The sequence below is a fragment of the Natrix helvetica genome (genome assembly GCF_964273705.1).
Source record: "Natrix helvetica genome assembly, chromosome: 3".
Lineage (NCBI taxonomy): Eukaryota > Metazoa > Chordata > Lepidosauria > Squamata > Natricidae > Natrix > Natrix helvetica.
Window position 1 is genome coordinate 169,049,233 of NC_138549.1, and position 71,720 is coordinate 169,120,952.

The 71,720-nt window shown below is 43.0% G+C and overlaps 3 protein-coding genes across 5 annotated transcripts in view; all 3 read left to right on the plus strand.

The window, feature by feature from the left end:
- The first annotated feature begins 10,607 nt into the window (after positions 1-10,607).
- On the plus strand, positions 10,608-22,367 carry MRGBP (MRG domain binding protein). Its single transcript, XM_081948091.1, has 5 exons — positions 10,608-10,904; positions 13,212-13,333; positions 15,199-15,280; positions 17,460-17,534; positions 21,380-22,367. The coding sequence occupies exons 1-5, from the start codon at positions 10,643-10,645 to the stop codon at positions 21,568-21,570; spliced, it is 732 nt and encodes a 243-aa protein (XP_081804217.1). The 5' UTR covers positions 10,608-10,642; the 3' UTR covers positions 21,571-22,367.
- Positions 22,368-25,801: 3,434 nt separating this feature from the next.
- OGFR (opioid growth factor receptor) lies at positions 25,802-49,646 on the plus strand. Of its 2 annotated transcripts, XM_081948896.1 has the most exons (8): positions 25,803-26,448; positions 31,826-31,873; positions 36,775-36,837; positions 37,272-37,353; positions 41,458-41,536; positions 43,101-43,167; positions 44,768-44,916; positions 47,771-49,646. In XM_081948896.1, the coding sequence occupies exons 1-8, from the start codon at positions 26,059-26,061 to the stop codon at positions 49,254-49,256; spliced, it is 2,364 nt and encodes a 787-aa protein (XP_081805022.1). In that variant the 5' UTR covers positions 25,803-26,058; the 3' UTR covers positions 49,257-49,646. The 2 variants fall into 2 exon arrangements, with proteins under 2 accessions (XP_081805023.1, XP_081805022.1); XM_081948897.1 differs by lacking the exon at positions 31,826-31,873 and having other exon boundaries at positions 25,802-26,448.
- Positions 49,647-69,526: 19,880 nt separating this feature from the next.
- COL9A3 (collagen type IX alpha 3 chain) overlaps positions 69,527-71,720 on the plus strand; it is a 75,832-nt gene continuing 73,638 nt past the window's right edge. For both annotated transcript variants that reach the window (XM_081949704.1, XM_081949705.1), the window contains exon 1: positions 69,527-69,761. In XM_081949704.1, the coding sequence (XP_081805830.1) occupies positions 69,699-69,761 (63 nt within the window). In that variant the 5' untranslated portion in view covers positions 69,527-69,698. The remainder of the gene's footprint in view (positions 69,762-71,720) is intronic.

The window sequence follows — 71,720 nt, forward strand, 5'->3', positions numbered from 1 at the left end:
AAAATCACCATCAGTCAAATGCAAAAGGCCGCACTGCTTGGATCCGCACACATATTACGAAAATACGTTACGACGTCCTAGGCCCCTGGGTGGGGCCCGACTAGTAATTAATGCCAAATCCGGCGAAACAACTGGCCGCTGTGATACACTTCTGTTGATGCAATAATAATAATAATAATAATGTCCCTTTTTAAGTTGCTTCTGTTGCCTCCCTTACAAATAGCCTTTGACTTATGACTACAGTTGAGATCAGACCTTCAGCCAACACAACATACATGCATGTTTTAAACCCAGGAATACACAAAGAGAGAAGCTTGTCCACCCCAAAGATAAAACACTCAGACACCAACTGAGCAATGTGGTATATGCAGTACAATGCGGAGAGACATGTGCAGGCCTGTACATTGGGGAAAGTGTTATGTCCCAGCTGTCAATCAGCACAGCTTTGGACATACATTGGTTAAGCATGAGTTAAGCTGTGTTTCTACTGGTTAACCTTAAGCTGTGTTCCTATTGGTTAACGGGTTGACAGCTGTGGGTTTAAAATAAACTGTCAACCCAGAGTTCGTTGTATTCTTTCTGAAGCAGTGGTGAATAAACTGTTCTGTTAAAAGCCTCCGACTCTCACATTGAATACCCGTCCAGAATATATAAAAGAAACAAAACAACCACTTTATAAACGCATGGCACAACATAGGAGAACAAACCCATCGAGACTGGATTCAGCAGTCCATCTGCATTTAAAAGACAAAAGCCACTCTTTTGAAGACTTAGCAAAGTCTACATTTTGGACAGAGAGGACTGTTGGTTTGAAAGAGGGGTCAAAGAGGCCATCTGTGTCAACATTGGACAGCCCTCCGTCACCAGAGGGGGAGGAATACGACATCATTTTTGTTGCACTGTGCATGCACGCAGAGCGGTCACGAAAGGCACACGCGGGGCTCATCCCTGAGCGAAGCAGAACCCACCCCTGAATTGCACCCCGGTCTCTGGTTTTAATCATGAGAAAAATAATGAGAAAAAGGCCACCTCTGCAATACTGCGACCAATTTTGGTCACCACACTACAAAAAAAGATGTTGAGATTTTGGGGGGGAAAGTGCAAGAAAGAGCAACTAAGAGGATCAAAGACCTGCAGACGAAAACATATGAAGAATGGCTGCAGGATTTGGGTTTCTAATGGAAAGAAGAAGAATTAAGGGTGACATGAGAGCAGTACAGGGGTGAAATTCAGCAGGTTCTGACAGGTTCTGGACAACCGGTAGTGGAAATTTTGAGGAGTTCGGAGAACCGGCAAATACCACCTCTGGCTGGCCCCAGGAGTGGGGTAAGAATGGAGTATCCTTCCCCTGCCAGGCCCACCAAGCCATGCCCACAGAACCGATAGTAAAAAAAAAAATGAATTTCACCCCAGAAGCAGTATTCCAGAATTTGAGGGGCTGCCACAAAGAAGAGGGAGTCAAGAAGATAGGCTTAAGATACAGAAGGATCTTGACAAACTTGAACATTGGGCACTATCGAATGAAATGAAATTCAATGGTGAAAAGAGTAAGGTTCTACATTTAGGCAACAAAAACGGAATGCACAGGTACAGTATAGGTGGTACCTTGCTCAACAGTAGTAACTGTGAAAGGGATCTTGGAGTCCTAGTGGACAACCATTTAAATATGAGCCAGCAGTGTGCAGCAGCTGCCAAAAAAACCAACACAGTTCTAGGCTGCATCAACAGAGGGATAGAATCAAGATCACGTGAAGTGTTAATGCCACTTTATAAGGCCTTGGTAAGGCCACACTTGGAATACTGCATTCAGTTCTGGTCGCCACGATGTAAAAAAGATGCTGAGACTCTAGAAAGAGTGCAGAGAAGAGCAACAAAGATGATTAGGGGACTGGAGACTAAAACATATGAAGAACGGTTGCAGGAACTGGGTATGTTTAGCTTAAGAGAAAGAAGGACTAGGGGAGACATGATAGCAGTGTTCCCATATCTTTTTTTTTTATTATTATTATTATTATTATTATTATTATTATTATTATTATTATTATTATTATTTATTAGCGTTTATATACCGCCCCCTCTCCCGAAAGGGACTCGGGGCGGTGTCAGGGGTTGCCACAAAGAAGAGGGAGTCAAGCTATTCTCCAAAGCACCTGAGGGTAGAACAAGAAGCAATGGGTGGAAACTAATCAAGGAGAGAAGCAACTTAGAACTGAGGAGAAATCTCCTGACAGTTAGAACAATTAATCAGTGGAACAGAAATTGCCTCCAGAAGTTGTGAATGCCCCAACACTGGAAGTCTTCAAGAAGATATTGGATAGCCATTTGTCTGAAACGGTATAGGGTTTCCTGCCTAGGCAGGGGGTTGGACTAGAAGACCTCCAAGGTCCCTTCCAACTCTGCTATTGTATTGTATTATTCTCCAAAGCACCCGAGGGCAGGACAAGAAACAATGGTTGGAAACTGATCAAGGAGAGAGGCAACCTGGAATTAAGGAGAAACTTCCTAACAGCTGACCAGTGGAACAGCTTGCCTTTAGACGTTGTAGGGCACGGGGGTCAAACAAAAACTTTACAGATTTTCCTTGGCTTATGACCACAAGAGGAGCTGGAATTTCTATCACAAGGTGGTGTGATTAGAGATGGCACCGCCCGAACCGGTAGCGGAAATCGTGGGTGGCACGTGGAGGGTCGTGGGTGGCAGCACGTGAGGCGTTGCCCTGTCAGCTGGCCAGCGCACATGCGCATGCTGGCCAGCTGACTTTAGCCTTTTTTTGAGGCCATTTTTCACCCTCCCCAGGCTCCAGAGGCTTTATAGGAGCCTGGGGAGGGCGAAGTGACTTCCAGTTTACTCGTAGGGTCCATTTTCGTCCTCCGGAGCCTTCAGGGAAGCCTCCGGAAGGCCCCTGAAGGCTCCGGAGGGCTAAAACTGCCCCTACGAGCACACCGGAAGTCCGTTCCCGAATTTCCGGTTTGCCCGTAGGGCCATTTTTTTTGCACTCCGGAGGCTTCAGGGAAGCGCCTGAAGCCTCCAGAGAGCCTCCGGAGAGCAGAGGAAGCTGTTTTCACCCTCCCCAGGCTCCTCTAAGGCCTCTGGAGCCTAGGGAGGGCGAAAAAAGCATGCAAAAAATGGGGGGAGCGCCTCTCATGCGCATATGTGCAATGGGGCGGCGATCACGCATTGCATTATGGGTGTGGCATGCCCGTGCACGACACACACACCCTGCGCTCCCCCCGCTTTTGGCACGTGAGCCAAAAAAGGTTCGCCTTCACCGGTGTAGGATCTCCTGCTTGAGCAGGGGGGGGCTGGACTAGAAGACCTCCAAGGTCCCTTCCAGCTCTATTGCATTCTATTTTAAAATGTCTTCTACTAGCTTTAAGCACATCTTTGTAATTTAGATCTGGTTTACACAACTGACAGCTGGAACATCGTGACCTATTCAGTCTTGCAAAGGGTTCATCTTTTTTTTTTAAAATGATCATGACCGCTAATAGCATAATTAGGCGACGGTTTCTCCTGCCTCATTAAATGCTTCAGAGTGCAGCACACAGTAATAAGACATTTGACTGATAAGTTTATCTCTTAAGCATCTAATGAGGACAGTCTGATGCATTGTCACTCATCGTACATCCTAGACAACGACGACTTGAGGCCATCTGAATCAGTGTTCATATTTCTTAGCTTCATAACCCTGAGATTAGAACACAAAATTTCCTGATTAGATAAAACTGCAAAAAAAAAAGAGGTTGAATTTATCTGTTCGAGACAGAACCAGTAACAGGCCAAAATTTAAATTATCTGATTTTTTTTTCTCCTGAATTAAAGGGTGAAAAGAGTAGCGAAAGATTGGAAATTCCAGGGCAGTAAGGTTTTTTATCTAAAACAAACTTTAGGATCAATGTTTTCATCAAGAAAACAAGTATTTTCACCTTCTGCCATCTGCTAACCAACTTGGAGCATGAAGGTTCTGATCCTGGCAAAGATGGAAAGAAAGAGAAAAGGAGGATGACTCAAGATTAACAGAGTTGGAAGGGACCTTGTAGGTCATCTAGTCCAACCCCCCAAGTAGACCCTACACCATTTCTGACAAATGGCAGTCCAGTCTCTCCTTGAAAGCCTCCAGTGATGAAGCTCCCACAACTTTAGAAGGCAACTTCTGTTCCATTGGTTGATTGTTCTCACTGTCAGAAAATTCCTCCTTATTTCCAGGTTGAATCTCTCCTTGGTCAGTTTCCATCCATTATTCCTTGCCTGGCCTTTGGGTCCTTTGGAGAATAGCTTGAACACCTTACTCTCTGTGGCAGCCCCTCAAATATTGGAAGACTGCTATCATGTCTCCTCTGGTCCTTCTCTTCACTAGACTAGCCATGCCCAGTTCCTGCAACCGTTCATCATATGTTTTAGCCTCCAGTCCCCTAATCATCTTGGTTGCTCTTCTCTGCACTCTTTCTAGAGTCTCAACATCTTTTTTATAGTGTGGTGACCAAAACTGGATCCAATATTCCAAGTGTGGTCAATATTCTAGGTGTGGTCTTACTAAGAACTCATGAAGAAGAATGGAGAGACTGAGTTACAGTGGCAATAAAAGAATCCATTGGAAGAGGTCAGGGACTTGGAGAAAATCTATTGTGTGGTCACTAAGAGCTGAGACTAACTTAAAAGTAAAGGTAAAGATTTCCCTCGCACATATGTGCTAGTTGTTCCTGACTCTAGGGGGCAGTGCTCATCTCCCTTTCAAAGCCAAAGAGCCAGCGCTGTCCGAAGACGTCTCTGTGGTCATGTGGCCAGCATGACTAAACACTGAAGGCACACGGAATGCTGTTACCTTCCCACTAACAGTGGTTCCTATTTTTCTTTTTTCTTTTTTTTTTGCAGATTTTTTCCCCTTCTACAATACGTTACAGTCATTATATCAACATTGTTATGTCATCATATTTGTACATGTATATAATATTTCGCTTCTATGTTTACACATCTTTATACACAGTTCTATATGTATTTATATATGTTTTTTGGCTTAATTAATTTTCTTGTTTTGCAGCCATTTGTACCAATTGTTCCAAATTTCATAATATTCCGACTCTTCTTTATCTTTTAATTTCAGTGTTAATTTGTCCATCTCTGCACAATCCAAAGGTTTTTTTTATCACTAATTCGTCCGAGGGCGTATTATTTTGTTTCCAGCATTGGGCAAATGCTATTCTAGCTGTAGTTAGCAAATGTGTTAATATGTACTTAATTTTCTTTGTATATTTCCCTTTGATTATTCCCAGCAGAAAGATTTCGGGTTTGTATTTTATCTGTTCTCCTGTAATTTCTTGCACCCATTTCCAGATTTTTGTCCAATATTTTTGTGTTTCTGGGCAGGTCCACCATATGTGATAAAAAGTCCCTTGTACTTTTTTACACTTCCAGCAGGTCGGCTTCATGTTTGGGTACATTTTAGACAATCTTGTTGGTGGTAAATGCCAACGATAAAACATTTTGTACATATTTTCTTTAAGTGCTGCTGATCGTGTTAGTTTATAATTTGTGTTCCAAATTCTTTCCCAATCCCCTAGATCTATGTTGTAACCAAAGTTTTTGGCCCACGCTATCATGCAACCTTTAACTTTTTCTTCTTCTAATGTTACTTCTTATAAATATTTGTAAATTTTCGTTATGAGTTGATTTTCCGGGCCAATTAAAATTTTATCTCTTTGTTGTAATTCTGTGTATATTCCATATTCTTTTACATCTTTTTTGTATCTCGATTGTAGTTGGAGATATGGCCACCAATCTATATTTATATTTTGCTCCTTTAATTCTTGATTTGTTTTCAAATTCCTTTGGCTGTCTAAAATTTCACTATATCTAACCATTTTTGATAGATCTAATGTATTGGGATGTGTTATGGCTTCCATAGTGGAAAGCCATGTCGGTATTTTCATGTAATGTTTTTCTCTAATTTTATTCCAGACCTGTATCAGTGCATCTCTAATATAGTGTCTATGAAAGTATTTTTGTTTCTTTTTACCCTCTTCCCATAGCCAAAAATGCCATCCTGTTTGCCAATCGTGGCCCTCTAATGTTAGTATTCTTTTATTTTTTTAATTTATTCAATCCTTCATCCATGTTAGTGCTGCTGCTTTGTAATAAAGCTCCCAGTCAGGGAGTCCCATAACACCTCTGCTTCTGTCATCCTGTAGAGTTTTCAACTTTATCTTGGCTTTCTTCCCTTGCCATATAAATTTTAATATAATCTTATTCAATTCAGTAAAAAAGTTTGTTCCTATTTTTCTACTTGCATTTTTACATGCTTTCGAACTGCTAGTTTGGCCAAAATTAGGACAAGTAAAGGAAGCTCACTCCATTATGCGGCGCTAGGGATTCGAACCGCCAAACTGCCGAACTTTCTGATAGACAAGCTCAGCATCTTAGCCACTGAGCCACCATGTCCCAGAATAACTTAGTAGCACATAAAGTAGCACATAAATAACCAATCAATAAATCAGTCCAAAGATCCTGCACTCTATAGGTGGCTCTGATGCTGGAAAAGGTAGGAGGACCAGCAAAGAATACAGGTAAACCTTGACTTACAACCATTCATTTAGTGACTATGAAGTTACAGCGGCACTGCAAAAAGTGACTTATGACCATTTTCCACATTTATGACCATTGCAGCACACACACACACACACACACACGTGGTCCCCTGACCAAAATTCAGGCACTTGGCATATTTATGACGCGGTGTCCCAGAGTCATGCAATCCCATTTTGCGGGACAAGCAAAGTCAATAGCGAAGCAAGGCAGCCATTGCTAGAGCAAGACTGTTCAGTGAGTTATGCTCCGTTTTACGACCTTGCGTGCCACGGTTGTTAAGTGAATCACTGAAGTTGTTAAGTTAGGACCATGATTGTTAAGTGAATGTGGCCTTCCTCGTTGTCAGGAGGTCGTAAAAGGGGACCGCGTGACCCCTGGGAGACTGCAACGGTCATAAATATGAACCAGTTTGCCAAGCGTCCGAAGTTTGATCACATTACCACAGAGGTGCTGCAACGGTTGTATGTCATAAGTCAGTTTTTTCAGTGCTATTGCAATTTTGAACGGTCACTAAATGAATAGCTAGTTATCTTATCCCCAATGTGTTGGAAATGTGAGAAATCATATGGTGGGCATGCAAGGCAGCAAAAAAATTCTGGGCTAAAATCAAAAACTGCTTGGAAGCTATAATATGGAACCATATAGATTGGAAACCGGAGACGGTTTTATTAGGCATAACCACAACAAAATACAATAATGAGACTTTATACCTAATTCTACATATCATTACAGCGGCTAGAATAGCATATGCGCAGAAATGGAAGAATAACCCAATACGGAATGAGGATGAGATGACACGCATGGAAGATCTTAGAACACACAGAGATGGATAAATTGACCAAGGAAATTTAAGGAGAGGAGGAAATTGAGTATTATTTAATTTGGGGGAAATGGTATAAATGGCTAGATGATAGAAACAGGAAATAAGAATCTGGAAAATATAGTTTGTATTATAGAAGAAGTAGGAATTAGTGATGAGAAGGTAGGAAAAATCGGATTTACAGAAATAGAAAAAGGTATTTATTAGTAGAAGAGCAATAAAGACTGTCTAATGCAAATAACCAAACATAGATTGATAAGCAAAAGAGTAAGAAATAATAGAATGATAAGTGTAAAAATGTATACAGATGGATTGAGAGGAAAAAAATGTTTGTAAAGATGCACCGATAGATACCTGCTGTAAAAAAGAATGGGAAGTTCCGATGTTATTTGTAAGTGTTGTGTATGTGTTATCAATGTGTATAAGTGTTTACAATTTAAAAAAAAAAGAATAGTTGTAAGTCGAGGACTACCTGTAGCAATTTCAGCCAATCAATTTTCTTAACTTTCAGAAGTTTTGAACATCGAAAAGATGATGAATGTCAGATGGAAAAGCAAAGATTTTTCTTAGCTTAGGTGTCGTTTCTTTCATTTCCCTAATTCGTCCAGGGCTCCAATAAATAAAATAATTTATTTGAACAGAAACTGTCACCATAATAGGGCAGGTTTTAATGTTTAATTCACTTTCAGATACAAAGACATTCTTTCCCTTTTCCTTTTTACTTAATAAGTTCATTTTACTGCCCTGAAATTTGGTATCTCTGGTATTAGTGTATATTATGTTGTTATTTAATTTAATGTCAAGTGGGGGATTAAGATTTCAAATTAATAACAAACTACAGGAACAGTTAATCTCCACAATAAGACAGATGCTGTTCCACCATTATAAATCTAAACCAAAATGAAAGAATATGAATGTTTCATGGATTATATCCACTCAACTTTCATTATAAACACTTATAATACATAGTACTTTCGTCTGGAAAGAAAACTTGGGGTGGTTTATGAACTTTGCAAAACAAATTAAATCAAACTTTCAATGTTCTAAATGAAGAATTAATTTAGGCTTCAGTATCAGAATACCTGCATATAAACAAGGAAGATGGCAATATTTTTGACATATTATTTTTAATCAACAAAAATAAAATGCAAAGCAGAAAAATGAACATCCAACACTAACAATGAAAGAGAGAGAGAGAGAGAGAGAGAGAGAGAGAGAGAGAGAGAGAGAAAGGAAAGGAAAGAAGGTAGAAGGAAAGAGAGAGAGGGAGGGAGGAAGGGAGGGAAAGGAAGAAAGCAAGATGCTCCAGTAATGCCATATAAATGATATATTAAATAAACAAATATTCGAGATTTGGAAAAATGTCTAATCTAATCAATCCCACATCTAATCATAATGGAAGATAACACTGTTGTTATTCTGGAATTAATTATGACAATGCATCAGTCAATTGAAAAAGGCAGCGTTACTTGGAACAGTTAACATCCTGTGACAATATCTTTTAACACCATCAAGCATCAACATCTGCCTATCCCAGGTCCTTGAACTCAGTAACTGGATAAAAATGCCAAGTCCAGTCTGAACATCTGGCTGACTGTGTGATGAACCAATACTAGCCTCTTCCATGTTGACATATTCCTCGTGTCACAATGTTTATTGAAATAAAAAAACAACCTGCCCCCATATCACTCTGGACAAATGACTATCCAATGAAAACCTCCAGTAATTAAACCTTAAAACCCACCCTATAATAGTGATACTTTCTGTTTAGATAAATTATTTTAAATTTGTTTTAAATGTCCATCTGCATTTAAAAGACAACTCTTTTGAAGACAGCCAAGTCCACATTTTGGACAGAGAGGTCCACGGGTTTGAAAGAGGGGTCAAAGAGTCCATCTTTGTCAAAACTGAACAGCCCTCTCTGGTAAGACCCAACGGATGCTTTTTCTGGAGGGAACTGGACTGTCTTGTTTTTTTTTCTTCGAAGACGTTTCGCTTCTCATCCAAGAAGCTTCTTCAGCTCCAACTGAACAGTGAGGAATGGATGGATATCTATTCTTTGCAGACAGCTGGTTGCTTGCCTCCTTTTAGAGGGTCCTTGGAGCTTAATCTGTGTCCTCAGGGTCACCTGAGTGGTGCTCCTGGTTCCTGCAGTCTGCAATTTCCCCCCCTGGAAATCCATCCCTACTCCCACACCATTCCAAGGGGGTTCATCCCAAATTGTATGGCTAAAGGTCTGTAGAGATTCCCAGTCATCCATGGTTGTCCCAAAGGTGCTTTTTCTGGAGGCAATTGGACTTTCTTCGTTTTTTTTCTTTTGAAGATGTTTCGCTTCCCATCCAAGAAGCTTCTTCAGCTCTGACAGGAGGGTGGAGAATGAAAAGATTCAGGGATAAGACATCATCTATCTCCAGTCTACAACACAGTCCTTTCAACAGTTCCACATCCCTTTGCACCATTCAGGTGACAGGTAGACCTCCAAGTCCTTCAACGACCCTCTAAAAGTCATCTTATTCATTGGATGAAGAATGGAAGGATTTATATTCAGATGGCTGCAAGGAGTACAAATCCTTCCATTCTACACTATCCTGTCAGAGCCGAAGAAGCTTATTGGCTGAGAAGCGAAACGTCTTCAAAGAAAAACCACTTTATCATGCCTTGGTAAGGCCACATTTGGAATCCTGCATCCAGTTTTGGTCACCTCGATGTAAAAAAAAAAGATGTGGAGTGCAGAGAAGAGCAACAAAGATGATTAGTGGACTGGAGGTTAAAACATATGAAGAACCGTTGCAGGAATTGAGTATGTTTGATTTAATGAAAAGAAGGACTAGGGGAGACATGATAGCAGTCTTCCAATATCTCAGGGGTTGCCACAAAGAAGAGGGAGTCAAACTATTCTCCAAAGCACCTGAGGGTAGAACAAGAAGCAATGGGTGGAAACTAATCAAGGAGAGAAGCAACTTAGAACTAAGGAGAAATTTCCTGACAGTGAGGACAATTAACCAGTGGAACAACTTGCCTCCAGAAGTTGTAAATGGAGGATTTTAAGATGTTGGATTACCATTTGTCTGAAGTGTTTCCTGCCTAAGCAGGGGGTTGGAGTAGACCACCTCCAAGGTCCCTTCCAACTCTGTTATTATATTCTATTGTAAAAAAAAAACACCAAAAAGTCCATTGACGATGCTGCCTCGCGCGGTCGCCAGGGGGCGCTAGGTCTCCGTATGGGCCTCGGCGGCGGCCATGGGCGAAGCGGAGAGCTCGGCTGGGGCCGCGGAGGTGAAGCCCCCCTCCTCTGGCCTGGGCCCTGGGCCTGCTCCGGCTGCGATGGAGCCCGGGTCTCAAGCCTCGTCGGAGGACGCGGCGGCTGTAGCGGCCGCGATGGCGGCCACGTCCGCGGCTCCTCCTCCGCCGCCGCCCCCTCCGCTGCTGCCGGTGCCGGTGGTATGGAGCCCCGAAGTGGAGGTGTGCCTCTTCCACGCCATGCTGGGCCACAAGCCCGTCGGTGAGTGCTTTTGAGGGAAGGCGGGGGGACGGAGAGGTATAAAAGTAGGCCGCAGGTGGAGCCTCGGCCTTGCGTAGCGGCGCCAGCCGAGGCGGGGCGCGAGGAGGCGGGAGGGGTTCTTAACGGAAGCGCGGGGTTTGGGCCTTCCTCTTCCGGCCCGGCACTTCCTTCCCAAACTTGCTTACTTTCGCTTGGATTGCCCTTATCGCGCCCTTTTAGGGCTGGAGGGCAGCAAGATTTGATTTTTCAGGCTGTAGGAGTGAAAAGGGGTTTTTGGGCCGAAAAAAGCGTCTTTTTTGTTTGTTTGTTTCCGGGATAAATTCCAGGGAGGCCAGGTTTCTTTCAAAACCTTAAATAACTGAGTTGGTTCTGATTATTATTGGTTATTATTATTGGATGGGAGACCACCAGGAGAGTCCAGGTTCAGTGGGCTAAAAGGAGAAGGGCAAGCTGCTTCTGTATTCTTGACTCCTCAAAAATTGATCTGCAATCGAAGAAGCTTCGGACTTTGCTTTTGTGTGTGTGTGTGTACATAAATTGAGAGGAAAGTCAATAAAAATGGAAAGTACCAGGAGTTTTAAAATCGGACCTGTTCCCCCAAAAATCCACAAACCCCAAAATAGTGCTAAGATCTTGCAAGGAGAATCTGATTGCATTTGGGTTGTTTTGTGTAGTTTTACCTTTATTCCATCGTGATTATACGTTGTTGGGCCTTAACAAGAGAGTAAGTATAAGTATAATCTTTATTGTCGTTGTACTTAAATACAACGAAATTGGTTTTAACCTCACTGGTGCAAAATTATAACAGAAACGAAAAAAGATAGAAAAAGGGAAAAAAACTAGCCTGTGCATGGAGTGATTGTGGTTGTATTTAAAAGTCTCACAGCCCAAGGATAGAAACTATCTTTAAACCTGTTTGTTGGGCTGGCTATACTTTGATGTCTTCTGCCTGATGGTAGAAGTGCAAAGAGACACTGACCAGGGTGTGAATCATCTCTGAGTATCTTCCTTACTCTGCTAAAGCAGCAAGGTCTGGCGATGTCATCCAGGGGAGTAGAACTTTGGCCAAGAAAACCTTGGAATCTAAATTATTTGAGCATGATTTCCCCCCCTTCGGGTTTTCCTTTCCTTGATTGCAATCTGGAGGATTTGAGTCCCTTGGTGGAGAGGTGGAGGGATTTGAGTCCCTTGGTGGAGAGAGAGCGGCCTATAAATTGGATTAATAAAATAAAATAAATAAATAAATAAATTTTTCCCCCTCCTCTCCATATTAAGCCTGACATAAATAGTGCAATCTGGTACTTTGTGAATAAATTCACAGGGGCAAAAATGGCTGGATTTTGTTAACCCTTGCTTTGCCCGACATATCCATTTGTCCTTGGTAGATAAAGCATGCCATTTTTGCAAAAAAAAAAAATCCCTGCTTAACTGTGCCAAAGCACCTCTTGCTCCCTGCAGCCAAATCTATTCAATGTAATCCAGTTGTAATCTAATTTGGCAAATTGTATTCTTGATCCACTGTGGAGTTGGTTTAAATTTTTAAACTAGACATCTTGGGGGGGGAGGGGGGAGGTTTGTGTTGCAGTATTTATAAAGTAACTTGTGGCCTCAGCAGCCACCTTGCCTGGACTTGGAAGCTGAACAGGAGCAATTCTGGTTCATTTAGTGACCATTCAAACTTGTGATCATTGATGTATGATCATTTTTCATATTTATGACTGTTGCAGGATGCTGGGCTAATGTCCCCATCTTTTGCAGCTTTTTGACAAAGTCAAAGGGGAAGTCAGATTCACTTAATAACCATGTTACTAATATAATTGCTGCAGTGATTCACTTATCAACTGTGGCAAGAAAAGTCATACTTTAGGGCTCGCTTAGCAATAGAAATTTTGTCTCACTTAGCAACCGAAAGATTGGTCTCAATTATGGCCGTAAGTCAAGGACTATCTATTCCTGAATTAGAGGCTTCCAAGGAATGCCAATAATGCAGACTAGATTGGGATTTTTTGAAAATAAAAATTAAACTGCTTCTATATCATTTCCAAAGAGAATCATGGATGTGCCCATTAAATCAAGGTTTCTCAACCATGGCAACTTTTAAGATGTGTGTTGAATTCCCAGAATTCCCCATGCTGGGTAGGGAATTCTGGGAGTTGAAGTCCACACCATGGATTATAAATTGTCAAGGTTGAGAAACACTGCATAAGCCCGTCAGGAATCGAGCGTGACACGAGGAAGCCTTTCTTTTTGTGTTACCTTTTTTTTCCTCTCCCCTTCCACCGTTCTCACTCTTTCTTTCCCCTTCAGGTGTGAACCGCCATTTTCATATGATCTGTATCCGAGATAAATTTAGTCAGAATATTGGGAGGCAAATTTCTTCCAAAGTTATCTGGGATCACTTGAGCACGATGTATGACATGCAGGCACTGGTAAGTGTCGACAGGTGAAAAACAGGTCGGGGCCTCTGCTGAATTGCAGCAAGGAGGGCTGGCCATAGAAAGTGCCTGCTCTGCTACCCAAGCCAGGTGGAGAAATGATGATGGTTTGTTCTTTCAGAGGGGAAACCACAGCGGGGTGGTCCATTCCATCCCACAAGCTTCATTTTGCAATCAGAGATTCAGCTGCGCGTAGGCAAAAAATATTCCACGCAAGCTGTTTTTCAGTCTTTGGAACTCCTGACTGTGAGGCTGATCATCATCATCTTCATTTAACGAGGTGGAGTCTGGGCAACTGAATGGAGCTAAGCGTGTTTTAATGGCCAGATGCCCTTCCTGTCGCCAGTGCAGAGTTTTGTTCAGCAGATATATTCTCAGCATGCCCAGAGAGAGAAATATTCACCTCTACCTAGGATTGAACTCACAGTGTCCTGATTGTGAGGCGAGAGCTCCCCCTCTAGGCCACCGTAACACTCCTACTGGGAGGCTGATCATAATACCAAAGAAATCGTGTTGGGTCCAGAGCACCCTTTTGGAAATAAAATACTAAAATCAATAATGATGGATCTTTTGGGCTCCTTGTGTCAGAAATGTGGAAAATGCCAAACTTTGCTCTGTTGGCATGATAACCCGTCCAAGGAAAGAATTTTTTTTAAAAACCACAGTCCAATCAGGTGTGGTGCTATATATTAGGTGAATCAATGTCATATAATTACAAAAATGAAGTACAAGTACAACAACCTCATTTTCAGAAGCTCCAAAGACTGCACAAGATCATATCCCATTCTTGCCCAGTCTCCAAAAATCACTAGACAACCGGGTGTACTTTCAGGAATAGTTGGGTGTTGGTAAACACTGGCGTGTCACCCAAAACATGTCACCTTTGAGGTGGGTGCCATAGATACGCCATCTTTGTGCTAGATGTTAAGATACAGGTATAAGAACAGTTCAAGGGTTGAATTATAGATGGGGAGAGCCAGATTCTAGTCCTCCCTCTGGCAGACAAGCAGGCTGCACCGTTTGGGGCTAGTCACTAGATTGGGAAATCAAAAAACATCTGTCTGTCCACCCTCATTGGGCATCCAGGGTACATTATGGCCCCAACGTTCAATAAAGAGACCTTCGTCCTGCAGAGGATTGATTAGGGTTGATACAATATACAGTGTTTTATATCATGCACACATTTATCCTTTCGTCTTGTCCTTGCTTGTTAAGGAATCCCATATTATGCCTACCAAAAGCTCTGTAGGTATTGTAATATTGTGATCAGATAAAAAGCGTCGAAATTGAGAACTGAAAAGACATCACAAGATCTAAAATTCATCCAAGAAGGCAATGGTGGGTTAGTTGTAGCTGATATCTTTCTTATGCACATGCCACGTATCTGTAGTAGCACCCACTTAGGGATTACGTAATATGAGAGAAAGATACACACATTGTAACGATTGCTGTTTTATTGTATATTTTCATTTTTAAAGGAAATCTTACTTGTTGATCTTCGTTCGGTATAGGCAACAGTGATACCATGCAGAATAATTTAATTTTGTACAGCATGATTCATGGTAGCACACAGTGCAGTTATACAATAAAAATACACAAAAGAATAAAATAATAGAAAGGCTGAATCAAACATCAACACATACAAACTTTAAAAACCTGCTGAGAAGTGTTGATTCTATAAGCTAAATGAGTTTAGAGGTCGAAAAAAAGCAAAAGAAAAAAGGAAGGGCTAGAAACAAAACAAGAGCTCTTTCAAAATATTATGCCCTAATTGCAAAATCTTAACTTTGTGTGTGTTTATTTGGAAACATCTAAAGGTTGGCATAATCGGTTTAATTAATATTGTTTTTCTTTTTAAGCATGAGTCGGAGATTCTTCCTTTCCCTAACTCGGAAAAAAACTTCATCCTCCCTGAAGAAATCATTCAGGAAGTAAAAGAAGGTGAGGCATTTGAATGTACCGTACATTTCTTGCAAACAAAATATTACAGTAAAAGTCTGTATAGAATTGCAGCCTAAGCCATTACACTGGAGGAGATATTGATATGGTCTTCAAACGGCCAGAATACGGCATGAAGTAATCTTACAACCTACAACCCTAATTTTCAAAGCAAGCTGTGGTGTCTTTTTGAAAGTTGTCCAAAGACAGCCCAGGTTTACAAAGGCACTGCAAGCTTGTTTTTGGAAACTGTTTTCTGCTGTCATCCAAACTGGCGTCCCGATGATAGCACAGGGAAAGCTTCCAAACCAAGATGAAGTGGCTAAACTTTGCTATTTTCAGAAAATTTGGAAAACTTTGCAAACCTGAGCTATTTTTGGAGCCTTCCAGATGCGTGAACTTCAGTTGCCAGAATTTTTCAGCAGTGGCCATGCCGGGGTTAAGGAAGGCTATTACATTCTGTCCTGAAAGCAGAGAATCGCTCACACTTTCATGAAGAAAGAAAGGAAATCTCCACCTTGGAGGATGCTTTTCATTTTTGGTAGAAAGGGATTGATTGGACTAAATCCAGTGTTCCCTTCGATCCTTTTGGATAGAAAAAAGATGTGCTTTGAAAGCTATTGAAATTTGGGAAAAGACAACAACTTCAAGAGAAGAGAGAAATTTGCCAAAACTATAAAGTTGGATTTAAGTCATAATGCCATCCGTTTTAGAGATGGAATAGGAAAGGCCTCTCTTTTGCTCCAAACAAGGAAGAGGTTTGAGGACACTATCAGTTGAATATAAACTGGAAAAATATATATATTTTCTACCATTTTCTGCCCTGAAATTATTTCTCATTTCCTGCTTCTTTGTTTTGGAGGCTACAGGTTGGGTTGGGTTTTTTCTCCAGCCCATACTTAATAATAATAATAATAATAATAATAATAATAATAATAATAATAATAATAATAATAATAATAATAATAATAATAATAATAATAATAATATATCCTCCAACATTACAGTTCCCAAGTCCTTGGTTAGGACTCGAGCTGTTGAGCGACCAACCAGCCCCAAAGGCTGTGAATATCACCAAAGACTAACATCATCATCATCATAATGATAATGATAATAATAATAATATTTTGAAATCCCACAAGATCTTGAAAAAGTCAAGTTCTTGTAGGATTTCAGAATTCAGACTGACAGGCACTTGGCCCACAACACACCTGACATAACAATAGTTGAAAAGAAAAAAGTTTGGTTCATTGACATTGCAATACTTGGTGATGCACGAATTGAAGATAAACAGCAAGAAAAAAATCACAAATTACCAGGACTTGCAAATTGAAGTTGAGCGACTGTGGAAAAAGAAATCATGTGTTGTCCCAATTGTAATTGGAGCCCTTGGAGCAATACCTAACAGGCTACCTCGCTATTTGAAAATTCTAAATTTACCTGACTTGAACATTCTTACTCTACAAAAAACCACCCTACTTGGAACAACTTATATCCTCCGACGTTACCTTAACAGTTCCTAGGTCCTCGGTTAGGATTCAAGCTGTTGAGCTACCAACCAGCCCCAAAGGCTGTGAATCTCACCAAAGATTAACATAATAATAATAATAATAATAATAATAATAATAATAATAATAATAATAATAATAATAATGAGTAGGAGTAGTAATAATAATATTAGTAGATGATATAAGTGCCATGTCCAAGAATTTTATAAGCTACATCAGCAAATTGCAGCTTCCTGCAATAACACCAGCGGAACTGCAAAAAACTGCGCTACTCGGAACATCTTATATTTTAAGAAGGTCCTTGGTTGATACCTAGGACGCTGGCAGCAAACCATATCAACCATTAGCACCAGTCACTGGTATTTGTGATGCATTTTTGAATGTTCAGTTGGCTGAGTTTCATGTTTAATGAATAAAGTATATCATCTCATCACCTAGATTATTATTATTTCCTTTATTCATTAAGACTGAGTTTCATGTTTAATGAATAAAAGAAATAATAATCATCATCATCTTCTAGATGATTTGGAGGGCTCTTTGTGGCAGCAGGAGCTGGCAGTGAAAAGTCCTGTTGCCCCAAAACATACTTGGGCGACCTTATGAAGATCAGCTGAAGGAAGAAAGACATTAAAATACCTTACTGCTCACTGATCTATTTCTCATGCTGTGCATAGGTAAAGTGATGATTGAAGACGATATGAAGGAAGAAATAAAGGAAGAGATGGAAGCCCACTCAGCTGCCGAAGAAGGTATTTTGATAGAGGAAAAGTCTTAAGTAAGACAGGGGTCAACCATTATTACTCAGATGTGCAGGTTATGAAAACATTGTTTTAGAACAGGGGTGTCCAAACTTGGGAACTTTAAGACTTGTGGACTTCAACTCCCAGAATTCCCCAGCCAGCCTGGGGAATTCTGGGAGTTGAAGTCCACAAGTCTTAAAGTTCCCAAGTTTGGACACCCCTGTTTTAGAAGAGTTGAAAGAGATCATGCATTGTTAACGGCCTATTGCAATGCTTTTCAACCTTGGCAACATACCAAGAGATTGGACAGCCACTTGTCTGAAATGGTATAGGGCTGTGATGGCCAACCTATGGCACACAGAGGCCTCTCTGCCGGCATGCAAGCTGTCGCCCCAGCTGAGCTCCACCATGCGTGCAGGCGCGCCTCCCGCCGGCCAACTAATTTCAGGTCTCTGCAGCGCATGCTGTTTAATCAAAATGCAGCTAAAACCCTATACATGCCATCGAGAATATAACTATATACCTCCAGCAGGAAGTGCCTCACAGGAGCAGATAGAGATAAATCCTAGAGAGGCAGGAAATGCATCACTGAACAATGGAGATGAACGCTAGAGAGGAATAAAGCTGCATACAAGGCGGACTGACACCTGTGACAGCATAGACATGCTTGAGGAGCGGGGGGAGCGCGGTGTATCACATGCCCCCCCCTGCCCCATTTTTGGTCCCAGGAGGTTTCAGGGAGACATGCTCAAAATGGGGCCCAGGGATGTCGCGCGCACATGCGCAGGGGGCCGGGGCACGCAGAGGGTGTTGCGTGCGTATTGTATTATAGGTGTGGGCACACGCGCTTTTGGCACACGGCAAAAAGGTTAGCCATCAATGGTTTAGGGTCTCCTGCTTGAGCAGGGGGTTGGAGTAGAAGACCTCCAAGGTCCCTTCCAACTCTTATTCTGTCAAACTTAAGATACGCTCTATTGCCAAAAGTATTTGCTCGCCTGCCTTTACTCGAATATGAACTTACAGTATTTAACCTGTGATTATGTCTTCCTGACTGAATTGCTGTTAGTATTTTTTTCCCCTTTGGATTCATTGTTGAGTCACTGGCACTGCATTAATGTGCATACCTAGCCACATTATGGGCACTGCCCATAATGTGGCTAGGTATTTCCTTAGTCTACTCCATGCTTCATTCATTTTTATTATCCTACAGATGCATATCAGTGTTAAGTAAGTAAGCTCCCCGTTAGGAGAGCGAGTGTGCAGAGAAGCGTAATGAGAGTGGTGTGGAAGAAGACGCACAAACCAGCACACAGGGACACCGAATAGTATAAAATATAGTAGTTCACTATGTGGAAATATAGAGGTATTCAGAGTTCCGTTTACAGTCCAAGTCATACACGGTTCAGTCAGTCAGTTATCAATGTTCTCAGTTAAGGAATGATCCTTCGAACACAGTCCAGTATCTAATAATCAGTTTAGCACACAAAGCAGCTAACTGTAGCAAAAACACAGTACCTCACAATACACCGATCAGCGTCTAACACACAGAGAGCTAACAGTCATTCTGACTCCCTCTTATGGCTGCTTGAGGTAACAGCTACCGATCACATTGCAGCAGTACTTAAAGCTACAGTACTACCATCCTTGTTTATATATTGCTGGCCCAACTGTTAGCTTACATTCCTAACATCAGTTATAACTTCTCCAAATTAATGACTTTTTTACTTATTCTTTGTGCTAATTATAGTTAGTCTGGATTTTATCAGACTGATTTTCATGTATCTGCTCTGTATTACTATGAGTATTGGGTAGAGGATTTGTAACATCATCCATTAGACATCAGTCAGCAGAGATCTGAAGCATGCGGCATGTCCTTATGGGAATGCATGGGGCAGGCAGAGATTGAGGGGAGCAGGGAGTCCTGCAAGAAGCTCAATTCTATGGCCTCTAAAGCTTTAAAGGCAATAACCAGGAAACTTGAATTACACCTGAACATCTATTGGGAGCCAATATAAGTTCATATGCGAGTAAAGGCAGGTGAGCAAATACTTTTGGCAATATAGTGTATGTGGACTTCAACTCCCAGAATTCCTCAAAACTCTTATCTCTATTCACGAGATCTTCTAATAGGCTTGAGGTTCCAATGGTCAGGCTTCCTCTGTGGTCATGCAGCCAAACGTCAGATGCTCAGCCACAGGGCTGCATTATAATGCCTTGGTGAGGCCACACTTGGAATACTGCATTCAGTTCTGGTCGCCACGATGTAAAAAAGATGTGGAGACTCTAGAAAGAGTGCAGAGAAGAGCAACAAAGATGATTAGGGGACTGGAGACTAAAACATATGGAGAACGTTGCAGGAACTGGGTATGTCTAGTTTAATAGAAAGAAGGACTAGGGGAGACATGATAGCAGTGTTCCAATATCTCAGGGGTTGCCACAAAGAAGAGGGAGTCAAGCTATTCTCCAAGGCACCTGAGGGTAGAACAAGAAGCAATGGGTGGAAACTAATCAAGGAGAGAAGCAACTTAGAACTGAGGAGAAATTTCCTGACAGTTAGAACAATTAATCAGTGGAACAGAAATTGCCTCCAGAAGTTGTGAATGCCCCAACACTGGAAGTCTTTAAGAAGATGTTGGATAGCCATTTGTCTGGAACGGTATAGGGTTTCCTGCCTAGGCAGGGGGTTGGACTAGAAGACCTCCAAGGTCCCTTCCAACTCTACTATTGTATTGTATTGTATTGTATTGTATTTATGGCCGTTTGCAGTATCCTGCTGTCATGTGACCGCATTTTAGGGCAGCTTTGCTGAAAACCAGCTTTTCCCATTTTCAGCAAAACCGTGCCCATAGCGAACCATTGGTTTGCTTAACAACTGCCACAGAAGTGTTGAAACTGGGCCAATCGCAGGATCAAACCATTCTACAACACATTGCAAGTTGCGACCGCAATGGGCCAGATCCATTACGCTTGTATCTCGAGCTCTACCTCTAGTTAACGAGATACAAAACTGACCATTTGGGTCCATGAGGAATTGGATAAAATCGGATGGATGGAAGCTAATCAAGGAGAGAAGCAACCTGGAATTAAGGAGAAACTTCCTGACAGTAAGGACCATTAACCAGTAGAACAGTTTACCTTCACAAATTGTAGGGGCTCAATCGCTGGTTTTTTAAGAAGAGATTGGACGCCCGTTTATCTGAAATTGTATAATAGGGTGTCCTGCTTGAGCAGGGGGCTGGACTAGAAGACCCCCCAAGGTCCCTTCCAGCTCTCCTCTGATTGATCGGTTGAAATTGTGGATAGAATGGCCTACTTTTAAGCTACATATAGATTTTATTAATGCATATGTCTTATAAAAAGTATGATCACGTGGCTCAGGGACACGGTGGCTCAGTGGCTAAGATGCTGAGCTTTTCAATCAGACGTTCGGCAGTTCGAATCCCTAGCGCCGCATAACAGAGTGAGCTCCTGTTACTTGTCCCAGCTTCTGCCCACCTAGCAGTTCCAAAGCATGTAAAAATGCAAGAAGAAAATTAGGAATCGCCTTTGGTGGGAAGGTAACAGCGTTCCGTGCACCTTTGGCATTTAGTCATGCCGACCACGTGACCACAGAGATGTCTTCGGACAGCGCTGGCTCTTTGGCTTTGAAACGGAGATGAGCCCGCCCCCTAGAGTCAGGAACGACTAACACGCATGTGCGAGGAGAACCTTTACCTTTACCTAGATTGTATTAATGTATATTTCTTATAAAAAGTACAATCACATATGGAAAAAATGCATATAAATTCATTGCAGCCATGCTCTTTTGGGGAACAGAGATGTTGCCTAAATTTTGTCCCACCATTGTGTTTCAGTATATGCTTCCCTGGGGAACCTGACAAAGGCCACCGAAAAACCCAGCAGCAAAGAGAAGGAAAGAAGTTCCTCGGAGTCTGGATCCAAAGAAGGAGGAGATAAGAGAAAACGGAACAGAGTCACGGAGAAGGTCTTAAATGCAAACAGCAACCCCTCCAGTCCCAGCGCAGCCAAAAGGCGCAGGACATAAAAAGACAGCAGAACAACTCTGGAGCGTATCCTGAAGTCTGAACCGGGAAAAATTGTAGGTCCCAGCTAGCCCATCGGTGTGAAACGGGGAGACAAATTGAGATAAACTGGTCATCACCCCTCTAAAAGGAAGCAAGTGGTAGCTTTGTCCTCCGAATTGTAGGAAGAGAGGGAGGCTTTACAGCAAATGCCAAACAAGTCCGACATTTCTTTTTCGCCATCAGATGCAAACTACATACTTAGTCTCGCAACTGGATCCGTGGGAACCAAGGAGCATCGGTTTTTTATTTAAATTTTTAGAGACTTCTGTGTTTTGAACTGGAGTGGCTCACCTTGGCGACTGCAGCACAATTTTTGAGAAGCGGAATCGGAACTTGCCAAAAAGCAACTGAGTTTATACATCCTGGGATCAGTCAAGACAACTTGCCTGGTAGCAGGAGAGCGAGTTCCCTGTATATTTGTATATATGTATGCAGGTTTTTTTTTTAAATTCATTATTTAATTTTCTGATCGTTTTTTTTAAAGAAAAAGTATTTTTTTGCAGAAATTCTTAAATAGAGGTTCGGGTAACTTTGCTATTTAAGCTATTTTGGAAGTCAGTTTAGGTTTTTACTTGAAAACGCGCCGGTGTTAAAAAAACGAAGTCTCGTAGCGTTTCTGTATGATCCAATAGTAAAATTTCCTTCTCTGAATTGGGGGAAGAGGGGGTTGATTTAGAAAATACCTTTTGTACGAAAAACAGGAACAGTTACGGTAACATTCAACGTTCTGTTTGAATAAATTTCTGCTGTTCGATAAAATGGGTTCCAGTCCATTTCGCGTTTCATTCCAACCCCTTTCATTTTACAAGCCTACATGAAGTCAGGTTTGTTTCACCGAGTTCTAAGAAGACCTCAGTTTATGGTCAGGTTTAATTCTTGCAAGCAGCCAGTGATTTTTCTCCACCCTCTAGGCCAGGGGTGTCAAACTTGATTCCATTGAGGGACACATCAGGGTTGTGTTTGACCTTGGGGGGCTGGGGTGGGCATGGCCAGCTCAACACTCGTGTCAGGGGCGCCTGTGGTGTCTCGGACCCTCTCCCAGTGAAAATGGGCTCCCAAACTCCACTTTCGCCTGCGATGGCCACCTACAACCCTCTGCCAGTGAAAACAGAGCTTGGGAAAGCTGCATGAGCTCCCTTTTTACTGGCAGAGGCACCACGTGCCAGATCCAAGCACCCTGCAGGCCGGATCCAGCACCCGGGCCTTGAGTTTGACACCCCTGCTCTACGTAGACCTCTGTTGATTTCTCATCAGTGCAACAGTTTTAGTTCTCGACCAATGACTGTAATTGAGCCTGAAATACAGACAATTGACTGTGGGGAGGGGGTGACTATTGGAACTTTGGAACTAGGCCATAAGTCCCTTTTTCCAGGGAGGTTGTAATTTCAAACATTCATGAAGCAGCCAGTCATAAGTGGAGGACTACCTGTGTTCTTAACTGACCGTATTATTTGTTTTAATCTCTCCCAGAGTGGTGGGTGGCCTTTAGAAAGGGACTAAATAAGTAATCCCTAAAATCCTGTGGCTTTTGAAATCTTGAGGAACTGCTTTTTAACTTTTTAAGCCCACGCTTGAAGATGGCAGGTGAGATCCTGCCGAAACGTTGCAAAGACAATCTCAACCTTACACGGGAAAAGACCCGAATACAACAAAACCAGCATATATATATATATATATATATATATATATATATATAGATAGATAGATAGATAGATAGATAGATAGATAGATAGATAGATAGATAGATAGATAGATAGATAGATAGATAGATAGATGATAGATAGATAGATAGATAGATGATAGATAGATAGATGATAGATAGATGATAGATAGATAGATAGATAGATAGATAGATAGATAGATAGATGAGAGAGAGAGAGAGAGAGAGAGAGAGTTTGACTCCACCTTTGTAATCAACCTGGTTATTACAATTTCCTCATTTCTTGCTTCTCATCCTTAACCTGACAGTTACTAAACATTTTTTATTAGCTGTGTAAATTCAGTGCACCTGACTTAGTTATAAAGTGAATTGGTTTTTCTGAATTGGTGCCATACAGTGAAGCACAAACTAAAGAAACCAAGATTACCCAAAATGTTACAAGACAATCACCTACTGGTAAGGTAAGGTAAGGTTAACATAATTAACCTCTGGGTTAATAACAATGTAATCATTAAGTGTATTTAATTACCTAATTTATTTGTGGCCCACCTTGCAATTTCAAAGCAACTGGTATTATCGCAGTGCAATCAGTGTAATTAATTTAGTGTAAGGAAATTAATTTACTACACCTTCAGAAGCTGAAAATTTTCTTGATTCTGGCTCTTGAATTGTGCTGAAGCCGTACAGCTTCGTTATTCCAGGGGGGGGGGGAGACAACACACCGAGTCCACCTTTTATCAGGATCAACTAAAAACAGCAAATTTGTACAGGCAATGCAACTTTTCATTTAGTGACCGAACTTACAGTGGCACTAAAAAAAAGTGACTTTAATGACTGTTTTTCACACTTGAGTGTTGCTGTGGCCTAGAGGTGGAACTTTAGCCTCACAATTGGGAGGCTGTGAGTTCGATCCTAGGTAGAGGCAGATATTTCTCTCTCCGCAGGATGAGAATATATCTGCTGAATATAACTCCGCATTGGCAACAGGAAGGACATCCGGCCAGTAAGCACTCAGCTCCAGTTGCCCAGACTCTACCCTGCAAGGGATTATGGGGTCGTTAAAAGGAGATGATGATAGGGACTGTTTTTCACATGAGCACCGCAGCATTTCCATGGTCACAGGATCAAAACTCAGATGTTTGGCCAATTTTTTAATTTTTTTATTCTCTTACATACCATTGTGAGAGTACATTCTAATAATTGTTATTCTTTACATTTGTCATTCTTATACATTTGTTATTCTATTTAATAGGTTATACAGTTTGGGTTACTTTATTTACATCCCTTCCACCTGTTAACACCACCACCTTATTTTCCCTTTCTTTTCTCCCTCCCTCCCTTCTTCCTTCCTCCTCTCCTTCCCCTTCCTTCTTCCCTTGCCTCTCCCCTACTCCTGCTCTTCCTCTTCCCCTTCCAACCCTCTCACCTTCTCTTTCTTTCCCTTCCACCCTCCTCTCCTTACCTCTTTCTTCCTTCCCAAAATCTTCCTCTCAACCCACCCACCCCCCTCATGCTAGGCAACTGGCTCACGTTTATGATAGCTGCAAAGTCCCGGGGGTCTTCTAACATCACCTTTTGCGATCTTCTGATAAGCAAACTCAATGGGAAAGCCAGATTCACATTACAAACGTGTTACTGATTTAACATTTGCAGTGGTTCACTTAAATCGCTGTGGCAAGAAAAGTCGTGAAAGGGGGCAAAACTCCACCGTCTCACTTAGCAACAGAAATTTTGGGCTCAATTGTGGTTATGTCCAGGGTTACCACCTGTAAGCCTTGTGGGTCTATTAGCCAAAAATAAAACGCGCTCAGCCTAATACCCAAATCTTACTTCCATTCCCCACCATCCAGTTAGAGCTGAAGAAGCTTCTTGAATGAGAAGTGAAACGTCTTGGGGGGGGGGGGGGACCGGGGGACCCAAGAAGGTCCAGTTGCCTCTTGGAAAAGAAAAGAAAAAAAGCACATTTGGGAGAACCATAACCTGGATGACTGAGAATCTCCATAGACAAATCGGCTTAATGTAATAGTTTCTACCCAACATACCTAAGATAAAGCGGCCATGCAGGCAGAGTTAGATACAGATTAACAGAGTTGGAAGGGACCTTGTAGGTCATCTAGTCCAACCCCACCCCACCCCCAGCAAGAGACCTTACACCATTTCTAGCAGATGGCAGTCCAGTCTTCCCAGTCCAATTGGTGGTGGCTCCTCAGCTAAGACCCTGAGCTTGTCGATCAGAAAGGTCGGCAGTCCGGCGGTTCGAATCCCTAGCACAGGTCTCCTGCGTGAGCACGGGGTTGGACTAGATGACCTCCAAGGTCCCTTCCCCACTCTGTCCCTGTTACCTGGCGCTTACTATACATTCGCTTGCCGATCAGGAGGATGTCCTCGTGGGAATACAGTATTGCGTGTTCGGGCGGTTCGGGCGAAGGGTTAACAAGGAACGAGAGACCCGCCCCCGGGGGAGGGGAGAGGAGGGGAGGGGAGGGGGGGAGAAAGGTGGGGGCGGTCTCTGTCAATCAACGCCTCGAGTGGGAAGCAAAACCGATAAGCCCGTCGCCGCTTCCTCCTCTCACGCACATCCCCCCTCCCCCTCCGGGTTGCGAGCATTCCATTCTGGAACGCAGAGGATTTCCCAACGTTCGGAAGGAACGCCGGCCGGCCAATCAGATTGCAGAAAGGGACGGGGCTTTTGCGGTCTTGGGGTCTCGCGCTGCCCTGTCCCTCCTCGTTTTTTTTCCCTCTCCCCCTCCACGTGCCTTTCACTTTGATCTCGCCGCCGTCTTCCTGCATGCTGCTTTTTGTTTCTTCTCTCTTTCTTTTTTTTTGTGAGCTCGTCCTCTTTCGCTTTCCTTTCTTCCGTGCCCATCGGAAAAGGCCAAGCCCGCCTCCGGGAGCCATGGCGACTTGGATGAGAGCGGAGAAGGAGAAAAACCACGCCGGCGAAGGGGAGGAGGAAGAGGAGGCAGAAGAAGAGGAGGAAGAAGGAGAAGAAGACGGAGCGGGAGGGCTTTGGGAGTACGATTCCACTTGGGAAGAGGAAGAGGAGGAGGAGGAAGGGAGGGAGGAGGAGAAGAAGACCCGGGAACCGGCTTCTCAAGCCGCCAACCTGGAAGAAGCCAAAGCCCGGGAAAAGCACAGCTGGTGGCCGTCCAGCCCCAAGTGGGCCTCCGCTAGCGAGGTGAGCGATTCCTCGGGAACAAAAGAATAGAATAGAACAGAACAGGGAAGAAGAATAGAATGGAATGGAACAGAACAGAATAAGGAAGAAGAATAGAATAGAACAGAACAGGGAAGAAGAATAGAATGGAACAGGACAGAACAGAATAAGGAAGAAGAATGGAATGGAACAGAACAGAATAAGGAAGAAGAATGGAATAGAATAGAATAGAATAGAATAGAATTCTTTATCGGCCAAGTGTGATTGAAGAAGAGCAGGAGGCGATCCCAGTGAGGTGCAGGGCTCTGGTTGTGCCTGTTTATTTGTTTTATTTTATTTACAGTAGTTTGTCACTCGTGTACAAGATAACAGGAATAGAAATAAGTATGAATAAGAACACAGGAAATGGATACAAAGAAATGGGGACAGTAGGACAGGGGCGGTGTGCTTAAGCACGTCCCTTACTGACCTCTTAGGAATGGGGTGGGGTCCACAGTAGACAGTTTAAGGTTAACGTTTTGGGGGTTTGAGGATGTAACAACGGAGTCAGGTAGAGCCTTCCAGATGTTGACCCCTCTGTTGCGGAAGTCGTATTTTCTGCTGGACCGAAAGGTAGTCCTCAACAGCTGCCCTCCAGCCCATCGGGTTCTGTGGCTAAGTGAGACAGGGGTTCGGTGGACTTGGCCCCCTCCTACCTATGACCTCTCTCTCTCTCTCTCTCTCTCTCTCCCCCCCCCCGTGGTTAAAGGGGAATCACTGTGGTTGTTAAGTGAGGGAGCAGGTTGTTAAGTGAATCCTGCTTCTCCCCTCCCCCCCTCCTTTGACTTTGCTTGCTGGAAGGTCATCAAAGGGCATCCAGTGGCCTTGGGACCTTGCAACGGTCACTAAGCGAACTGTTGTAAGTCGAGGGCTGCCTGTACTGTAATGTGCTGCCCTTGAAGAGTCGCCAGATGGATGCTTCAGCTGCACCGATAGAGACAGTTAGGTATACAGGTAGTCCTCGACTTACAACAGTTCTTTTACTGACCGTTCGAAGTTACGACAGCGTTAAAAAATGACTTAGCATCGTTGTTGCTGCATCCCCATGATCATATGATTGAAATTTGGATGTTTGGCAACTGACTCATGTATATGACCATTGCAATGTCCTGGGGTCACCGGATTCTCTTTTGTGACCTTCTGACAAAGCAAAGTTGACGGGGAAGCCAGATTCACTTAACCGCCGTGTTACTAATCGAACAGCTGCAAGGGTTCGCTTAACAACAGCGGCAAGAAAAGTCGTAAAAATGAGACCACTTCGCTTAACAAACATCGCTTAGCACCATAAAGGCTGGGCCCAATTGTGGTCGTAGGTCACTCCCAGATTTGCTTCTCGGCCCAATTCAAAGCGCCGGTTTTAACCTTTGAAGCAGAGGTCGCTAACCTGCCGGCTAGGGAATTCTGGGAGGTGAAGTTCACAAGTCTTAAAAGTTGCTGAAGTTGGACACCTCTCCTTTAAAGCACTTCATTGGCAAGGGACCTGGTTACCTGACGGTCCACCTCTCCTCAATTACACCTGCCTGTCTACGAGACAGGCCGATGTAATCACTTGTCTGAACAGGCCCTTGTCTGAAATGGTATAGCACCGTGATGATGTATCTATGAAACACGTCGAGCCATATTTGCTGCCACACCAGCCATCAGTTCATTTCCAAACTTCCAGTTGACTCATTGGAGACATTTTTCGCCCTCCCCAGCCTCCGGAGGCTTTCCTGAAGCCTGGGGAGAGAAAAAAACGCCTTTCACGGGCCAACCGGACGTTCGGAAACGATCCATTTATGGCTTCCGGGGGAGGCTGTTTTCGTCCTCCCCAGGCTTCAGAAAAGTCTCCGGAGCCTGGGGAGGCTTTGTGCATGTATGGGGGGCAGGGGGGGTGTCCCATGTGCACGTGGGCAGGGGAGATTAAATTGGTATGGGCATGCGTGCGATGGCGCGCCGATACACAATTGTGGCACGCCATAAGAAAAAGGTTTGCCATCATTGGTACAGCATCTCCTGCTTGAGCAGGGGGTTGGACTAGAAGACCTCCAAGGTCCCTTCCAGCTCTATTCTGATTGATTGATTGAGATCTGGCAGAGCCTTCTCTGTGGCGGGCCCAGCCCTGTGGAATGACCTCCCTCCGGATATTAGGAATACCTCTGACCTCCGCTCCTTTCGTATTAAGCTTAAGACCCACCTATTCCAAGTAGCTGGCCTGGCTCAACTTTGATCTAACCATATCGCTCCTGACGGGCTTTTACTGGGTATTTTAATTATATTTAATTATCTAGGGGTTTTTAAATACTGTATTTTAATTGTTTTATTTATCAGCCGACCTCCTCCTTGTGTATGTCTCGGTATATGTCTCTGTTATATGTTTGTTTTGTCCATATTTATTTCATATGTTTCATTGTACGCCGCCCCGAGTCCTTCCGGAGAGGGTGCGGCTAAGAAATAAATATTTATTATTATTATTATTATTAGAAGACAAGTTGTAAATAGCATCTGCGGGGGACTTACATTTAGGGGGGCCCAGGAGGCAGGCCTTCTCTGCTGTGCCCCCCCCCCCATCTTACGGAACATTTCCCCCCCCTCCCTTCACATTAGATCCATCCCTCTTGATATTCCTGAAGACCCTCAAGATCTGGTTATGTCACAAGCCCACGGGGGTCCCAGGAAACAAGAACCATTTCTCCACTGTTGTGGTTGATCTATTATTCTCTTCTTGCCTTTTGGGTTGTATATTTTCATTTTTAATAGTACTTTCACTTTTAATTATACAATACAATACAATAGCAGAGTTGGAAGGGACCTTGGAGGTCTTCTAGTCCAACCCCCTGCCTAGGCAGGAAACCCTATACCGTTTCAGACAAATAGCTATCCAACATCTTCTTAAAGACTTCCAGTGTTGGGGCATTCACAACTTCTGGAGGCAATTTCTGTTCCACTGATTCATTGTTCTGTCAGGAAGTTTCTCCTCAGTTCTAAGTTGCTTCTCTCCTTGATTAGTTTCCACCCATTGCTTCTTGTTCTACCCTCAGGTGCCTTGGAGAATAGCTTGACTCCCTCTTCTTTGTGGCAACCCCTGAGATATTGGAACAATGCTATCATGTCTCCCCTAGTCCTTCTTTCTCTTAAGCTAAACATACCCAGTTCCTGCAACCATTCTTCATATGTTTTAGTCTCCAGTCCCCTAATCATTTTTGTTGCTCTTTTCTGCATTCTTTCTAGAGTGTCCACATCTTTTTTACATCGTGGCGACCAGAACTGAAAGCAGTATTCCAAGTGTGGCCTTACCAAGGCCTTATAAACTGGTATTAACACTTCACGTGATCTTGAATCTTATGATCGTCTTATTTTTTTTATACTGATTGTTTTTTGTATAATAGTTGTTTAATTTGATTGGTGTACGCTACCTACCTAGGTAGTCATATAAATTTAATGAATGCATACATGTGGGGGTCCTTGATGCTGTCTCAGCTTGGTGGTTTCCGATGCTGTGATCTTACCTAACTGGCTAATGAAATACAGGTAGTCCTCGACTTATAACAATTCATTTAGTGACCACTCAGTTACAACCGGCAGTGCAAAAAAGTGATTTATGACCATTTTTCACTCTTAACAACCGTTGCAGCAACCCCGTGGTCCCATGATCAAAATTTCAATGTTTGGCAACTGACTCATACTTATGACGGTTGCAGTGTCCCGGGGTCGTGATCCCCTTTTGCGACCTTCTGACAAGCGAAGTCAATGGGAAAGCCAGATTCACTTAACAACCGTGTCACTAACTTAAGAACTGCAGTGATTCACTCAACAACTATGACAAAGGTCGTAAAATGGGGTAAAACTCATTTAACAAATGCCAGATTCACTTAATAACCATGTTACTAACTTAACAACTTTGAGGAATCATTTAACAACAATGGCAAAAAAGGTAACATGGGGGAAGACTCACTTCTAATAAATGTCTCACTTAACAAAATGGGGCAAAACTCACTTAACAGTGGAAATTTGGGGCTCAATTCTGCTCGTACAGCATTACTCACCATGTTTAGGAACAATTAAAAACCACACTAAATAGTCCTAAAACTAGTTGGCAGTCAAAAATAATAACAACAATAACCCCAGCAGATATTTTTTTATTTTTATTTATCCCTTTTCATGCAAATTTTAAGATTCAGGAAGAAAACTCATGTTCTGTTTACTCCTGTTTTGTTTTATTTTTATTCAGTTTATTACAGTCAAGAGACCAGAACAACAACAAAAATGCTCAGTAAATATATAATTAAAAATTCTAGTATGAAACAATAAATAACAACTAAAATGAAACTAAACGGAATGCTCCAGTTTAAGGAAATGGAAAGTAAAACTTGCAAGAAAAATCTATCGAGGAGAAACAGAATTTAGTTTTGCCGGATGAGTGAAGAAACGAAACTGAATGAGCTCCCGGCATATTTTATGAGTCAGAAAGTTGTAATCTGAACCTGTTTTGGCTAGTTATAAATGGCAAGCAGCATTTTCCCTCAATTAGGGAGTAAAAATAAATGAAATAAATGTCAATGGCTCCTAGGTAAAAGGTTTGAAAAGCTAATCTGTAAGAACTGAATTGAGAAAAATCACAGGGTCTTTTGCGTTTTTGGCCTCTGGGATGCTATATCTTATGATTTATGATGAATGTAAATGTTATGATGACTATGAATATGATTTATCACTTATAGCTTTTATGTACACTGAGAGCTTGTGCACCGAAGGCAACTTCCTTGTGTGTCCAATCACTCTTGGCCAATAAAGAATTCTATTCTATTTCTATTCCTTATTCTATTCTATTTATTTTGTTCTAATCTGTTCTTATTTTATTCCTATTCTATTCCTTATTTCTATTTTATTCTATTCTATTCTTATTCTATTCCTTATTTTTATTCCTGTGTCTATTCTATTCTATTTATTCCCTTCTGTTCTATTCTATTCTTATTCTATTCCTTATTTCTACTCTATTTTCTAGTCTATTCCATTCCTATTTCTATTCTAGTCCTTATTTCTATTCTATTCTTTTTATTCTGTTCTATTCTACTTATTTTATTCCTTATTTCTTTTCTAATTTATTCCTTTCCTATTTCTATTCTATTCTTATTCTATTCCTTAATTCTATTCTATTTTCTATTCCATTCCTATTCTATTCCTTATTTTTATTCCTTATTTCTATTCTATTCTTATACTTACTCTATTCCTTATTTCTATTCTATTCTTATTCTATTCTTTATTTCTATTCTATACTATTCCATTCCTATTCCTATTTTATTCCTTATTTCTATTCTTTATTTCTATTCTATTTATTCTGTCGTATTCTATAATTATTTTTAAAAGTGTGTTTTCTCTTCAGGAGTGGCGAAGACCAGGACTTTCAACAGGAGGAGTTAATAAATGGAAGGTAGGGAAATTCTCTTCTGGAACGATTTTTAATCAGTCCTGCTGGCTGTTGGAAGTTTTCTTCTCATATTCAGAAACCAAAGGCGAGCGAAACCAGAAAGAACACATGGTTCGCAGTTAGGCCCAGAATTTACATGGCTAAGCCAGGTGGTTGTTAAATGAGTCACACCCCAATTTTAAAACATTTTTTGCCATGGTTATTAAACAAATCGCTACGGTTGTTAAGTGAACCATATGGTCTTAAAGCAAATCCAGTTCCCCTCATTGACTGCTTGCCAGGGAAGGTCGTAAATGGTGATCATGTGATCCCTGAGACGGTCGCAAATACAGGTAGTCCTCGACTTACAACACTGTTTAGGGACCGTTCAAAGTTACAGGGGCACTGCAAAAAAGTGAGTTATGTTGGTTTTTCACACTTACGACTGTTGCACCATCCCCATGATCATATGACCAAAATTCAGACACTTGGCAGCTGGCTCATATTTATGACGGTTGCAGTGTCCCGGAGTCATGTGATCCCCTTTTGCGAACTTCTAACAAGCAAAGTCAATGGGGAATCCAGATTCACTTAACAACCTTGCTAGTAACTTAACAGTTACAGTGATTCACTTAAGAACGCTGTCCAGAAAGGTCGTAAGATGGGGCAAAACTCACCTAACAAATGTCTCGCTTAACAACAGGAATTTGGGGCTCAATTGTGGTCGTACGTCGAGGATTACATTTACGGGTGGATTTACCAAGTGCCTGAATTTTGCTCAGTTGACCATGGAAATGCTACAGCAGTCATAAGTGTAAGGACCAATTGCAAGTCTCTGTTTTCAGTGCTAATGTAACATTGAGTCGTCGTTAAATGAATGGTTGTAAGTCCAGGACTACCTGTATAACTTCTTTGCAGCCTTGGCCAACAAATGAACTCTTTTTAGAGCACCTGATGGAGAGTGAGCTAAATGAAAAATTTGATAAACTAGTTGACAACGTGGCATTGCCCAGGTATTTATTTATAGGGGGAAAATGTACGGACCACATTTAATTTCTAATGTTGGACTTTCACCCTTACCAGAGGGAGCCCCCTTGTGAAGTACTCTGAATCCGTTACCATGGCAACTTTGCTTCGCTGCACAGTAGAAGCCATTTTAAGGCAGTACAGTAGAAACCATTTTAAGGCACAACAGGCTGTATCTTAACAGAACACACACCCCGAGGGGTGTTAGGGGTATCTTACCCCCACGGTATTTGCTTCCAGAGGGCAAGTCATCTGTGCACCAAGTTTAGTTGAAATTGCTCGAGGCGTTCCAGAGTTGTGCTGGAACATACACACACAAAGAGCCATTTTTATATAGAGAGATGTTCAGACTAATGACATATATACTGGTCTTCAGTACATAATGCGTGCAAAAACATGACACTGAGATAAAGTGAACTAAAACAACAATGTGCCAAAAAATCATACTATGAACAATGAATAAAAGTAGCAAGAATTATGACAAGACCTTCTATTGTCAAAACTGCCCTCAAACAATTCAAGTCCCACCTGCCTTGTTTTCTAAACTTGAAACTATATTGTGTGCAAAGATTGATGAGAACCAGCTGGCTGGCGTCTAATGCTTTTGCAAAACAATGCCTTTGACATTAGGTTGAGTATCCATCATGTCCTTCATTAAGTCCATTATCCATCATGAGTACTAAAAGAGGTCAGATGTTGGTCATGCATAAAAAGAGGTCAGATTTTGATCAAACATGGACGCTTTCTGAATACACCCGCCCTTCGTTTCTGAATATCCACAATATTTCTCCCACAACCAAGCATGTGAGAATATACAATATATACGTATGTACAGCAGGGATTTTCAACCTTAGCATTTAGAACTGCGATGGGGAATCTATGGCTGCTGTGGCCTAGGGATGGAGCTCTCGCCTCACAATCAGGAGGTTGTGAGTTGAGTTGTAGGGGTCTCCTGCTTGACGGGGTTGGACTAGATGACCGGCAAGATCCCTTCCAACTCTGTTAATCTGTTAATGCATGTGTGCTGGAAGTGGTACGCAGCGCCATCTCTCCGGGCACGCCAGTCATCGCCTATTTCTCTTCCGGGTTCGGTCTTCGCATGCGTGGGAGCACCGGAAACTGGAAGAGCAGCTCCCTGGCGCGCATGTGCATGCCAGGAAGCTGAGCTTCCGGTTTGCGGCAGGCACATGCGCGCCAACCAGCTGGTGTTTGCGTGTGCATGCATTGCAAAAACCGGAAGACCAGGTGACCCACGGACATGCGCACGCCAGAAACTGGAAGTCAGGAAAAGGAACTGCTCTTCCTATTTCCGGTGTTCCCCCCCTGCGTGTGCGCTCCCTTTTTGGCACTTGGTGCCAGAAAGGTTCACCAACACTGAATTAGAAGATGTGTGGACTTCAACTCTAGCTAGGGAATTCTGGGAATTGAAGTCCATGCACCTTCAAAATGCCAAGGTTGAGAAACACTGCTATAGAACGTAAGATATAATCTGCAGATCCCATGGGTCAAGACATTACTGTGTGTGCATTGTTCAGTGTCTCTTCACCCAGGCCAAGGGCAAGGCCCAGGAGGGTTAAGATTGAACTACCCAGGCAACATGGCTCAAGCATATTGACTGATGCTCTGCATTGATGTGAGCATGCCAAAGTGTGTGTGCATGTGCTTTTATGCACAACTGATAGGGAGACACAAGAGTCTGACTTATCACTGAAGTGAAGTCTAAATCAGATTTGTTTGCTTGCCCCGGCAGTTCCAAATTAGGCCACCTTATTAACACAATTCTATACCTGCGGTCTCTAACCTTGGCAACTTTTAAGACTCGTGGAGTTGAACTCCCAGCATGGCTAGCTGAGGAATTCTGGAAGTTGCAGACCGAAAGTTGCCAAGTTTGTAGTCTTGGATGGGAAGCAACAGACTCAGACTCAACCCCTCCAAGACGGAGTGGCTGTGGATACCGGCGCCCCGGTTCAACCAGTGGGTTCCATCACTGGCCATCGGGGGCGAACAACTGGCCCCCGTGGAACGGGCGCGCAATTTGGGCGTCCTCCTGGATGTCCGGCTATCGATGGATGACCATGTGACAGCCGTGGCAAGGGGGGCGTTCCACCAGGTTCGCCTGGTGCGCCAATTGCGCCCCCTATTGGACCGGGACGCCCTTCACACAGTCACCCAAGCGCTTGTGATGTCCCGCCTGGACTATTGCAATGCTCTCTACATGGGGCTCCCCTTGAGATGCACCCGAAGGCTGCAGCTGGTCCAGAATGCGGCCGTGCGGGTAATCACGGGATGTACCAGGTACTCCCATATAACACCTCTCCTGCGCGAGCTGCACTGGCTGCCTGTGGCTTTTCGGGTGCGTTTCAAGGTGTTGATTATCACCTTTAAAGCGCTCCATGGCACAGGACCTAGCTATCTGCGGGATCGCATCCTACCCCATACATCCCTGCGACCAATTCGCTCTCACAGGGAGGGACTCCTCCGGGTGCCGTCCACTAGGCAATGCCAGCGGGCGACGCCCAGGAATAGGGCCTTCTCTGTGATGGGCCCGACCCTCTGGAACGACCTCCCCCCCGACATCAGAACTAGTACCGATCTCCGCTCCTTCCGCAAGAAACTCAAGACCCACCTGTTCCAATCAGCTGGCCTGGCCCAATCGTAGTTTTAATTTTCAATCCTCCTGGCCGGCATTTTAAACTTTAAGGGGTTGTCTTTTTAATAATAATAATAATAATAAGTTTGAATTTATTAGCCGCTCCCTTTCCAAGTAGGACTCGGGGCGGCGTACAATGGGGCATATAAAACACAGAAAATATATAAAACACATAGGCGTACATACAGAACATACATACAGATACACAAACTGTTTTAATCTGTTTTAATTTTGATTATCATTGTACAGACTCCATATTTAATTTGTTTTTAAAAGGGGGTATTTAATATTGTTATTGTATATACGGTTTTTAGCTTTTGTCTGTACACCGCCCCGAGTCCCCTTGGGAAGAGGGGGCGGTCTATAAATCCTAAATAAAGTAAATGAAGTAAAGTATTCGACACAAAAGTACTGATTTAAATGTTCCTCAGTTCCAATAATTCTAGATATGTTACAAAAATATAATCAATAGATGATAGATAGATAGATAGATGATAGATAGATAGATAGATAGATAGATAGATAGATAGATGATAGATAGATAGATGATAGATAGATAGATAGATGATAGATAGATAGATAGATGATAGATAGATAGATAGATAGATAGATAGATAGATAGATAGATAGATGATAGATAGATAGATAGATAGATAGATGATAGATAGATAGATGATAGATAGATAGATGATAGACAGACAGACAGACAGACAGACAGAGGGATAGGGATAGGGATAGGGATGGATGGATGGATAGATAGATAGATAGATACAGGCAGGCGGAGAGCCAGACAGATAGACAGACAGATAGATGATAGACAGACAGATAGGGATAAGGATGGATGGATGGATAGATAGATACATAGATAGATACAGATAGATGGATGGATAGATGGATGGATGGATGGATAGATGGATGATGGATGGGTAGAGGGGGAGAGAGAGATGAGAGACGAGAAAGAATAAGGAAAGTGTTCAGTCTCTGTAAATGAACTAAAATACAAGGTAGATTTTTGAATATTTTCCTAAACGAAAATAAAGAGAGTCTGTCTCACGTCATATAAATTAGAAGGGAAAACGATGTTTTCACTATATTCAGCTTCTAGAGGAAAAGTGAGATGGCAGAATGTCGCTAAATCAAAGGAAATTATATAATCAGTCGTACTTTCTTTTGCAGTTGTTTGGAAGAGGCCTTATGTAAGATTTAGACTTTAAAAATAAAGCTCTTTTATTGTCTCTTTTTAAATTAGAACATAAATAGCCGTAACTGGAACGCAGCCAGAGATATGCAGAAATATAGGCGGCATTATCCGGTAAGATTTCCTGCCCATTATGGTTACGTTGAGTTTCCAGCTAGAAGGGTATAATAGAAATTTGGGTTAAAATGCCTGTTGATTTTTGCTCTTGGTTTGACCTGATTTTCCCCTGCTTACCGATTACACACCATCCTGCATTGCAATTATCCAAGTTGGGAGGCCATAATATTAAAAAAAAAAAAAAAGCTTGTGTTTGCTTGTGTTTCTGATACAACTTGAGTATCGGAATAGAGAGGGTCTTTGTATTGGGGCCCGCAAAGCTATTTGGGGTGCATAGAAGGAGTAAGTTGTTAAGAATGGGACAGAAACGATTTATGGGTAGAAATAGAACTCCTGATAACTGCGTTTAATTGTGAATGAATTAATAATACCCCTATTTGCTTATTATCTCCCTTCCATCTCTCCCTCCCTCTCTCCCTTTTATCTTCCAGGGATTGGAAGAAACTGAGGTCAGCGAGGAAGATATGTGGAATCTGAGCTTTTACAAAAATGAGGTTAATTTTTTGCCCCGGGGTAAGGCTTTTGAAAATGCTTGGTTTTCTTAGGGGAAGGGTGGGGTTCATAACTGAGGTTTCCTGTTGGCTTTTGACATGACAATACATTGCATTTAGTTAAAGACTTTCTTTCCTTCCCCTTTTCCCCTCTGTTCCTTCCTCCCTTTCTTTCCACTCTCCCCTTCCTTCCTTCCTTTCCTGCTAGCTTCTCTCCTTTCCTCCCTCTCCTTTTGACTTACAACAGTTCATATAATGACTGTTCGAAGTTACAACAGCGCGGAAAAAAGTTACTTATGATCGTTTTCATACTCAACAACCATGGCAGCCTCCCCATGGTTATGTGATCAAAATTTGAAAGCTTGGCAACTGGCATGTACTTACGACATTCAGAGAAGCAAAGACAATGGGGAAGCCAGTTCGCTTAAGAACCAAGTTATTAGTTTAATAATTGCAGTGATTTACTTAACAACGAGGAATGCGGTGGCGAAGAGTCTGAGCTTGTTGATCAGAAAGGTTGGTGGTTTGAATCCAAGCACCGCATAACGGAGTGAGCTCCCGTTACTTGTCCCAGCTTCTGCCAATCTAGCAGTTCGAAAGCACCTAAAAAATGCAAGTAGAAAAATACAAGCCACCTTTGGTGGGAAGGTAACAGCATTCCATGTGTCTTCGGCATTTAGTCCTGCCGGCCACATGACCACGGAGACGTTTTTGGGCAGTGCTGGCTCTTCGGCTTTGAAACAAAGATGAGCACCGTCCCCTAAAGTTGAGAACGACTAGCACATATGTGCGAGGGGAACCTTTACCTTTACTTAACAACAATAACGAGAAAGGTTGTAAAATGAGGCAAAACTCACTTAACAACTTTCTCTCTTACTAAAATAAATGTTGGTCCAATTGTAGTTGTAAGTCAAGGATCACTTCACCCAGAGATAGAATTCAAATCATAATTTTCTTTCCCTCTTCCACACCTGCAGATACATGGACATACCGTTCTTTCTGTAACTAGAAATCAAATTATTAGAAATAATTACATCTGACAGTGTTCCCTCCGAGTGTTTGTGGTTCAAGTGAGTTTTGCAAAAAGGGTTTTTGAATCTCATTTGGCCTCCTGAAGTCAGCAGGGTAGCAACAGAAAATAATTGCAGTAAGCCAAATTCCCAGGCTAAATTTGCCCTCATTCAGAGGAAGGCTTGATCTTCTAAGGAGAAATGAGGCCTGGCAGGGCTTCTGTGGTAAATTCCACACCCAGAGTTGTAAAACCAAGATCTCATTTGAATTTCTCTCATCTTATTGAGGCCAAAATTTCTGTTCTGACCCAGGCTTCCCAAGAGCACGAAGCAAACTCCTGGTCCTAACAAAAACCCCTTTTATTCATTGACTGTGAATTCTGCTCATTCACATCCAGCAAAGTCTTTCAAGGGAGGATTTAGCCACAGACCTTATCTGGCTTGGAGAGCTGGCAGGTATCTGCAAAACTTGGCAAGGAGTCTCGGAGAGTCACCAACCAATTAAGCGAACTAATGGTCTCCTGCAAACTCCACTCCCCTTTCACTCCTCTTTTATTTCCTCTAGGGCCATTCATTGTCCACCTGTGGCCTTACTCCCAAGTCGACCCCTGTTCTTTAGCTGTTCCCTTTGTCTGGCAACTCTGTGCATGTGCACACTGGGAACAGGCTCCAGCTGTTCCTCTGCTTCACTGATGTCTGACTCCGAAGGCAGCTGATAACTGGCATATGGCCCTGGCCCCATCTCTGCCTCTGACACAGAGCCCTCATCTGAGCCTTCCCCAGACTCCAGGACTGGCCCATGTTCCTTCCCAACCTCCTCACTGTCCGAATCTGCTGCCAGCTCCACTGGCTGGTGGGCCACAACAGTTGCTAAGCCAGACAGTTAAGGGTGTTTTGCCCTGTTTTACGATTTTCTTGCCTCTGCTATTAAGTGAATTTCTGCAGTTGTTGAGTTAATAACACGGTTGTAATGTGAATCAGGCTTACCCGTTGATTTTGGTTTGTGACAAGGTCACAAAAAGTGAGCCACATGATTTGCGGATACTGCAACTCTCATAAAAATGAACCAGTTGCCAAATGTCTGAATTTTGAGCATGGGAACATGGGGATGCTACAACGGTCATAAGTTCGAAAGATATAATAATCATAAATTCCACTTTTCAATGCCATTGTAACAGTCACTCAATGAAAGATTGAGAGGTTGTGGTTCTGAACTTCATTTCCAAGATACAATACAATACAATAACAGAGTTGGAAGGGACCTTGGAGGTCTTCTAGTCCAACCCCCTGCCTAGGCAGGAAACCCTACACCATTTCAGACAAATGGCTATCCAACATCTTCTTAAAGACTTCCAGTGTTGGGGCTTTCACAACTTCTGGAGGCAAGATGTTCCACTGGTTAATTGTTCTAACTTCAGATGCAGAACCATGCTGGCAAACATTTGGCTCGCGTGCCACAGGTGGCTCGCAGAGCCTTTGTGGGCACACCAGCCATTGCCCCAGATTAACTCCACTGTGCATGTGCGTGCACCTCCGCCCGACCAACTGGTCTTCAAGTCTCTGCCAGGCATGCACATGGAGCAGGGTGCATGTGGGGGACACGCACCTTCATGCGCGAGGGGGGGCACTCAATGCATTTTGGGGCCTTGCGCCACTCCCTCAGTGCCCTGTTTTGGGCTTGGAAGGCCTCCTGCACCAACCTGGAAGCCAAAAATGGGCAGGGGTAGGACGCACGCAGGAGGGGCCATGCGTGTATACGCAGGGGAGGTTGTGTACTCTTTCGGCACACAACAACCTAAAGAGTTAGACAGAGGCGGGGCTTACGTCGCTACGACACGACATGCAACCTTGGAGCTCCAGGATTGCTGTCGATATCTCTGCTGCTGGATGGTCCTTTTGGACCTAAACCATCCCTTAGAGATGGTGATAGAGAAGGGCACGTCGTGCTGATCTCAGGGACATCGCAAAGTCCTTGATTGATACAGGAGAAGTTCTTTTTCCCGGCAACAATGAGAAGCAGCCATTGAAGCTGCAGAAGGTTGGGACAGCCCCTGAATGAAGAAAAGCAGGAGAGCGTGTTGAAATGGTGAAATAAATTTTACTGTTAGAGAACCCAACAAAAAGGGTTAGACATCACTGATCTAGAAGGTTGTCCTTTACTATTTGTACAGAGGTTTAGAGGCAACCTTTGGGGAAGGTATGAAAGAGGCATTAAGAAGTGACTTGGGGAAAACACATTCCACAGTCCAGAAATAGCAGCAAGCATGAGAAAGAAACTTAAGATAATCCCACCTTGATTTTACTTAGTGTCAAGAGAGAAATCTAGATTTCAAGATGCTACAATAAAGTGCCATTTCTGGAATCCCTGTAACAGAGGTGGGCAATTAATTTTCCCAAGGGGGCCACAAGAGAAACTGGGATTGTTATGAAAGTTCAAAATAAAAGCAATCCATGCAAGCCAGACAGAGAGAGCCAAGGAGTCAAAGATGACCGGGGGGGGGGGGGTATAAAATGCCCAGATCTGCCCAGCAGAACCTCATTTTTGACCTGATCTGCCTTGAACAGCTGCCAAAATCAGTGCTGTCCGTCAGCCGAAGAAAAGATCTTGCTTTCACGATTTACAAAGGAATCTTGACTTACAACCATTCATTCAGTGACCGTTCAAAATCACCAAGCACTGAAAAAAATGACCAATGAGCAGTTCTCACGCTTACGACCGTTGTGACATCCCCATAGTCATGCGATCGAAATTTGGGCGCTTGGTAACAGGCTCATATTTATGACGGTTGCCGAGTCCCAGGGTCACGCAACCCACTTTTGCGACCTTCTGACAAGCTAAGCCCTTGGGAAAACCGGATTCACTTAACAACCATCTTACTGACATCACCACTTCAATAATTCACTTAACAACGGTGGCAAGAAAGATCATTTAAAAAAGGGTCAAAACTCAACTATCTCGCTTAGTGGGTCCAATCGAGGTTGTAAGTTGAGGACTCCCTGTGTTCCCCATTTTGTATTTTGTAACCCACCTGAACATTTCTACTCCTCCCTCTTCCTCGTCCTCCGCAGTCATTCATAATCCGTGAATCCTTTTTCCTTTCCTCTTTCTTTCAAAGGTCTGTACATCGAAGATCTCCTTGAGACGTGGCAAGATAACTATGACGTTTTGGAAGAAAACCATTCATATATTCAGTGGTAAAATTAATGTACTTTCATTTAAATACACGATGCGGTCCAGAAAAAAAACGTTTGAAAAAAAAAGTGCTGGAAGCCGGCACATAGCTTGTATGACATGTACGTTTTTCCCAGCTGAAGGTATTCCCCGACTTACGACCAGAATTTCCATTGCTAAGCAAGGCGGTTGCTAACTGAGTCGCAGACTGATTTTATGATCTTTTTTTGCCGCAGTACTTAAGTGAATTGCATGGTCGTTAAGCGAATCTAGCTTTCCCCGGTGACTTTGTGTGTCAAAAACCAGACAGGAAGCTCGCAAACGGCAATTACATATCCCTGGGATACTGCAACCATCTCTCTATATAAAAACAGCCGTGTGTATGTATGTTCCAGCATAACTCTGGAATGCCTCAAGCAATTTCAACCAAACTTGGTACACAGATGACTTACTCTCTGGAAACAAATACTGTGGGTGTAAGACACCCCTAAAACCCCCTCGGACTGTGTGTTCTGTTAAGATACAGTTTGTTGTGTCTCAAAATGACTTCTACTGTATTGCCGTAAAATGGCTTCTACTGTGCAGCGCAGTGGAGTTGCCATGGTAACGGCATCACAGTATTCCACAAGGGGGCTCCCTTTGGTAAGGGGGAAAATCCAACATAAGAAATTACATTTTCCCCCTATAAATAAATGCCCGGGCAACGCCGATTATTGGCAAGTTGTAAATACATGCTGGCTGTTAAGTGCCCAATTTTTAATCTCTTCTGTGCCTTAAGTGCAAGTGAAATGTCTGAATTTCAGTCTTACATTTCACCAGAATGGTATATGGTCTCCTGTTTGAGCATGGGGTTGGACTAGAAGACCTCCAAGGCCCCTTCCAATGTTGTACTTCTGTAAGAGTGAACTTTCTGCTAAAGGCACCTTTTTCAAAGTTGTAACTTTAAATGAATAGTTGTAAGTCAAGGACTATCTATATTTATTTTGCTGAATGGAATAGAATAGAGGAATAGAATAGAATAGAGGAATGGAATGGAACAGAATAGAATAGAATAGAGGAATGGAATGGAATAGAATAGAATAGTTGGAGGTCTTCTAATCCAACCTCCTGCTTAGGTGGGAAATCCTATGCCATTTCAGACAAATGGCTATCCAACATCTTCTTAAAAACTTCCAGTGTTAGAGCATTCACAACTTCTGGAGGCAATTTCTGTTCCACTGATTAATTTTTTCTCACTGTCAGGAAATTTCTCCTTAGTTCTAGGTTGCTTCTCTCCTTGATTAGTTTCCACCCATTGCTTCTTGTCCTGCCCTCAGGTGCTTTGGAGAATAGTTTGACTCCCTCTTCTTTGTTGCAACCCCTGAGATATTGGAACACTGCTATCATGTCTCCCCTAGTCCTTCTTTTCATTAAACAAGACATGCCCAGTTCCTGCAACCGTTCTTCATATGTTTTAGCGTCCAGTCATCTTTGTTGCTCTTCTCTGCACTCTTTCTAGAGTCTCAGCATCTTTAATATGAGTGTTTCTTTCTGGTATTTTTTAAAAAAAACATCTTTTCTAACCGGCAAATGTTTTGTTCCTTCCAGGCTGTTTCCTTTGCGTGAACAAGGGATGAATTATCATGCCAAACGGCTAACGCGCCAAGAAATTGAGGTAGGAAGATCTTGCCTCATTTTTATAATGTCCCATCTCATCCATGAAATTGAAGTTTTGATTTTTCATCTGATTGCATCCACACACTTTAGCCCAGCGTAGAGCATTACATTTTGGAAGTGATTAATACCTTTTACCTATTTTTAAAATGCACAAGAATGAGGGACTAAGACTTATGTTGTTGTGTGCCTAAAACACGCCTGCACACATAATGTGCACTCTGTCCCGCCCTCCCCTCCCGCCCATTTTTGGCTTCCAGGTTGGTACAGGAGGCCCTCCAGGGCCAAAAGGTGAGCGAGTCCCATCCCCCCTGGTCACATTTTGGGCCTGGAAGGCCTCCTGCATCAACTTGGAAGCCAAAATGGAGCGCGGTGGGACCATGTGAGGTCACAAAATGCAACACACATGCACCCGGCGCTTTCACTTTGCTTGTCAGAAGGTTGCAAAAGGGGATCACGTGACTCCAGAACCCTGCAGCCGTCATAAATGTGAATCAGTTGTCAAGCATCCAAATATAAATCACGTGACCAGGGGCATGCTGCAACGGTCGTAAGTGTGAATAAATAGTCACAAGTCACTTTTGTCAGTGCCATTGTAACTTCGAACAGTCACTAAATGGATTGTTGTAAGTCGAGTCCCACCTGCAAAGGAGATTCCAGTTAGTGCTTTTTAATATTGCGATACTTTAGAATAAAGGTTTATCGCAAACTTTCATTAGCAATTATGCTATTAAAAGTTCCATCCACCCAATTAAAACTATAGAAATATAAGGCCAAATAACAAAAAAATGAGATGAAAATAGTAAGGGGTAGATGATGGGGTAGAACCGTGGTGGTGCAGTGGTAAGAATGCAGTACTGCAGGCTATTTCTGCTGACTACCCGGCTGCCCGCAGTTCGAATCTCACCAGGCTCAAGGTTGACTCAGCCTTCCATCCTTCTGAGGTCGATAAAATGAGGACCCAGATTGTTGGGGGCAATAGGCTGACTCTGTAAACCGCTTAGAGAGGACTGTATAAGTCTAACTGCTACGCTATTGCTAGTGTCATCTTCCCTGTGTCTTCACACCACCCGGGTTCGGGTCGACGCTGGGGCTCAAGGCCCCGGAGAGCACTCTGGATTTCAGGGGTCCCAAGTAACACCCCCAACGAAAGAAGACTCCGAGACTTGAGGTTCCTCAAAGTTCCATTTTATTAGAGATGTCCTATTGGCACATCTGGGAAAACCCGAATCCGAAAGCTTCCAGGTTTTCCCCACCCAAAAGAAAGTTCAAGTCCCTGCCCAGCTCCCACATGTCCATCCCATGGCCCAATCAGGCACCGTCCAAAACTGGAAATGCCTCTCAGTCACGCCATCACAGCTGCAGGGCAAGGTGTCCTTGACTCTCTGAGAAAGGAATGTTATCTAGACTACATCTCTCCCATACTCCATATAATTCCCGTTTTCCCACAGTAGAAATTGGGGCAGGTCTGAAGGCCCAATGTAAAAGATGGCTCCCAGGTCTGACAGCTGCTGCTAGATATTTGACATGATATTTTCTCATATTTCTAAATGGACTAGAGGGGTGATTTGATATTTGATATCTTCTTTGACATCTCTCAGGCCTTCAAGAAATCTAAAGAGGTCATGGAGAGGTTCGTCCGGGCTTATAAACTCATGTTGAAATTTTACGGCATCAACTTAGTCAATGAGGAAACCGGAGAATTGTGTAAAGCGGAAAACTGGTGTGAGCGATTCGGAAACCTCAATCGGTGAGTTTCTTCAGAGATCATCTCCTGGGCTGCTTGGGGTGGTGAGCTTTATAACTGGCACCTTATCAGAATTGCTGTATATGAATTGAACCCGATGGTCAGCATAGACTTTGATTATGGGGTCCTTGGTGCTCTCTGAGCTTGGTTGTTTTCTTGCAGACGTTTCATCACCCAACTAGGTAACGTCATCAATGCTAGAAGGGAGTGGGTTTGAATCTTGTTTTTATATTGTATCAATGTTGGAGGGAGTGTCCTTGGCGGTTCCTTGATTAGGCTGTTATTTGCTATTGAATCATTTTGTCTGCATTAGTATTTGTTTGATTTGGGTATTGCTTACTTCATTTTTGGTGCACTGTTTGCCTCAATGTGAATCTCTGGTCATATGGGGATTGATTGCTGGTAAGCAGGTGTTTTTGGACTTTTTTTTTTCTTCCTATGGGGCTTTTTGATTGTTTGAGTACCCAGTTCCACTAGCTTCTGGCACTGATGAAGTTACCCAGTTGGGTAATGTGATGTCTGCACGAAAATCACCAACTCAGGGAGCACCAAGGACCCCCACAATTCAACTCTGAGCTACAAAAAATTATCTCCGATCAGACAAAGATCACTTGATGAGTAAGTTCTCATTTCGTACAAGCATAAGCTCCCTTGGATGTAATAAACAATCCTTTGGAAGTGGTTCTTTGTGAAACTTTCAGGCTGTAGCTTTTGTGCCTAGCTCAAAGCACCCCATTCTGAGTTTGGTTAGGTTAGGACAACATCAAGACACACTTCTATAATAAGGTTGGAAGGGACCTTGGAGGTCTTCTAGTCCATCTCCTGCTCAAGCAAGAGACACTATACCATTTCAGACAAATGGTTGTCCAATTGTTCTTTAAAATCTCCAGTGTTGGAGCACTGATTAATTCTTCTGCCAGGAAATTTCTCCTTATTCTAGGTTGCTTCTCTCCTTGATTAGTTTCCACCCATTGCTTCTTGTTCTGCCCTCGGGTGCTTTGAAGAATAGCTTGACTGCCTCTTCTTTGTGGCAACCCCTGAGATATTGGAACACTGCTATCATGTCTCCCCTAGTCCTTCTTTTCATTAAAGTAGACCTACCCAGTTCCTGCAACCGATCTTTATATGTTTTAGCCTCCAGTCTCCTAATCGTCTTTCTTGCTCTTCTCTGCACTCTTTCTAGAGCAGGGGTGCTAAACTCTATTTCATTGAGGGCCACATCAGGGTTGTGTTTGACCTCGGGGAAGTGGGGGTTTGACCACGGTGGCCAGCTGACGACACTTGTGCCGGGGGCTCCTGTGGCAGCCCAAACGTTCTGCCAGGAAAAACGGGCTTGCGAGCTCTGTTTTCGGTTGGGACCATCTCCTGCAACCCACTGCCAGCGAAAACGGAACTTGGGAGGGCCGTGCGTGGCTCTCCCGAGCTCCATTTTCATTGGCAGAGGCACCGAGGGCCAGTCCTATCCTGTTTCCAGGGCAAGCCTGCAGGCCTGGAGTTTGACACCCCTGTGCTAGAGTATTTTTTTATATTCTGGTGACCAAAACTGGATGCAATATTCCAAGCGTGGCCTTAATAAGGCATCATAAAATGGTATTAAAAGTTCACGGGATCTTGATTGTATCTCTCTGTTAATGCAGCCTAGGACTGCTTTTTGGGGGGGAGGGGAGGGGTCCACCAAAGCATAGTAAAGTACGGTCACATGATTGCAGGAGGCTGCAAATGTCCATTAATTAATTAATTAATTAATTAATTAATTAACTAATTTTTCATGCTTCTTAACTGCCCATCCTGCTCAAAGAGGGGCTTTGGCCAGTGTACAATTTGATCAATAAAATTTAAGCCTTAAAAATGCTTAAAGGCAGCTCAGTTGTCAAATGTCTGAAGTTCGGTCTCATGGCTATCTTGGGGGGGGGGGGTAAGGGGGGGGGGGAGAAAGATGACCATTGGAACTTCAAATCCAAATCTTCAGTAGCCCTCCTCCCCCGATAGGCTGTCATAACTTTTACTGGTTGCTAAACAACCGGTCGTAAGTCGAGAACTACCTGTAATAGCAACCCTTTAAATTCTGTTTTTCATATCACAGTTGTACTTAATTGTCCTTCTCTCCCCCCCCCATTCCCCCCCACATAACTTCGAATGGTTGCTAAGCAACTGGTCATAAGATGAGGCCTACCTCTAACACAGATTTTAAATTCTATTTTTTATGTCTCAGTCGTACTTAATTGTCCTCTTTTTTTCCCTCCCACATAACTTTGAATGGTTGCTAAGCAACGTGTCGTAAGACAAGGCCTACTTGTCATACAGATTTTAAATTATATTTTTTAATGTTTGAATCGTACTTAATTGTCCTCTTTTTTCCCACCTCCCACGTAACTTGGAATGGTTGCTAAGCAACTGGTCATAAGACGAGGCCTATCTGTAACACAGATTTTAAATTATAATTTTTTATGTCTCAATTGTGCTTCATTGTTCTCTTTTTCCCCTCCCACATAACTCTGAATGGTTGCTAAGCAACTGGTCATAAGTTGAGAATTGTCTGTAATACAGATTTTAAATTCAATTTTTTATGTCTACTTAATTGTCCTCTTTTTTCCCCCTCCCACATAACTTCCAATGGTTGCTAAGCAACCAGTCATAAGACGAGGCCTACCTGTAATGCAGATTTTAAATTCTATTTTTTATGTCTCAAACGTACCTAATTGTCCTCTTCCCCCCCCCCCCATAATTTTGAATGGTTGCTAAGCAGCTGTTTGTAAGTTGAGAATTGTCTGTAATACAATGTCTCAATTGTATTTAATTGTCCTCCTTTTCCCTTCCACATCTTGTCACATTATTGTTTGTTATTGTTGTTGTTCAGGTACAGCCATAACAATTTACGGATCACTCGCATCCTGAAATGCTTGGGCGAGATGGGCTACGAGAACTACCAAGTGCAGCTGGTGAAGTTCTTCCTGTCAGAGACTCTGGTCCACCAGCTGCTGCCTCGGGTGCTGAAAAGTGTCTTGGACTACTTCATGTTCACCGTCCGAAACAAACCCAAACGACGAGAGTTGGTGTATTTTGCCTGGCAACACTTCAAGCCAAAACATGAATTTGTCTGGGGGCCTCACAAGAAACTCCGGAGATTCAAACCTCCGTCCCTCAAACTACTGAGTAACCCAGAAGAACAAGAATGCGCCAAGGAAGAAGATGGAGAGGTTGTGGAGAAGGACAGTGTTGAGTCACGCCAAACAAACCTTCAAAGACTTACAGAAGAACCTGGGCAGGAGGAAGCTAGAGAAACTTTGGAAAAAGAGAAACGTGGGTTGTCAGAAGAGAGTTGTGTTGCTCGCCATGATTTAGACACAACAGTACAACATAACCACACGGAGCGGCCTGTATCCAGCATTAGTCCCACATTGAGCCTTTCAGACAGTAACTCTATGCAGGACAAAGATATCGGGAGGAGAACCAGCTCTGTAGAAGATGGTGACCTGTTACAAGATGGGGAGGTTGTAGAACCTCAGATAAAGCCTGTGGATGACTGTAAGACTTCCAAAAATGCAAACCAATCTCAACTTGCATTGGTGATGCCAACCAAGGCAGAGAAGGAACACAGCGAAGAAGTCCTAGTACCTTCCGATTGTCCGTTGGAAAAAGAAGACCCTGCCGAGGAGTGCGTGGATGAAGCTGACGGAGAAAACCTCAAGGAACCTAAGAAGAGGAAGCTAAGCAGATTAAGTGGAGATATCTCTGGGGCCTCTAAAAGCCCCAGTGATATTGAGAGGATCTCCCATAATCTGGGCGAGGTGGTAATTACAAAGGAAGAAGTTAGCTTCTCGGCCCCCGAAGGTGGCAACGAGGACATCCCAGATGGGAAGGAGATTGAATCCCTTGATACGGTGATCAAGAGACGGAAAGTAGACGTTGTACCCAAAGGTAGTTCTTCGGAAGAAGGCTGTGAGGTGATCCCATCTGAGGACCAAGGAGCAAGCTGTAGTACTCATGACGTTAAGGAGAAAGATCTTGTCTGCCAAGAAGAAACCAAAATGGCGGCTAATCCTTCTGTAGACACTCTGACAGGACACAAGGCTGGAGGGGTGGATGTGGTGGTTGATTCCAACAAGGATGACCTCCCTGGAGATGGCTGTCAGCTGGGGAAAGTGAACGAACAAGAAGCTACCACTCCGCAAAGTGAGGTCCCTTTGTCTGAACCCATAACAGCTCATGAAAGGGGTGTAAGAAACAGTGCAGGATGGAAAGAGCAGGAGCTTGGAGAAACGCCTGATGGTTTCCTTGAAAGGAATGAAATCTCCAAAATAAAGGAACATGAAAACACCACGGCTGGGCCAGAAGAAGAGTAGTCCTATCCCAGATTGGATGAAATACTAAAGGTCAGAACAGGGTGTATCTTTTCAGAAGATTCCTTCAGAAGCAGATCAAAATAACCCTTTGCTTGGTTTGTGATCTGATATCTCCAGGTTTTTATAAATATGACACCTAGTTGACACCTAAGGGTAAATCTTTGGGATGACAGGTTACCACGCTTGGTTCGTAACTTGCAGTTAAACTTCTTTTAACTTTTAATTAATTACTAGAGGGCTATGTTCTTTTTTAACAGAAAGCTCTCACCTGTTCAGTACAAGGTATGCCACCTTACAGGTGTGTTTTCCAGGGTTTACTTGATGAGCCGCAAGAATGTTATTTGCTAAATTAAGTTTGTGTTTGTTAAATAAAGATCTTTAACTTTTGGAGGTGACGTTTCTGGTTTCTTGTTAAAAGAATAGAATAACAGAGTTGGAAGAGACCTTGAAGGTCTTCTAGTCCAACCTCCTGCCTAGGCAAGAAACCCTAGAACACTTCAGTCAACTGGTTATCCAACATCATCTTAAAAACTTCCAGTGTTGGAGCATTCACAACTTCTGGAGGCAAGTTGTTCCATTGATTAATTCTAACTGTCAGGAAATTTCTCCTCAGTTCTAAGTTGCTTCTCTCCTTGATTAGTTTCCACCCATTGTTTATTGTCTTACCTTCAGGCGCTTTGGAGAACAGCTTGACTCCCTTTTCTTTGTGGCAGCCCCTCAAATATTGGAACAATGTTAACATGTATCTCCCCTAGTCCTTCTTTTCATTAAACTAGACATACCCAGTCCCTGCAACCGTTCCTCATATGTTTTAGCCTCCAGTCCCCTAATCATCTTTGTTGCTCTTCTCTGCACTCTTTCTAGAGTCTCCACATCTTTTCTACATCGTGGTGACCAAAACTGAATGCAGTATTCCAAGTGTGGCCTCACCAAGGCATTATAAAGTGGCATTAACACTTCACGTGATCTTGATTCTATCCCTCTGTTGATGCAGCCTAGAACTGTGTTGGCTTTTTTGGCAGCTGCTGCACACGGCTGGCTTCTATTTAAATGGTTGTCCACTAGGACTCCAAGATCCCTTTCACAATTACTCCTATTGAGCAAGGTATCATCTAAACCAGTGGTGGGCAACCTTTTTTTTCAACTGAGCCAAATCTCGCCGAAACCACGATTGAAATTTATTTTGAGAGCCACACTTTTAAAACCGAAAATACATAGGATGGTACACTGTTTTTAGTTTCAATAAACTCTGGCATTTGAAGCACGCAAGTCTTAAAGCTGTCAAGTTACAAGATCCTTGCATCCCTAACCCTTTAGGAAAAAAACCCCAAGGGGTCTTCAAACCTGACAGCTTGAAGACTTGTGGACTTCAACTCCCAGAATTCTGAGAATTGAAGTCCACCAAGGGCATCAATCATATTAGCCCAGGGATCTGCAAAATTGGCTCTTAAGACTGGTGGACTTCAACTCCCAGAATTCTGAGAATTGAAGTTCACCAGTCTTAAAACAGCCACCTTTGCAGACCTCTGTGTTAGCCCAAAGCCTGGCGCTGGGCAGGTCTTGCTCCCCCATTGGTGGAGCCCCAGGAAGTGAGGAGGGAGAAAAAGAGACGGAGGCAAGGAGCTTCTCCCTCCCCCCCCCCCCCCCGCAAAAATCTTATCAGGGAGCCGGCGGGCAGTAGCAAATTAGCTGATCACGCGGTGTGATTGGCTAATTTGCTACTGCCCGCCTGGCTCCCCGGTTAGATTTTTGCTGGGAGGAGGCGGGGGGGGGAAGCTCCTTAGCCTCCGTTTCTTTTTCTGCCTCCTCGCTTCTCGTCCCCGCCCGACTTCAGGATCCTCCCTAATCATTGTGGGTCGAAAAGAAAAAAGGGAAAGAGGCGCTTGTTTTGAAGTGCCCGAGAGGAGGGAGGGGACCGGGCGCCCGGCACACAAGAGCCACATTAAAGTGTGTAAAGAGCCGCATGTGGCTCGCGAGCCGCGGCTTGCCGACCACTGATCTATACTGTACCTGTGCATTTTGGTTTTCTTGCCTAAATGTAGAGCCTTACTCTTTTCACCATTGAATTTCATTTTGTTAGAGCGAGCCCAATGTTCAAGTTTGTCAAGATCCTTCTGTATCTTAAGCCTATCTTCTGGAGTGTTGGCTTTTCCTGCCAACTTGATAGGAATGGGAAAAGGAATTAATTAAATGGTCTTCCGTAGTTCTGTGAATCACCACTCTGGAATAGGGACCCAGGGCATTAAAGAAAGAAATTAGCATACAGGTAGTCCTCAAATTACAACCACAATTGAGCCCTAAAACTTCTGTTGCTAAGCGGGACAGTTGTTAAGCGAATTTTGCCTCATTTTACAACCTTTCTTGCCACAGTTGTTAAGTGAATCACTACACTTATTAGGTTAGTCACCTGGTTGTTAAGTGGATCTGGCTTCCCCGTTGACTTTGCTTGACAGAAGGTCGCAAAAGGGGATCACATGAACCCAGGATGCTTCAACGGTCGTAAGTATGAGACGTCTTTGGACAGCACTGGCTCTTCGGCTTTGAAACGGAGATGAGCACCGCCCCCCTAGAGTCGGGAACGACTAGCACATATGTGCGAGGGGAATCTTTACCTTTACCTAGATACTCCAAGCAGGTACCAATAATTGAAAAGATTCTTCTTTTAATATATTTTTTTATTTTTAATTTTCAAAACAAACACAACACATAAAATCTTCCTTCTTTACATACTGTAGAAAGTGTATCAGTTGATTACAAAAGGCTTTCATGCATTTCTTCCACAGTCATCAAGCATAATTCATATTAACTCAAGTATTTTAACTCAGATATTTATACATGTTACCATCATCATACCTCCATTTTCATTTGTTTATGATTGTTTAAATGTCCTTCATCATAAAATATACCAAGATTTAATACATAACCACATACTGACATTTCATTTACTATTTCTAAAATCCTCCAATAACACTGAATCCTTATGTCCTATTCTAGCTAAACATCATAATATTTAGAAATAAATTTTTCTAATCCTCCTTTCCAAATCACTTTTTATAATTTACATCCAGTTTCCTTATTTACCCATACATATATATACATTGTTATCATTATCCCTCCTTTATTTGACTATATCCTGTATCATAACATTTTCCCCCTAATAATCAAAACTTAACTGTATCTAATTTAGTTCTTTTTTATTAACCTTTATATATAATCCAAAAGGATTTCTAATCTTCCTTTCATGGGTACCATTCAATATTCATATCCAATTATTACTTATCATAACACTACACATTGTATACATTATTATTATTATCAATTATTTATTTAACTATATCTATTGTCACTAAATTTCACTAAGTTTAGCTAGTTTTAAATTATACTCTTCCATCTATCAACCTGTATCTTTCCAGTAGCAAAACAGTCTCATATCTTCTGCCATTTGTGGTGTCAGTCCTCTAATCATCTCCTTAATCAAATTTGTATGGACTCCTCTTAGCAACTCATTGCTTATAAAATCTCTCATGTAATTCCGATGCCCTTCTTCTGTTTCCTTAATCAGCTTATCTTTGATTGTCGGTAGTGTTATCAATGATGTTGCTAATAAAATTTCTCTCTTTAAATCCATAAATTCTTTTGTTTTTTCTTCTGTGTCTTGCCATCTGGGGTAGATTTCCCCTCCATTTAATTCCTCTTTCAGTATTCCACTTCTTCCATTTTCAGAGACAAACCAATCACCATAAATATCAGCAAATTTAATTTCTTTATAGTCATTTCCCGCTTCAATTTTTAGGATTCTAACCACCACTTTTTCCACTTGATAAACATCTCCAACTTCTTCATCATATTTTACTGTTAGATGCTCTAAGTCTTCCAACTTCTTCTCTATCCTCTCAAATGTGTTTGATAATTTCTGTATTTCTAAAAATATCTTTTGCAGACTTAAGTTTCTTTCTGCTTTTGAAATTGTACCATTATCTCCAGCTAACAAACACTGCTGCTCTAGCTTGGAAGGTTTTAACATGATTAAGCATAGATTCACAATAAAGTTTTATTTTCACTTTTCTCTAGTTAAAGATATACTTCAAAGGGACATCTGTATGCTTTTCTTCTTATCACTCTCTATAAACAAGCAGTGAGACCTTGGAGTGCCAAGCCAGGGTAATCAGTGAGAAAAGTAAGAGTGTTTCGTTTCCAATACACAAACCTCCATCCTCCGAGTAGCAGTGTTATTGTTGCAATTTTCTTTGTTTAAGAAAACTTAATCCATTCATTTTAAAAGACTTGCATAAATTCCATCCATGAACATAGCATTTAAAAAATAAGATAATCCACTGTCCAAAACCATTCCAAACTTAATTCCGCCGCTTATTTCTTCTGTTCTCCAATTTAAATTAATTTTAAGTTTTTTATAGGCAGTCTCTTTTAAAACTAAAAATTCCTCACCAGCTGGAAACACTTTCTCTTTCCGTATCCTTCCGTTTTGGAATCGTTCCCCCTCCCCCCCTTCATCAGCCTAATGGCTGGATTTTTTGTCGCCGGCTTGAAGAACTTCTCTTGGATCGATCGGGGACTTTGCGATGTCCTTGAGATCAGCAAGACATATTCTTCCTGTTCACCATCTCTGCAGGACAGTTTAGGTCCGATTGGACCACCCAGCGGCAAAAGTATCGGCTGCTGTCTCGGAGCATCAACACCGCATGTCCATATCGTCGTGATGTTAGCTCCTCCTCCAATTGAGAATTCTTATGCATAGGCTTTTAGCAATAAATCAGTTTAATTGCACCTTTACAAATGGGCCTGTGTTTTTCACACCTGATAGGTAATAAAGGAATGAAGGAAATTTAATCAAGAGATGGAAACCAAATCTACTGGCGTTTTATCTCGTAAACTTATCCCAGGTGCAGAGAAATCTGGAAAGAAGCATTTCAAATCACTCAAGGAATCTCTTCTTTATCAATACACCAATTAAATGAGGATTGGAAATTCTGATAGTTTCCAAGATTCTATACAGCAGTGATGGCGAACCTTTTTTGGCTCACGTGCCACAAGTGGGGGGAGCGCAGGGGGGTCGAGTGTGGGCGCGCGACCCCACCAGTGCGCATGCGCGCACAATGCGCGACCCCACCATTTTTACATTTTTTTTGCCCTCCCCAGGCTCCAGGGGCTTTATAGGAGCCTGGGGAGGGCGAAAAGAGCCTCCCCTGACCCCCCGGAGGCCCTCTGGAGGCTTCAGGGACTGTCCGGAGGCTTCCTGAAGCCTTTGGAGCGCTTAAAACCACTCTCCGAGCAAACCGGAAGTGACTTCCGGGTTGCTCGGAGGGTCGTTTTAAGCGCTCCGAAGGCATCAGGGAAGCCTCGGACGGTCCCTGAAGCCTTTGGAACGCTTAAAACCACCCTCCGAGCAAACTTCCGGGTTGCTCGGAGGGTCGTTTTAAGCACTCCGAAGGCATCAGGGAAGCCTCGGACGGTCCCTGAAGCCTTCGGAACGCTTAAAACGACCCTCCGAGCAACCCGGAAGTCACTTCTGGTTTGCTCGGAGGGTGGTTTTAAGCGTTCCAAAGGCTTCAGGGACGGTCCCTGAAGCCTCCGGCGGGGCGGGGGAGGCTCTTTTCGCCCTCCCCAGGCTCCTATAAAGCCTCTGGAGCCTGGGGAAGGTGAAAAATAGCTTTTAAAATGGTGAACTCAGCTGGCCAGCGCGCGCATGCGCGCTGGCCAGCTGACAGGGCAGCGCCTTGCGTGCCCTGACAAATGGCTCCGTGTGCCACTTGTGGCACGTGTGCCATAGGTTCGCCATCACGGCTATGTCACGATGTTAAAAAGTTTGCTAGGCCTGAACTGCCTGAATTGACACTCAAGAGTTAAACTAAGAAAGCTTTATTGCGCAGGTCATAAAACAAAAAAAGGTTCTTATCTGAAAGTGATTTATTGCGCACGCGTTACACATTCCAAATTTCTCTCTTCTTTGTTCGGCAGCCAACTTTTGGCTAACGTAGCTTTCATTATCAAAATGTAACCAATTAGTTATTTTCTGTTTTCATTTACTTTTATTATTTTATTATTAAAGTTTGTTTATTAATTAGAATATTTTCTTAAAGAGTATTTCTTTTCTAAATATCTCAAAAGATATGCAGAAGGGAATCAGCCACGGTTCATCGATCTCTAACAGGGTGTTTTTCCCCTGACAACTTGGTAGCAGAGTTTGGTTTTGATGACCAGCTGAGATGGCTACAATTTATGGCTGTATTTTCCCTTCATGCTATCTAAAGATAACCGACTAAGGCTAATTAGCAATGTCGGAGAAAAAGAAAAAAAAGAAAAAGAAAGATGGGGCAAGCACAGATGGATCAGCTTCCTCTGACAAGGAGGCTCCCTCGGACACAGAGAAGCAAGATCAAAACGTGCTTCAGGAACAACAAATTCCTTCAGGTGCCGAGCCAAACATGGGAGAAGGAGCTACAGGACGCGACATCCACGAAACGAGGTCAGTGGTTCCTCCTTCTAAAATATCTCCAGGAGATTATGAATTTTTGGGGGCCAAGCCAAAACTTCCCACTCTGCCAGAGCCACTCCATTCCCAGACCCTCGCAGATTATCAAACGATTGATGAATGGCAACTGCCGGCAGAGTTAAAATCCTCCCACGCAGAAAGCAAAGTTTATGACATCTCCCCAGATGAGCAAGAAATGCAAAGCTATCTTGATCAAATAGAACGTTTAGAAAGATATGCTAAGGAGGCGAGAGTGTGTTTTGAGGAGATAAGGCGAAGTAGAAGAAGCTCCCCCACTCCCAAAATGTCTGAGGACGCCATCTTGTCTTCTTCAAAACAACAGCCTAAGACACACCCCACAGAGTTCATTGGTCAATTAGAACAAAGAGACATGTACACGTCACCGAGGTCACGTGGTCCCTTTGAGCCCATTGAACTTCAGCATACGTATAGAAAGGAGAGGCAGCCAAAAAGTGAAGCTGCACTGCCATCTGCTGGCGGAGAAAAATTATTACAACAAAAGGTGATGAGTTTTAAAGAATTAGCTATGAGTCCTTTAGAAGCCAAAACTTTGTCTCCAAAGGTTAAGTCTTCAACACCCCCTGGCGGTGCTGAATCCTCCCTAGATGGAAAAAGGCAAAGCCAAAGGCGAATTCGAGGAAGCCAATTTGATGTTGCCACGCAAAGGCCAATGATGCAACCCCAGCATCCCCTGGTTCAACAACCAGCTTTGCAACCAGAGCAACAAATCATTCCTCAGCAGGTATTCACAGTCACCCCCTTGACTGGTGAGTCCAAATTAAAGGAGTCAGGAGAGAATTATAAAGCCTGGGTCAGTGAAATTGCGCTCTTGCTTCGAAGAGAAGGCACATATTCCATGGTTTTTAATCCTCCTCCTCCACCCTGGACGCCTGCAATAAGAAACCTTGAAAACAGAGCAATCACGACTTTACTCATGTCAATGGAAATTGAGATCCAAGGTATCTTTCCACCTGATGCAACTGCCCAAGAAATTTGGGCTATTTTGGAAGATTGCTACAGGCCCGTTTCAATTGAATCCTCATGTTTGCTCATGTCTGAGTTCCATGGTTCGAAGTTGAAACCTGGTGAACGAATTGGTGGACATTTGACCAAACTGAAAAGAATGAGAAGCGAATTGAGACAAAATGGCCATGTAATCGATGATATCCAAATGATTAGCATCATCATTAACTCATTGAATTATGAATGGAAAGATGCTGTTGCAAAGATTAACTACGTGCCTATTGCTCAACGCACAGTTAACCACGTTTGCAGACTTTTAGTGGAAGACGAAGCTATCAGGTTAGCTACCCCACATCTGCAACGGCCTCCAGCACCAAAGGCTCCAGCCAGACGTCCCTTCCGAGGAAGAGGCTACACTCCAAGGATGCCAAAATGCTACACCTGCAACCGTGTGGGACATGACACCCGGGATTGTCCCCAACGAGTTCCAGCTCCCGCCACGTACCAGCCCAGAGGAACAGATTCCAGAGGCAGAGGTAGAGGCGGAAGACAAGGTCGTCGTGGTCCAAGGCGTGATCCACAAGCTCCGCTTGCAACACTGGCCATAACCAACGTTCCACAACCTGATCCAAAGTTCGACAGACGTCTTTTGTGGACTTTAGATAGTGGAGCAGCTGTGCACGTTACCCACAGAAGGGAACTTTTCACAGAGATGGGCGAACCAGAGCCCGAGTATCGAGAACTGTATTCCTTCACCAACCACACTTGCAAGGTTATGGGAAAAGGAACTGTTTACATTGAAGAGCTCGATACACACATCCCTGATGTTTATTACATACCTTCAGCAACCAGTAATTTGCTTAGTCAAAGTCACTTGTCTAGAGATTTAAAGTTCCAGGTTCACCACCTCGAAAAAGCAAGTTACTTAGTTAAAGATGGTGATATTGTTGCTGAAACCATGCTGATTGGTGGTGTTTATTACTTAAAGCCAAAGCCTAAAGGGCAAGCACAGGCAAGTATGCAAACTCCAAAAAGGCACAACGCAAACCCAGAGAGAGTTGTCCCAGAGAGAGAAAGCGTTACTGTGCCAAAGGCTCCTAAAGCCAACAAACAAAGAAAACAGAAACAGATTGCTCAAAGCAAGCCTGAGGGTCCTCATGAAACTGTTAATGTTGAGAATTCACTAACTGGTAAACCTTTGCATTCCAGGTGTATTCACAAGTGGCACAGAAGATTGGGGCATGCCAGTTTCCGTGTTCTTAGAAAGATGCCGGAGTTCGCAAAAGGTTTGGATCTAAAGGGGTGTAAGGTGTTTTTGGATTGTGCGGTTTGCAAAAAGGCTAAATCCAAGGCGGCTGCAATTCCCAAACACGCTACACGCCGGTCAACACGCATTTTTGATTTGGTACACACTGACATAGTGGGTCCTTTCCCACCAACCCTTGGTGGCAGAAAGTATTTTTTAACAATTGTAGATAATCATTCTAGATATGGATTTGTATATCCTATGAGAGAGAAATCTGAGACCTTTCAGATCTTTAAAGACTTTGCAGCATTTGTTTCTACACAATACCAAGTTCGCATCGCCAGAATCCAGAGTGACCGTGGTGCAGAATTCATGTCTCAGCGTTTCCAGGACTGGATGCGTAAGAATGGAATTCTTCATCAGACATCTGCTCCATATACACCGGCTCATAACGGAGTCGTAGAAAGAAGACAAGGGGTTCTACAAACCATGATGCGTTGTCTTCTAGAAGATGCCAATCTCAGTAACGCATACTGGGGTGAAGCAATCAAATATGCAAATTACATTGTCAACCGTACTTGGAGCAGTGTAATCAATCAAACTCCTTTCTACATGCTGTATGGCTACAAGCCTAATCTCAAGAACCTCCATATTTTTGGTTCATATGCTATAGTGAACACTCCCTTAAGTCAAAGGAGAAAGGGAGGTACAGTAGCAAAGAGACTAAGATTTATGGGTATTGATGATAATTCAAAATGGTACAAATTCATTGATACTAAACATGTGATTGTCATTTCACAATCTGCTAATTTTGAGGAAGACATTGACTGGTCCAGGATTCATTCCAATGATCCTGAAGTTTATTTTCCTAGAGATGGTGTTCCAGATGCCACGCAGCCTGATGACAATTCGCAGGCAGATGTTCCTTCTACCAGTTCTTCACAACCTGATGTTCCGTCTTCTCAAGCCGCGGATGCTGATGCTAGCGACGAACGTGAGGACGAGGATGATGATGATGAAGAAGAAGAAGAAGACTGGACTGATGTTCCTAGACGCTCCAAGAGGGCCACAAAAGGAATCCCTCCACAACGTTATTCATGGCAACTGACAAAGTCACCATTACCTTTGATTTGCAACGTTACTCTTCCTCCAGAGACATTCACACAAATCAAACAGCTTCCTGATTCAGAACAAGACAAGTGGTATGATGCAATGCAGGATGAAATGGACAGTTTAAAGAAACTTAATGTATTCACACCTGCAAAACCTCCAGCAAACAAGAAAGTCATTGGCACCCGATGGGTCTACAGAATCAAGAAGAAACCAAATGGTGAGTCTTTATACAAAGCCAGACTTGTAGCTCAGGGTTTCGCTCAACGTTATCCTGAGGACTACACAAACACTTACTCACCAACAGTCAGAACTGAAAGTGTAAAAATTGCCTTAACCACTGCAACTATTCTTGGTTTAGAAGTTTTTCAATTTGATGTGGACACAGCTTATCTACATGCAGACCTAGATGAAGAGATCTACGTGAGAAGCCCTCCAGGATTCCGAAAGCAAGAAGGGGATACCTGGTTCCTGAACAAAAGTCTTTATGGTCTGAAACAGTCAGGTTTAATGTGGTATTTATGTCTTACTGACAAACTAAATTCAATGGGCTTTATTAAGTCCGAAACTGATGAATGCGTGTTCACAAAAAGATCTAACAATGCATATGAGATAATTCTTGTTTATGTTGATGATATTGTTTATATTGGTCCAAATAAGAAAATGAGTGAGATTTTTGCCAAAAGTTTGCAGAGATACTTCACACTAAAATCTTTAGGACACATTAGCACTTATTTAGGTGTTCAAATTGAAAAGACACAGAAGGGGTTTAGTCTTTCACAAGAGGAGAAAATTGACCACATTCTACATCATTGCAACATGAAAGATGCTAGCACAACAAAGACACCCATGCAAACAGATTTTCACAACTTAACACATGAACCAAGTCCTGAGTTCGAGGATCAAACACTTTATCGTTCAGTCATTGGTTCACTATTATACATTAGTAGTTGGACCAGACCTGACATCGCACTTAGTGTTAATCTTTTATCACGACACGTAGGTAAGGCAACACAATTTCATTGGTCATGCATTAAGAAGTTGTTGAAATACCTAAAACACACTAAGCACATGAAGTTATTGCTAGAACCAACACACACTGATCAACCAAAGTTGATTTGTTTTGCCGACGCCGACTGGGCGAGCGACAAGAAGTCACGCAAAAGCACTTCTGGTTACATGATGTTCCTAAATGGTTGTCCTGTTTACTGGCAAGTGAGAAAACAGAGTTTTGTTTCATGTTCATCTACTGAAGCTGAATATGCTTGTGTTTCAGATGCTTGTAATTCTCTAACGTGGTTTGATGCTTTGATCACAGATATCTGGACACGTCCGATTCGACCAATCACCGTGATGGAAGATAATGTATCTGTTGTCTATATTTCTGAGTCACATTTTACAGGTTCTAGGTCCAGACACATTGACATTCGTTATCAAAACACAAAGCAATTAGTTAAGCAAGGTTTTGTTAAATTGCAATATGTTTCTACACATGATCAGATCGCAGACATGCTTAACAAACCACTTGCCGCAAATCAACACGAGTATCTGCGAAAGAAGATGTGCCTTAATTGATGATTTGATGACGTCAGCCCAGACTAGCAAAAGAAGGGGTGTCACGATGTTAAAAAGTTTGCTAGGCCTGAACTGCCTGAATTGACACTCAAGAGTTAAACTAAGAAAGCTTTATTGCGCAGGTCATAAAACAAAAAAAGGTTCTTATCTGAAAGTGATTTATTGCGCACGCGTTACACATTCCAAATTTCTCTCTTCTTTGTTCGGCAGCCAACTTTTGGCTAACGTAGCTTTCATTATCAAAATGTAACCAATTAGTTATTTTCTGTTTTCATTTACTTTTATTATTTTATTATTAAAGTTTGTTTATTAATTAGAATATTTTCTTAAAGAGTATTTCTTTTCTAAATATCTCAAAAGATATGCAGAAGGGAATCAGCCACGGTTCATCGATCTCTAACAGGGTGTTTTTCCCCTGACAGGCTATACAGGTAGTCCTTGACTTACAAGTGTTTAGTGACCATTCGAAGATATAATCCTTCCAAAAAGAGTGACTTATGACCACTCCTCGAACTTAAAAACAAGGTAGCATTCCCATGTTCAAGTGAACACATTTTTTGCACTTGGCAACCATTTAACAATGATTGCAGTATCCCAGGGTCTCAAGGATTGCTATCTGCCACCTCAAGATAGCTTCCAACAAGCAAAGTCGATGGGGAACGCTGGATTTGCTTAAGGACCATGTGATTCACTTAATGACTGGTGATTCACTTAACACCTGTTCACTGCAAAAAAGTTTTGTAACATGGGTGTGACTCACCTAACAACTGCATCGCTTAGCAACAGAGGTTTTGGTCCCATTTTTAAGTTGAGGGCTGCTGTATTTTTCACCACCTCAAAGACTGGCACTACTACAATCTCTGGAGTTTAATTCTTGCTTCCTTTACCTTGACATCTGAGCTTATGATTAACCTCGTACATATAAAGGAAAAATCAATGTGTGTTTTAGAAGAATGGAACACGTTGACCCAAAGCTCTAGGACGTTCTACTTTCCCACCTAGATCACTGTCACCACTTTAGAAGAAACCCAGAGGGCCAGGCATTTTCCTAAAGGTTCAAATTAGCATGAAAGCTTTCCGGAAAATAACATGAAATGAGAAAATTGCATTTAAGTAAACAAACTAAGTCAGGGGTCAGCAACCCACGGCTGTTGAGCCACATGTGGCTCTTTCATTCCTCTGCTGTGGCTCCACAATTGATAGGGCTTTCGGTTAGGACAGGTAGATGAAAAAGACGCCGCGCTAGGAGGAGATTATGGTGGGGGAATGGGACTTCCGGTTGGCTCCAGATTTGAATGGGGGGCTTCTGATTAGGACCTTTGTGGCTCTTTGAGTGTTTAAGGTTGCTGATCCCTGAACTAAGTTAATATGCGTCATGATAGAAAGCAGAAGTAGAGTGGTAACTCAGTGATGAAGACGCTTGCCTCCCATTCAATAGGTTGAGAGCCTAGGTAATAGCAGATGTTTCTCTGCTAGGGCATGAAGAAAAAAAGTCTGCTGTGAACTCTGTGTGGTGTGAGGAAAGGCATCCGGCAAGTAAACGCTCAGCTCCAATCCAGTCGTTTTGACTACCCCAAATTAAGGGATTTCAGAGGGGTAAAAGGGAGGATGATAGAAACCAGGAGCCAATTTTCAGTCATTACAACCCAAATGCAGCCACTTACATATTAGAAGCAAACAATCGAATCCATACATGTAGAATTCAATCTACGGCAGCTACTTTATTGTTCCCTGACTATAATACAGGAATCTCCCCACACTTGCCTGGGAAAGACTAGATAAGGCTCAAAGGCATGCAGGGGGTGTCAGATCTAGCACTCTTGTGTTTACCTAGAGAGTCTAGGCCAGCGATGGCGAACCTTTTTTGGCTCGTGTGCCATAAGTGGGGGAGTGCAGGGGGGGGTCATGCCTGGGCGTGCCGCACCCATAATGCAACACGTGACACCCCCCAGTGTGCACACGCGCATGACAGGCGCTCCCCCCATTTTTTGCATGCTTTTTTCGCCCTCCCCAGGCTCCAGAGGCTTTATAGGAGCCCGGGGAGGGCGAAAACTGCCTCCCTTGCCCCCTGGAGGCCCTCCGGAGGATTCTGGGACCTTCAGGAGGCTTCCCTGAAGCCTCCGGAGGGCTTAAACTGGCCATACGAGCTAACTGGAAGCCTCCGGAGGGCTTAAACTGACCCTACAAGCAAATCGGAAGTGACTTACTGTTTGCTCGTAGGGTCATTTGCTCATAGGGTCCTTTTTAGTCCTCTGGAGGCTTCAGGGAAGCCTCCTGAAGACCCCTGAAGCCTCCGGAAGGCTTAAACTGACCCTACAAGAAAACCGGAAGTCCGTTCCCAAACTTCCGGTTTGCCCATAGGGCCAGTTTTTTGTGCTCCTGAAGCTTCCAGAGGGCCTCCTGGGGAGGAGGCTCTTTTCGCCCTCCCCTTATAAAGCCTCTGAAGCCTGTGGAGGGAGAAAAATGGCTTTAAAAAAAGGCTGAACTCAGCTGGCCAGCATGCGCATGCACGCTGGCCAGCTAACAGGGCAACGCCTCACGTGCCCTGACAAATGGCTCTGCCTGCCACCTGTGGCACACGTGCCATAGGTTCGCCATCCCGGTTCTAGGCTAATTCCCAACTGGGATCGCTGCTCTCCATCTCTACCATTCAAATGGCCACCCAACTCAGGCAGGCCGCAGTATGCACCAATTGCAAGAAAGGTTCTCTCCTTGATTAGTTCCCATCCTTTGCTTCTTGTCCTGCTTTCAGGTGCTGTTCTTTGTGGAGATATTGGATTTTGAAAGACTCCTATCATGTCACTCCCTAGGAGGGTGATGCTACCGATTACCAATCAACCTCACTGCCTTGGATAGGTCACGATGGTGAACACTTCCTTCACGCTGGCTGGGCAATGCTGGGAGTTGAAGCCCAGACATCTTCAGGCTGCCATGGTTGAGAAATGTTGCTTTAGGTCCAAAGCAACCTGTGGTGGCCTGCCAGCAATGCTGGCAGCAGATTCAGACAGGAGGTTGGGGAGGAACATGGGCCAGTCCTGGAGTCTGGGGAAGGCTCTGATGAGGGCTCTGCATCGGAGGCAGAGATGGGGCCAGGGCCGTCCGACAGTTATCAGCTGCCTTCAGAGTCAGACATCAGTGAGGCAGACAAATAGCTGGAGCCTGCTCCCAGTGTGCGCATGCGCAGAATTGTCAGACAGGGGTCGACTTGGGAGTAAGGCCACAGGTGGATGGTGAATGGCCCCTTCCAGAGGGAATAAAAAAGGAGCGAAAGGGGAGTGGAGTTTGCAAGAGACAATTAGTTCACTTAATTGGTTTGTGACTCTCTGAGACTCCTTGCCAAGTTTTGAAGATATCGGCCTGGCAGTTCTCCAAGCCAGATAAGGTCTGTGACTGTAAATCTTCTCTGGAAAGACTTTGCTGGATATGAACGAGAGGACTTCACAGTAACCTAATTCACAGGGATTTTTGTCGGGAGAAGGAGTCTGCTTCGTGGTTTGAGGAAGCCTACGTCAGAACACAAGGATGTCAGCAAGGAAAGGGTGAAAAAAATTCAAGATGGCCTCCACCGCTGTGCATTTGAAACCCTGTCCCGTTTGGACATGTGTTGTACATGCAATGCACGTCAAAATGGGGCTGGCCTTGGATTGCACAGTGGCAGCTGCCTGTTATTTATTTTATTTTTACTGCTTCCATAGATGACTCTGATAGGATTCTGCGACCTTGCATGCAAACTGAACTGAGAAACTCTCTCTTCAATTAGCCTTCATGATGGGACCCTTTTCCAAGAGTTATTCTTAAGCATTGATTAGGCTGACGAAGTAACACTAGTCTATCAATGGGCCTTTTCTCAGTTTCATCCTGCTCAAAAAGATTATGCCAATAAAAGGGGGAAAAATATGGGGCTACAGGAGGGCTGTCATTGATCTGAGTTAGCAGAAAGGATGAATGGGCTCATTTTACATCTTTAAACCTTCCATGGTTCAGATAATAATCACAGCATGTACTGAGTAAAGGGCTCCTTGAAACAAATCATCCTTACTAAAGGAAGATCAATTATCAGCCATTATCTGGCACACTTTGTGGAGTTCTTCATCATGAATTATGTGATATTTACTCTCACGCAACTAGTTATCACACAGAGAGGCGGTGGCTCAGTGGCTAAGATGCTGAGCTTGTCGATCAGAAAGGTTGGCGGTTTGAATCCCTAATCCTTCTCTCCTTTCCTTCCTCTCCTGACTTACAACAGTTCATATAATGACTGTTCGAAGTTACAACAGCACGGAAAAAAGTTACTTATGATCGTTTTCATACTCAACAACCATTGCAGCATCCCCATGGTCATGTGATCAAAATTTGAAAGCTTGGCAACTGGCATGTACTTATGACATTCAGAGAAGCAAAGACAATGGGAAAGGCAGTTCGCTTAACAACCATGTTATTAGCTTAATAATTGCAGTGATTTACTTAACAACAGGAGATGCAGTGGCTAAGACACTGAGCTTGCCAATCAGAAAGGTTGGCAGTTCGAATCCCTAGCGCCGCCTAACAGAGTGAGCTTCTGTTACTTGTCCCAGCTTCTGCCAACCTAGCAATTCGAAAGCATGTAAAAAATGTGAGTAGAAAAATAGGGACCACCTTTGGTGGGAAGTAACAGCGTTCCTTGCATCTTCGGCATTTAACCAGTTATCACAGACAGCATTATAGAACCCGGTTTAAATAACAATAGCACTTAAGACTTATATACCGCTTTACAGTGTTTTACAGCCGTCTCTAAATGGTTTACAGAGTCAACCTATTGCCCCCCAACAATCTGGATCCTCATTTTACCAACCTCAGAAGGATGGAAGGCTGAGTCAACCTTGAGCCAGTCGAACTGCTGACAGTGCGCAGAGTCAGCTTGCAATACTGCATTCTAACCACTGCACCATCACAGTTATTTAATGAATAATCTATGTAGATCGTTAATTGGATGAACAGAAACTCAAACACTGTAGGCATGTGAAAGACGTCATGTAGGGCTGAATGGTTGTAGCAGTGTTTGTCAACCTTGGCTACTTTAAAATGTATGGACTTCAACTCCCAGAATTCCCCAGCCAGCCATGCCATAGGAATCTAGAGCTATAAACTCTAGATCCTCTGTTTCCTTCCCACTTTAGTTCTAGATAGGATGATATTTCATTAGACAGAGTGTGTTCTGATCGAGGCTTCCCAAGAGCATGAAACAAACTCCTGGTCCCAACAAAAAACCCTTTTATTAATTTACTCTGAATTCTGCTCATTCACATCCAGCAAAGTCTTTCCATGAAGGATTTACAGTCACAGACCTTCTCTGGCTTGGAGAACTGACAGGCCGATATCTGAAAAACCTGGCAAGGAGTCTCGGAGAGTCACGAACCAATGAAGCGAACTAATTGTCTCCTGCAAACTCCACTCCCCTTTCGCTCCTCTTTTATTTCCCCTGGGAGGGGCCATTCATCATCCACCTGTGGCTTTATTCCCAAATCAACCCCTGTTCTTTTGCTGTTCCGTTTGTCTGGCAACTCTGTGCATGCGCTCACTGGGAACAGGCTCCAGCTGTTTGTCTGCCTCACTAATGTCTGACTCTGAAGGCAGCTGATAACTGGCATATGGCTCTGGCCCCATCTCTGCCTCCGATGCAGAGCCCTCATCAGAGCCTTCCCCAGACTTCAGGACTGGCCCATGTTCCTCCCCAATGTTCCTCCTCACTGTCCAAATCTGCCTCCAGCTTTGCTGGCCACTAGCAGCCACAACAGAGAGCAATTTAGTGGTCCTTCTGGATCCACGGCTCCTGTTGGAAGAGCACCTGGCAACTTTGCTTCCATTTCTGGATGTGGAGGCCCTTCTCACAATCCTAATCACTTCACAGCTGGATTACCGTAATGCGTTTTAGATGGAGCTGCCCTTGAAGATTCTGTGGTCCGGAATATGTTAGTTACAAGCACACCTCAGTACAGCCATTAATCCTGCTATTTGGCAAGATCCGGTTACCAGTGGACTTCTGAGTGCAAACTAAGGTTCCAGTGATCATCTTTCATGGTGCCAGACCTGAGTATTTACAAGATTGTCTCTCTCCAGTTGTTTCCACCCATCCGATAATATGTGGCAGGGTCCCATCATTAAACAACAACACCTTATGGGACCCAGGAGGTGTCTCCTCTCTGTTTTTGTGTTTGACTCAACAACCCCAAAGAGGTTTATGCAGCTCCAACTTTTTGCCTTTAGCCATCATTCAGCAAAGATGGAAGAAAGCAATGTCATGAGAAAGCAATCAGAACCACTCCTGGAAAGTCTCAACGATAGTTTTATTGCTCAACTATTTTACAAGAATCTCACCAGATTGACTACATTCCCTTACGAATGGCAAGGTAAGGATTCTAGAGGAGGGGAAGCTCTCTGCAATGCAAGGATTCTAAGCTTGTCTCTCTCTTGACACCGCCTTCCAGTCTGTCTGGAGATTTCACCAGACGTAAAAGTAAACGTTTCCCTTGTCCAGTCGTGTCCGACTCTAGTGGGTGGTGTTCACCTCTGCTTCTTAGCCAAGGGAGCCAGTGTTGTCCAAAGACATTTCCATGGTCATGTGGCCACTGTGGCAATACACCAAAGAGCATGGAACGCTGTTACCTTCCCACCAAAGCATCTATCTACTATCTACTCGCATTTGCATTCTTCTGAACTATTAGGTTTGCAAGAACGGGAGCAATGGAATGGGAGCTCACCCTGTTGCGCAGCGCCCGGGTCTCAAACCTGGACTGTCAGCTTTTGAGTTGACAAGCTCAGCGTCTCTAATCACTAAGCCTTTGAGCCGCTTTGAGCTTCCACCACACCCTAATCTTCATCATCGTCTAATAAAATGAAATTCAATGGTGAAAAGAGTAAGGTTCTACACTTAGGCAACAAAAACGAAATGCACAGGTACAGTATACATGGTACCTTGCTCAATAGTAGTAACTGTGAAAGGGATCTTGGAGTCCTAGTGGACAACCATTTAAATAGGAGCCAGCCGTGTGCAGCAGCTGCCAAAAAAGCCAACACAGTTCTAGGCTGCATCAACAGAGGGATAGAATCAAGATCACGTGAAGTGCTAATACCACTTTATAAGGCCTTGGTAAGGCCACACTTGGAATACTGCATTCAGTTTTGGTCGCCACGATGTAGAAAAGATGTGGAGACTCTAGAAAGAGTGCAGAGAAGAGCAACAAAGAGGATTAGGGGACTGGAGACTAAAACATATGAAGAACGGTTGCAGGAACTGGGTATGTTTAGCTTAAGAGAAAGAAGGACTAGGGGAGACATGATAGCATTGTTCCAATATCTCAGGGGCTGCCACAAAGAAGAGGGAGTCAAACTATTTTCCAAGGCACCTGAGGGTAGAACAAGAAGCAATGTGTGGAAACTAATCAAGGAGAGAAGCAACTTAGAACTGAGGAGAAACTTCCTGACAGTTAGAACAATTAATCAGTGGAACAGCTTGCCTCCAGAAGTTGTGAATGCCCCAACGCTGGAAGCCTTTAAGAAGATGTTGGATAGCCATTTGTCTGAAACGGTATAGGGTTTCCTGCCTAGGCAGGGGGTTGGACTAGAAGGCCTCCAAGGTCCCTTCCAACTCTCCTATTGTATTATCATCATCATTTAACAACCCTATAATCCCTAGTGGGGTGGAGTCTGGGCAACTGAATGGAGCTAGCCGAGTGGTTTTAATGGCCTAATGCCCTTCCTGTCTCCAATGTGGAGTTTTGTTCAGCAGATATGTTCTCTGTGTGCCCAGAGAGAGAAATATTCACCTCTACCTAGGATCGAACTCACAGCCTCCTGATTGTGAGGCGAGAGCTCCCCCTCTAGGCCACCGCACCGTCCACCACACCCTAATACTTACAAGAAATGGGCTGGGGAAAGCCACAAGGTCTTTGGGTCTTTGCAGAATCTGTTGAATGTAGTATCCCATTTGTCAAAAAATTATCATCGCCTGACCCCACCCCCACAAGAGACTATCCCCTATCCCTGGCTGCCAATTTGCACAATTTATTCCTCATCCCTGCACACCTTCAGACTGCAAGTGATGGGCTAGAACAGGAGTTGGCAACTTTAAACATTCAAAGAGCCATTTGGACCCGCTTCCCACCGAAAAGAACACACTGGGAGTCACAAAGGTCCTAACCAGAAGCCCCCATTCAATTCTGGAGCTGATAGGAAGTCCGGTTCCTCCATCATAGAGTCTCCTCCTAGCGCGGCGTCCTTTTTCCTCTACCGGTCCTAACTGAAAGCCCTATCGATTGTGGAGCCGACTGGAAAATCTGCTCCTTGCCATAGAGTCCCCTCCTGGCGTGACGTGCTCTCCCCCCAGCCTCGGCAACCAAAAGGTCCTCTCTAAATTGTGGTGCTATCCAGAGACAGGGAGCTGCAACAGTGGGATGAACGAGCCACATGCGGCTCCAAGAGCCACGGATTGCTGATCCCTAACCTAGAGAATATCCATGGATATTTTGGGCCACCATTTAACTGCTCTGATGGGCTGTTGTGTTCAGGGGATCCTCCAGACAGTAGCTTAATATTTGTCCAGAAAAAGCTAAAGAAAAATCAGGACATTTTGCAAGGGGAAATAGGCTCCCTTGAGCAAATAGACGAGATACATCAGCTAAACCAAGCCTTTTTTGTGTGTACAATGGGGCCTCTTTTCCTGCCGCTCTCTAGCTGAAAGAACACAGCAGGCTCTAAGAAATCTTGAGTTGTGAATGCGATGCCTCATGCCCAACTTTGCAGTTGGACCAGCCCTTCTGCCCCTCCTTCTTTCTCCCCCACCTTTCTGGAGAACCTGGTTTTTTTTTTTTTCCTTTCCTCTCACTGAATGTTGCTCCTGGTTCACCTATCTGCCTCTCCTTGTCGTTCTGAAAAATCTAGAAGGAAGGTGGGTTTGTTCTGAAGCAAATTGGATCAGCAGGGAAGGAGTTAATTAAACTTGGAAGGAAGAAGAAGATTTCTCTTGTGCCTTGGGACTGGAAGGAATTAAACCGAGACGACGATGGCTGGTTTATTTTTCCTTGGAATACTTTTATCTCAACTTTTAGCCATCACTTATGCTCAGGTAAGAGTCTCTTTGGCTTTTTGGAAGGCCAGTTCTTCAATCCTATAAAATTGAGGGCTAAATAGATTGCTGTACTTATGGATCCAATATCCTCCTTTAAAATAATTAATGATGATGCTGTCTTGCTCTATATATAGCAGAATAACAGAATTGGAAGGGACCTTGGAGGTCTTCTAGTCCAACCCCCTGCTCAAGCAGGAAACCCCATACCATTTCAGACAAATGGTTGTCCAATTGCTTCTTAAAAGCCTCCAGTGTTGGAGAGCACACAACTTCCAGAGTCAAGCTGTTCCACTGATTAATTGTGGTAACTGTCGGAAAGTTTCTCCTTCGTTCTAGATTGGTTCTCTCCTTGATTAGTTTCCATCCATTGCTTCTTTTTCTGCCTTCAGATTAGGTTGAACCCCGCTTCTTTGTGGCAGCCCCTGAGACATTGGAACGCTGCTATCATGTCTCCCCTAGGCCTTCTTTTCATGTGTATATGTCTCTAAAGTTGCATAAACCTATAACATCTATTTTATTTTTATTTATTAATAAAAATTCTATGGTCACCCAACTCACTCATGGGGACTCCAGGCAGCTTACAGAAATAAGATTAGTTCTGATGAGAATATTTGTAGCTCAGGGTTAAAATGTGGGGTCCTTGGTGCTCTCTGGTCTTCATTGTTTTCCTGCAGATGTTTTATTACCAAACTAGGTAACATCATCAGTGCATTGTTTGATGACGTTATCTAGTTTGATCATGAAACTTCTGCAAGAAAACAGCCAAGCTCAGAGAGCACCAAGGACCCCTCATAAAATTAGTTACACAACTAATTGGCACTGGGAACTTCTAATGACTTACTCAAGATCCATTTTCTGGTGACAACCTCCACAAAATTAAGACAATAAATATTATCCTAAATGTTGGTCTCCAGCTACTTAAAACCAAATTCCATGCAGAAATGGGTGAGTTTTTTTAAAATTCTTTAAATAATTTAATAATTTAAATAACAACATAATAATAATAATAGTAATAAATTTGTGACACATCTTTAAATGTTCCCTTCACTGAGTTTCATGCTTAATGAATAAAAGAAAATATTATTATTATTATTATTATTATTATTATTATTATTATTATTAAATTTATTTTTTAAAATAATGTTAGGACTTTTTTAGAAAAACTAAAGGAAAGTTTCACTTATATGCAATTAATTTTTATCATCCCCGTGTATGTCCTGACCTTTTCATAGAGGAACGGATAAATGGGGCTATTTTTCTAAGCCAATTTCATAATTGAAAACTTTTAAGAGTAAAAATGGACTAGTTTTAATGAGCTGGACTTCCAAACCACATCAGGAGCAGATAATAGAAAGTTTTAAGTCACAGGCCCTGTCACCCAGTAGCCAAACTGTAGTTAAAATATTTGCAATTCCCTTTTTCCTTCTTTAGTAAAAAAATAGGATTATTTTTTTAAAGCAAAAAGGGAAATGCTTCAGGTGGAAGGATTAAGTTTCACAAGGTACAAAATCTCCTCAGTTCTGTATTTTCAGCGGCATCCACAATTAAGTTTAGTCCTCTACTTGCAGTGCATTTGAGGCAAATATAAGTCAAGGGATTTATCCTGTTAAAAAGTCTATTTTTAAAAAGAACCCTAAAACAGGTTAATGTGACTGAATAATGGGGGGGGAATATCCCTTTCTTAATTAGCAAATCAAATTGCACAGGGGTGTTTTCGCCAGTCAAATTCAGGAATCTGGTATTGCCTCTCCTTAGATGTGAGCACATCTTGCTATACAATGAAACCTTTGTAGGTCCAAATTGGTTGAAAGTTTCTTTCTGGGACCAAGGTTTTTTCCCCCCTACATAAAGAAACCTTTATAGCAACTCCCCCCCCCCCTGCATACCTACAGCTGAAAATAAAACACTGCTAGTATTTAGAAAGTGGTGCCATCAAACTGAACTGATGTTGCCCAC

Coding starts and splice junctions, on each gene's coding strand:
- MRGBP (XM_081948091.1), top strand. CDS start 10,643: ATGGGCGAAGCGGAGAGCTCGGCTGGGGCCGCGGAGGTGAAGCCCCCC. Junction 10,905..13,211: donor GCTGGGCCACAAGCCCGTCG/GTGAGTGCTTTT, acceptor TTTCCCCTTCAG/GTGTGAACCGCCATTTTCAT. Junction 13,334..15,198: donor TGTATGACATGCAGGCACTG/GTAAGTGTCGAC, acceptor TTTCTTTTTAAG/CATGAGTCGGAGATTCTTCC.
- OGFR (XM_081948896.1), top strand. CDS start 26,059: ATGCTGCTTTTTGTTTCTTCTCTCTTTCTTTTTTTTTGTGAGCTCGTC. Junction 31,874..36,774: donor GAGGAGTTAATAAATGGAAG/GTAGGGAAATTC, acceptor TTTTTAAATTAG/AACATAAATAGCCGTAACTG. Junction 43,168..44,767: donor TAACGCGCCAAGAAATTGAG/GTAGGAAGATCT, acceptor GACATCTCTCAG/GCCTTCAAGAAATCTAAAGA.